The 72,089-nt window shown below is 38.3% G+C and overlaps 1 protein-coding gene across 1 annotated transcript; it reads left to right on the top strand.

Moving 5' to 3' along the window:
- Nucleotides 1-30,272: 30,272 nt before the first annotated feature.
- Nucleotides 30,273-66,343, top strand: LOC593676 (mothers against decapentaplegic homolog 6). Its single transcript, XM_793145.5, has 4 exons — nt 30,273-31,402; nt 31,815-31,868; nt 33,308-33,412; nt 65,342-66,343. Exons 1-4 carry the CDS (start codon nt 30,979-30,981, stop codon nt 65,872-65,874), a joined length of 1,116 nt encoding a protein of 371 aa, XP_798238.2. The 5' UTR covers nt 30,273-30,978; the 3' UTR covers nt 65,875-66,343.
- The last annotated feature ends 5,746 nt before the right edge of the window (nt 66,344-72,089 follow it).

Here is a 72,089-nt window from a genome sequence, read left to right as displayed (position 1 = left end):
CTTGTTATGTTACTAGTAAGTTCTGAATTAATGTAATTTGACAGATTTATTCCTTTCGTTTCAACGAATGGCACTTCGATTACAAGATCAGCTTAAAATAAAAGCAATTTTTAAAAGTTTTGGCACTTTGTTCTGCCATAGAATTCGAGTTTATCTTCAATCGCAGTTCTGTTTGTATCATATTTTTCAATAGATTTTTTTTTCTTCTCTTATTTGAAATTAAATTTCACATACATCTGGACACTCATCTCACTTAGGAGAGTCTCAATAAAGATACTTGTGTCTTTTAAATAAGACTTTAATTAAGAATTGTGACATAAATCATGATCAGAATTTAAAAAAAAAACGAATTAAATTCCGTCAAACAATAAGCGCACATCGCAATTAGATGTTAAAGTAGTATCTTGATGAATGGCCATTTTTTAAACAAAAAAATGCTAAATTGTGAGCTAAGTATTTGATGATAATACTTATCTTCTAATCGGTAGCTTCAGACTGAAAAGATTTTTACTATTTTATTCAATAATTTTATTCTCGATGAATTTAGGCCTACATATCCTCTTTTCAAGTAACTCGCTGCAAACATTATTATTTTTATTTTTAATATTACTTTTTTATTGCTACCAAAACTTGGGATTGGATTTGAACATCGCACAACAATGCGTAATATCAAAGTGTAAACTTTGTATTTGAAAATTAAATTTATTCGTATGGGCACCGTCTTATGAAGATTTATGATTGATCCAAATCAAACGTAAGTCCTCCAATCAATCGCAGTTCGCAGTCTCCTATGTAAATAGCTGCGATTGTCTTTATAAAACGGGGCCCTGCAGTGAAGAAAGTTAAATTGAGATTATAAAAATAATAATCTATTACTAACGGACACTGTGTGTTGTTAAAACATTGTGACGCACATCGCAACATTGTTTTATTTCGAACACCTTTATAATTGCATTTCCCATATAGAGACTCGTTTTCATCTATATCAACCTCAGTCAACTTTATGCCACCTTTGACCTCTCCAAAGTGCAGTGTACTTCTGGTTCTACTATGACTGGTTTATTCGATCTTGTTTAAAGATGGATTATTACTTGAATAAGAATAGTCTATATCCGGTTCGTGAAATACTGATTTTGTTTTGTTGTATAAAAACTTCATGTATTTTTCTGTAAAAAGAAAGCATGTTATTGTTCCCAACTATGCTGCAACATGACAAAAAACTAATCTGAAAGTAGATTTCCCGAACATATTTATCGATAGTAAGTGAACATAAGATAGGAATTACATTCTATGCCATATGGTATCAATTAGTCATAGCTGTCTTCTGTTTATCGAGGAAAAAGTGGCACCGTCTCATTTTCTAAAAATTCTTACCTGAGAGGGAACTATTAATGCTTAGCACTAGGCCTATGTGAAATTATACCTAAAGAAGACAATTTTATTCGTTCATAAAATACATTCTTGAACTCTTTACCAGGTTTTTCCCTCATTATAGAGTGTTCCCATTTTTTATAATTGTATTGCAATCTGTTGCTGACTTTAGACCTAGACTGAGTTCAAACACCGGGTAAGTTAGACGCTTTTATAATAGCCAACATTGTTTGGTGCCTAAGGACATCTTTGGTGTAATGTATGATAAATGTGTCAGCAGAATAAAAGAGTGTTATTCAAAGATAAGAAATGCAAACAATAATGTTGACAAGAGAGGTTTTAACAAAATTCACGAGATATGATTAGCTTATGGTGTGTGGGGTGTGTGCGTTGCGCTTGTGTGAGTGTGCATGTGTAAGTGTGCGTGTGCGTGGGCGCGTGTTTGCATATAAATATTTAGATACATCATGACTTTTGTACAGGAGCACATATGTGAGGGTGTGTGTGCGTGCGTGTGCGTGTGTGATGAGATCATATCTAATGTGGTGAAAATAACATAGGAAATAATCAGAAAAAATTGAGATGTAAAAGTCATAAGAGATAAATAGAGATAGAGAGAGAGAGAGAGGGGGGTGGGGAGAGAGAGAGAGAGAAAAGAAATAGTGAATTTTATGTGAACATGGGTGGGGCAACGAGGCGAGATTGAAAGGTCTTGTGGGAGAGTTCAACAAACAAGTGTTTAGAGTCAAAAGCAAAAATCTGTTTTTCTCGTCCTCGCCTGTTCGCGTGCTTGCATCAGTTTGGTTAAACCATCGCTTAAATTGCGATAATAGCGTGGTCTCGCCGAAGCCTTGGCTTTGGCGTAGCCAGGCGGAGTGAAGAATGGATAGGGACAGCCCCTTTTAAATACAACCCTTTGTTTACCTTGATTCGATTTGGATTCACATAAAAGTTTAGTGATATGATACTTTGTCTTAATCAGCCTCAAATCAGGAATAGTTATGATGCCTACAACCACTGAGATAGTTTTCTATAATCATGAGGAGTGTCATGAAAGCTACACCCCTCCTCAATTCTATTTGTTCCTCACTACGCCCCAATTGTAGGCCAAGAACAGGAGACGTCCGAAGCTTGTGTCACCAGAGCGTCTTTAGACAGTTCCCCGGGGGCCACATTATCTTCGCATTATCAATGATGAGATGTTTCTTACCCGCTCAAACGATTCATGTCATTTATGAGAATCGTACTTGCAGTCGACTTAACAGCATGCTCCATCTACTAGCTAGCCCAGGCTAAGGGGACACTCACCCTTGTCTGTTACCGACTTCATGATATAAATGAGAGAGAGAGAGAGAGAGAGAGAGAGAGAGAAAAAGGGAGAGAGAGAGGGGGAAGAGAAAGCATGAGGGAGGAGATGGAGTAATGGAGATGAAAAAGGAAGAAGGAGAGGGGCGTGAAACAGATAGAGAGAGAGAGAGAGAGAGAGAGAAAGAGAGAGAGAAAGAGAGCGAGAGAGAGAGAGAGAGAGAGGGGGGGGGGATGGAGAAGGAGAAGAGAATGAGAAGAGGGGAGACAGATAGACTGACGGAACGTCGTTACAGAGGGGTCACCAAATTAATTCATACAAATTCAATTTTCGTTGTCAAATTTCAAAATTGTAGATTTATTATCGGTACTGCAGGTCAGCAAAGCTTGTTTTCTTTTGCAAAAAAAGGGAAAGAAATACACATAAATAAAAATTTAAAAAAGGGAAAGAAATGAGAAATGTTCCGAAAACTCTCTTCAAGATGTTTTAGATACTGGACGCCCCTGGATGAAGAGAGAGGATGGGTGAGATGGAAATGGAATGAATGAAATAATGGTAAAAACCACAAAGATGAGGCGCGCAGCACGAGCCATATTACAGAAAATACGTGAAACAATCAGCACAAAGGCTTGTTGTAAAGTGTGAAATTTAGCCATTGATTTACGTATTCATACACTGTTTTGTCATTAAAAACCACGAGGGGATGAGTGTATCGCATGGAGAAGCATACGTGTATAGTGTGCCAGACAATACACAAAACAGAAATCATAATTTGATACTTCGGGTGAGAGGTATTCGTTACCGTAACTATTCATTTGAATGTATATAGCAAGTTATTTTGATTCACAAGATTAACAAGCCCTTTGTATATATTTCGGTGAAATTTTACGAACGGGTAATGATATATGGCTGTGTGTATTACGTTCCTTCTCCAATTATACTTCCAGCCGCACGAATGTATATTTTTCACTCTCATGCAATAGCATGAAGACAATGCCCATGCAAGCAAGGCGTACAGAGACGAAATCTATTCCCTAGTCGTTTGCATAATATAACCAGCATAATACATACAAGACCTCCGGGAAACACAACCTCCCTTTTTTCCCAACCAGAATTCCCCTCGTTTCCTCGATGTTTTTATGTCACATTTTCGGTTGGTTTATAGGGCTGTTTATGTATGCAGGGGACATTATTGTATCGCGCCTGCATACATAAAAAGCTTGGTCTGTGAAGCGCGATTGTTGTGCGAGCATTAGTGCCTTCGGGTATCCGCGCGGTTGTTGAACCTGAACGTGAGAAAGGGATAGAGGCGAGAGGGGAAGGGAGGGGTGAACGAAGGAGGACTGTATTGGGGAGTATTGTTGTGTGGGGGTAGAAGGGAATAGGGGAGAAATGAGAGGAGAGACGATAGAGGGAGAGAGAGAGAGAGATAGAGAGAAAGGGGGAGAGAGAGAGAGAGAGAGAGAGAACGAAAGAAAAATAGTTAGCGGGAAAGGGGTGAAGAGAAGGAAAGAGAAACTTCACAGAGGCCTATACAGAAATAACTGATGAAAAAGAAGATATTTGGTCAATTAAACAAAATAATAATGGAATTAACTAAAATTAACATAAATCATGGTGCTAAAACGTGCACAACGTATCAAACGAGTCCCGAGGATCAGTTTGAAGTATGCAAAAAAAATAATATTCTGATTAAAGGGTGAACGAAAATTGGATACAATAATTATTAATTGAACTCACGAGGGATTCATCATCGATAAAATAAATCATGGGAGGATAATGGTGATAATTTTCTTTCCTCTTTATGATTTAGTAACTTCTGGTTTCCAAAATAATGGTACATCCTCCTTACCGCCCTCCACCCCCTCCTCCTCTCCCTCTTTGTTTCTCTCTTTCAATTTTGTTTACACTGTATTGATATCCATTATTGAGTAGGTAATAGTCCTTTTAATGCTTTTTTCCCATTCCAGTATATTATACAAGATATAAAACTTACCAAACGACCACTTAGTGTCTGAATATGAGGTAATGGCAGACCAACTATTTGAACATTTCCAGGGGCTTGGGCGACTTCCCCTGAGTCTCTCGAACGTCCATGCATGCGCGTTCATAATTATTGTTGATTTTTGCCATAAGCCTATATATTGCCTACACAGTTTTGTTTAGCTTGTTTTCGCAATGTTGGAAAGTTCTTGTACATTTTCGAAGTTCAGGATAATTTTTCTACCTTTTACCACGAATAAAGTGTCATCAAGTAAGCCACAGAATAACTTCGCCAATGCTATGCTACGAGCGGACACATCGGTTCTTTTATGCTCTACCGCCATCCACCGACAAAACGGTAAAGATCATTTATTTTGGGCCCTCTTTAATCCCCCTTCAATCAGACCGTCTACCTTGCTCTTCGCACATTTTTACATCGAGTTCTGTCTTTGTGTTTTGGGGAAATCATTGACTAAAAGGGCAATTAGTTTATTATCATGGTGCGTCATGTGAGTCTAAATTGATTAAATTTGGATCGGAATATACATTGTTATCAAGCACAATGTGATAAGACATGATCGCGAACATGGTACATCAAATGCACTTCCTTAGGGTTCGATGAAAAGTAACAGTTTCTTTAAAACCAATTCAAGTATGTCTACGTAATGGGCAGGTCATAATGATCTATAATTATCTTCGGATATCCTATTTCAATGTCACAAACGAATGTATTCTCTTAAGAGGAAAGGGATTCAATACCAAGTTTACTAATAAATACAATACCTGCCAATGCAAAGTGGTATTTCGAGGAAATGGGCACTTTCGCGAGAGGAGGGGGATATTTTCATGTTAATGATTTTGTATCTACAATGTATATCTGATTCTTGTTATCCTGAATGGGGAGGATGGGCATCTATAGTCGTTGACCGCTGCTCATGGTCATCATATTTTTGTAATATGAAGAAGTAAACAAATTTGCTACAATATTGTTCTTGCATATGCTGTTCATGGCATGTTATTATTGTGTTTTTGCGATGCAAAATTATTAAGTTCATTTTTGTTTCTACATAACCATAATCCTACAAAAAGCAGGCCTAATTCATTGTTCTTGCTTTTGAATTGGATGAAATATTTTGGAAGATGTCAAGCATAGAGAAGCTGTGGCCAAGCAGACAGGAAGAGCAGATTGTTTTCTGCGAAATGAGATCAAGTAATCCATATAAGTTCATCCTTTTGTCAATTTATTAATGGGGGGGGGGGGGTGTAAATTTGCCTGCCTTGCTCTCTCCCTCACCTCTCTCTCCCTCTCTATCTGTCTATCTCAACTTTGTCTCTGTCTGTCTCTCTGTCTCTGTCTCTCTCCATTGACCTACTCTCTCTCTCTCTCTCTGTTCTTTTTTCCGTTTTCTGTTTTTCCCCAAAAATATATCTGTCTTCCTTTTTCTACAATTAACTTTCCTTCGTATTTCTTCTACTTTATCCAATCTTCCTTTCGATATTATCTCTCCCTCCCTCACGTACTTCATCAACACTTTTCCAATCCACCAGGGGAAACTATTTTCGATATGATATCGCCATGATATCCAGAATGAACAAATCTCATGACGGAGTATGCACCGAGATTCCAAGAGCCTCATGTTACGTTAGTCTTATTTTTCTAAGCGCACAAGTCAACATTGCATTTAAAAAATAAATCATTAAACAAGACAAAATGTATACACCATTTTCACATGATTACGGACCAAAAAGTTAGACCTCATACCATTCATTACATGAATTTTTTGTTATCATAACCGGTCACATGTTGTGGTTTCTAATGTAAGTTTCGGTGTCTACTACGTCTGGTTGTGGCAGACTAACAAGAAAACGGTTGTTTATGAGGCGTGACGTCACAAGCCGGCGCCGCGTTTCGACCTAATGAATCGCGTGCTATTGTTCGCGTGGCGTCACCTATTCTTTCGCTTCCATTTTACTAAGCCCCAACAGCGACGACGTATAATAAGGCAAAGAATGAAGAGGGAATCCCTCTCTTTTCTATCTAGTCCATTTTTTTTATTTTAAAGTCCCATCCTCCGAGCCCTGAATGGGATATAATAGGACGGCTATAGACTAGCAATCAAGTGGAACCGTTAGTGGAATATCCTTGTCTCACCCTGTCTCTGGTCTTCATTATCCGAGTGGGTGGATGAGGGGTCTATATGTCTGTTAATAGAGTGTCATGAACTTTTGTCCAAAAAGAGATATATGTGAGTGAAATGGAAACATCCTGTCCGACAACGTGTTTGACATGAAACTAATGATATCATTAATGGTCTCATCAATTATTCAGAGACGGGATATTATTACTTGAAACTATTATGTACCGGTAGGCCTATTCGTATTTATTTATATAATGGAAATGGAAACATCCTGTCCGACAACAGTCGTGTATGACATGGAAATAATGGTATAATTCATTAATGGTTTAATCAATTATTTGGTGACGAGATATTATTACTTAAAACTATATACGTATTCGTATTTATTTATATAATATGTTTTTAAAATGCATAACAACAATAATAAGTTACTGGAGTGCCTCCACATACAACTTTGGAAAATAATATGATCTCTTGAAATACCTATCTCTTATGAGTTATATTAAATTCAAAATGTGTTACACAAATAAGAAATGGAATGGAAATGGATGGGGTGAATATTGAAATACAGTATGAATATTGAAATGCAAAATTTTGTATGAAAATGCAATAGTGTATTACCACCACTGTTCCAATATTATTCGTATCAGTATTCGTTGTTAATTTGTTTAGATAAAATAAATATTACTTTACAATTGGAATGTTGAAATGCGAATAGAATTAGCACCCATACTTATGACAGTTTCCCTCCAAACACTTCAATAATGAGCAAATTTCAGACTTGTACACGTTGAATCAAATACGTGTTATTAAACTTCATTGATGTGCATCAATATTCTGTTTATAAACATATAAATCAATTTACAATGCAGTGTATATAGCAAAACAGACGAAAAATCATATGAAGCAGAAACACTCTCTTCTCTTCTTGTAATAACATGACATATTATACATAAAGTAAATACATGTAATATAATGTACCATAGTACACCCGAAGAAGATTTAGATATATAAAATCTAATATAGCAATTTTATAAATGAATTATTACTCATGCTATACAAAATAGGTAAATGAGGTACATTGAATGCCAAAAATAAATGACGTAGTGAAAGAACAGTCTTCGGAGTTCTGTAAACACCGTTTGGTGACAGAATTAGAGTAGCCGGAGTGTGTAATGAGGGTTAACACCCTCTCCTGAAAACAAGTAGATACTTAATTCTTCTTTTTCAGTGTCTACTCCCCCTTTTTATAGGCCTCGTGTTCGTCTTTATTTTCACCGTGCATGCAATTTCCATACCTTAGATGGTAGGATTCATTGAGAGATTAAGACACTATTGATATACCTTCTTCTGTTTATGTATGCCGATGCACTTGAGTGTGTTAGAGCAAATGGGGCAAGGGGCGGAGGAGAGCCGATGTAAGAAGAGAGATCCAGCTAGTCTTCACCATTCAGACTATTTTATTAATGTTACTTATTTCTCAATTTTACACGCAACACAATGCTAGGAAATCAGCATATAGAAGGCAGAATGGGGAACATGTGTAATACGGGATTCTAATTGTTTATAAAATGAGGGGTAAATTCTTGAATTTATGCATTTTAACCGTCATGGAATGCATTTCTCTTTAATAAAAGTATGGGTGTTTAAAGGGTAGATCGGATATGAAGCTAAATGAAGGGCTTTTGGATGAAATTTAGTAAATAACAAAAACAACAAAAACAAACGAAAGGAATATTCCTTTCGTTCGTTTTTGTTATGTGTGAGTAAGTATTTGCGCCATTGTAGGATTGAGAAGAGAAATTACCTTGCGTGGTAAAACCGTAATAGATCGCGTGCAAGTGGTTAATTATTATTTCATAGGCTCCACAAATGTTTTGTTCAAGTGCAGTCGTTAAAAAATATAGATAATACGGAAATACTCTCTCTTGTAAATCAGCATTAATAACAATCTCATTATGGGCACTCTATATATAATTAAAGGTTTCCAATCGTCTGTATTTCAGAATTGAGTATTTCCCCAAACAACAATGATATTCAAAGTATGCAAGCAAAAAAATGTTCTACCGATAAGTCACGTGGTTAGGAAACGTGCTATTTCAAATGTTATATTATCGTTCTATTGATATTACCCATAATACACTTCATGCAGATAATTTTCAAGTAATACTTTGAGATTTCAAGCCTACATGTATTTAAAGGACTTTGGTGTGTAAGACCCAAAGCATTTTTATCATTAAGTGGGGTGATCAAGAAGGTTGATCCGAGTAGTAATTTGTTTTTATTTTCACTGAAAATTGTTAAGGCTGTAAATTTCATAGAACCAAAAGAATTCTCTACCTACAAAAAAAGAAAACTGCATGCATGTCAAATAATGCTTCACATGCGACTGTGACTCTTTTCATTAATGCATGTACATACTTTAAAACATAATATTGAAGAAGACGATTGCACACGCATTAGTTCACTCTCAGCCCCATTGACATGAGAATTGTTTGGCTAAGTAGTTTTGTGATTTCTTTTGCTGGTTTACACTACATAGATAATAATAACGCAGCAGTATCAAAATGTTTACAGAACGAGGTATAATCCAGCAGACTAGCTGCGAGTGTGCTCTCAGTTTAGTGCGCAGACGGTCAAGTGAATTAAAAAGTGCTCGATAGCGAGTTGGCGCCAATTTTCAAGAGAACCCCCCGATCGCGGGGCCGCTACACATATGCATAAATTATCAGCGCGACACAATACGGCGAGCAATGGAGGGAGCTTCATAAGGGGAGCAAAAGTCAAACTGGTGTAATGCTGCTCATATGGCCAAACGACATTGATGGATATGATTCGGCCTCGTCGCGACCCTTTTCCGATTTGAACGCTTTTAAAAACGGTTTTTATGGAAAGGCGCATTTGAAGTGCACGTTGCTTTCTTTATACATAAATCATGAAAGACACCCATAATTCATTGGCGACACAACTCTCTCTCTCTCTCTCTCTCCTCCATTTTTAAAAACTCAAGGAGGTACAAAATTCTTTTTAAATATTTGGGGACCAAGGTTCGAACATGAGTCGCGTCCTTTTCTCTACCAGACGTAAAATAATCAGACCTGTTTGATACGTCTGTAAAAAAAACATAACGTACTTGAGCTCCTCCTATAGACAAGCTCTCATCTATTCCTATTTCCCCTTCGCGATCACATTACTACGTATCTTTATTGTCTCGCACATGACTAAACACATACTCCTCCCATCTCTCCCTCTACTCGCACTATCATGCATTCTCAATCTATATAGAAGAAGGTATATCGGGGAGCTGGGGAAGATGAAGGATGCGAAATATTGTTGGATGAGCGATGGTTGGTGGGTTAATTAGTCGCATCAATTAAACCCTGTTTGGTAGTGAGTCTAATAAGAGTCAGGGACCGCTGGCGCCCATCTTGATCAACCCGACTCACACTCGGAGCAGACGACATCATGGCAAACAGCCTTTCTCGCAGACCCTTCCAAAGATTCAGATCGAATCATGACATATAGGATCATTTTCCATTACAGAATTATATATAATTTTGTTATTAGACGAATGATTCTCAATAGGTTTTTTTCTAATCAAGTATAGCCTATACAATTACACATAAAAGGGGTTTAGCTTCCCTTGTACATACAACAAATTTTATTTCATTTACTTTGTATTTTGTAGGTGTCTTGCGCTTCTCTAAAGATGGATTGTGAACTTTATATATTAATTGTTGCCGTCTGAGTGGTTTATCTAAATTGGAAATGAGATGGAAAGTTCAATTACAGACAATGATATCTTATTGATGAAAATGATAACCCACAATATTAATGGCTCAATTAGCAATATTGCCAGACAACGAATAAGTTATAGCGAAAGCATTAATGATGCGATGTGGACATCGGCAGGAAAGAAAATTAATTTGAGGGACTGGTAGCAAGAACAACCTCAGGGTTCCATGCCGTAGATAGCTTTGACAATAGATCATACTCTGGCTACACTCAGCAGTGCGGAACCTAATAATGTATTGTTTGCATGGGATGTAATTGAATGACCAGACAATGCAGACAATAGTAGGATTGGATATCAAATAACAGTTTGTTGGATAGTGAAAGCACTTAATTATCGCAACTCATCTGTCAAACAACTTGGCATTGGAGATTAGCAGTGTTTGCTGATAATGAAAAAAAAATTATGGCAGGTAGCAGACGGTTTCCATACCCAAATGTATTCGAAATTTCCTTTTGATTTTTTTAAAGGATTAATGCATGACTCGTATTTGTCAAAGGATTTGCCGTACTCATGAACATTAATTATAACAAACAAAAGCTCTATACCAGTATCTGTAGCACTAGCAGTTCTCAAATAATTACTTTGAACAAATGGCTTTGTTTGCTTCTGTTTTTTTTTCTATGGAAAGAATGTTAATGTTGTAAATGAATACGCTTCTCTTTTTGTGACCATTATTTGATTATCATGTCTACACTGTGATCTGCATAAGATCTTGAAGTAATCTGCAACGTTTTGTCCATCTTGTGTCTAAAGTCTTGAATCACCTATTATAACTGTTCCTCGATTGTGCTTATACAAAGCCTTCCGTTCCTAATTTCCTGCACGATTGATTCGGGCACGTCTGGACAGTATAAGACTATATAGTTGTCATGTAGACAAGCTTATTAATGAACATGCAAGCAAATTAAGACGATTGTTCTCAAAGCCGACTGGGATCTCATGCTCGGACCAGGAATACACATGAAAAAATAGCGGAAATGATGGCGCCCCGGATGAGGGTAAATATTCCCTTGTCATACTCGTCGAGACAGCGAAGGGGGAGGGGGACTGACTTTAGTCTTTTGGTACCAGTTGAGATCCTACTTCAGTCCCGGATTATACGCTCTTCTTGAGAAATACAACAGTAGCACCCAAATCAGACCGATATCTACAGCGACAGAGAGAGAGAGAGATGTCTGAATTCTTGGACGTTGAAAAGGAAGAGAATAATCTGGCATGCTCGGTCTGTCAGGACAAAAGAGAAAGATCAATTGATTTTTTTCTTCTTCAGTATACCCAATTTTTTTTTTTACATGTCTATGTACTTTCATTCACTTGATTTAGAAAGTGTTTTCTCCAAATTTATTTGTAAAAACTAAAAAAAGCAATATATTATTCAGAAAAGATTGTCACATGCATATTTAAATATCGTAAGAGTGTAAATTACATTTCACACATTTTGGAACCGAATTTAATGAAGAAGGCTAATATAAAGTTCCCTCTTTAAACAATGCCTTTGCTGCTTTAGCTGTAGAATATTAATTGTTTAAGTTGTCTCAAAATGTCTCGAAATGTCTTCATTGTTCCTTTCCATGGTGGTTTGGATGAACAGGTACAATATTTAGGTGAAAGTGTAGTAGAGCTGAACATTGATACAGGCAAGTATTATTATCTTATAAGAATGCATTGATCCTCCTCGTACCTATCGCAGTCCTCAGTCATCTTCTTGAGATCAAAGGATTCAAACAGCTTTTCCAAATGATACAGATCTTTTGCGTGTTTTAAGGAAAATTTCGGAGGTTGCATTGAAGATTATCATGATTGTAAGAAAAGTAATACAGAAACCGGAGACAAAAATCTTCTTTTTTTTTAATGAGGTCTTAGTGGGTATAAATCGAAATGGTTATATTAAATATCTTTTTAGAGGTTTGCAGAATATATTATTTAAAATAACTTTGAATGGCTCCTCGTTCCCAGCATTCGTGTATTTGTGTTTGACTATATAGAATTGAAGTCATGAGGTCGTATAATGACCTATACCAGACGAGACGCCTTCATGGTATAGTATACCTCCCCACTCGCCATAATAAATACTTCTTTACAAATGTTTTCTTTGGAGTATGCTCCCTCATGAAAGATATATTCATGTTGCATGCTCGCAGAAGGTATACAAATGTTCCCTCTAGGTGGCGTGGCCCTGGGTACATTAACCTTGAGTTTCTCGACCCTGCTCATGAACAAAAGAATGCTTCGACCTTTTGAAACTTTCTCCGAGATTGTTTCGAGAGCAAGAGAAACGGATTGCTGTTTTCTTCCTCAGGATTCTGGGTGTAATAAGGGGAAATGTTTGGTGATGGTAAATTTTTAAAAAGGGTGAGGAACTGAAGATAGGAAAAAGAGAAAGGTAGAGTGGGAAAGTTGTAAGATGGAGAGAGAGAGAGAGAGAGAGAGAGGGGGTGGGTTGGTAAAGGAGAACAAAGAAGGTAATAAGAACATTTTTAACAACGTATTTGTAAAAAGGTGTAAAGTTCTTAGTTGTAGAAAGTATAAAAAGATTTTGTTAATGATATTCTGGAGCATTACTTGATTCAGTCTTGAAATCAGTAGAATAACAATTTCTAAAACATAAGATTTTCTAGCCTGTAGCAAGTCATTTGAAAGTTTGAAAAGGAGAGGAGTGTCCATCGTATTGAATTTAGGCCCACAGCTGATGCTAAAATCATCAAGAAGTTAACCACGTCATGTAGTCCCAGTCGCGTCATTCGGTGTTGATGATCTCACCGCTAAACCCCTTGCTTTAGTCCCACTAGGTTCATTTTGGTGATGGATCGACGCATCTGTTTTGACCAAAGTTTACTGTACCACCACAGCTCCCAACAACAACAGCACTGTGGGGGGAAAGTAACTACTTTCTGTCGCCTAGACGGGTGAAACGAGGAGGCATAAGACCCTCTCAGGGTGCACGAACTCTTTTTCAAACCAGGAATATAATTTACGGAGGTATATCCCATCAGCATTTTCACTTTACTTCTTTAGGCGATGGAATGTAAAACTTCCATTTTTTACTTCATAACCCACGGGAATTGTGATGAAAAGGATACAAAGAAAAGAAAAATAAGGTGATTGAGCAGAATAATGAAAAACAAATAAAAAGCGAAACAAAAAGATAACCGAAAATGAACATTTTCGGTACCTTCTTAAACAACATTCGGGTACGATGGGGACTAAACTTTTTTTTTAATAAATCGTCTTCATTAAAAATTATGAACGCTATAAAACGTACGCGTAGTTTTGCAAATGTTTACAAAATAAAAGTGATAGCTTATTAGCTACACCTAAAGAAGCCTCATGTTTTAAGGAGACAAGTCTTAAATCGGCAGTATCTTTGCGTTTTACCCCCCAAAATCGTATTGCATTGAATGTGTTGATCATTCGTTTGTTATGGTCAAGCGTTCATACATCGTCACAGGATACTTGACATATATTTTCAGGGGCAATCACCTCTATACTCTCAGTTCCAGATTTTACCCCAGGACACCCATACTCTCAATCATGCATGGAATCCTTCTGCTATATCCTTAATTACACCTATTCCGATCCACCACCATTCCTTCACTTCCAAATCACGGGCTTTAATTGGGCCCCAATTACAATAAGTTCTATTTACCCCCTTTTCCTCTTATCCCTCGCGTTGATCCCAAGGCCTTTGTGAACTTGAGAGAAATCCCCATTCATCGATGAGGGGTTTGTCGGTACCCCTTTTGTTGACCCGCTTTGGACTCCCCAATCATCTTTTATTCATAGGCGGGAACGAGAAGTAGGGGGTTCTTTCTCTGCGCGCCCGACTGGCCAAGTAGTTACCTCTAGACCTCATTATAGTGTGTTAATGAGTCCGTTAGAAGGGCCTTTTGAAGATGTCCTCTTTTTAATGGAACGAGGAACCCGTACATGTTGTTCCTCTACAGAATAACATGGGTGCTATCGGTGTAAGTTGAGAAGAGATATTCATTTTCAGGGATAGGAAAGCAGTTGTCCTCATTTTCTGTCTGCCAGGCTATCTACTTAAATACGATGATATTCGTTACTCTCTTGCAATGTAAAAATACTCTTGAATTTGATGACTGAGATTTTATCCTCATTGGCTACTGTAATAACGATATTCCTTAGTTTAAATCACGTGTTTTTATAAATAAAATCTTGATTTTAAATCAAAAGGCGTCATAAACATGGATTTAAAAGATTTTATGCAAATTTATGAAGTTAATAAAAATGAAATATTGTAGACTTTCGTTTGAGCAAAGCTTGTATCATTTTTAGGTTATATTTACTTATGACTGAGGATAAAATTGATTTATCTTGCCCAGCAAATTTAGAATGGAGAGATAATGTTACCCCTTGGTGATAAAGATCACCAATTTAGAGAATTTGTGTTTGTCTTTAAAGATAACTTCACGATTAGTTTATATACCTTGTAATTTCACGTGTGATGTAGTTTAGTTGTGATGTTATATATTCACACTTTACAATGCTGCAATAGCAAAACATAAGTATGGCTACTTATACATGTATAGATTGTTACACAAATCCTGAATCATAAAATTCAATCACTCTAAATGTGTCAAATGTAATATCTTATTTCTTTAATTTCAACGACTGATAGTCTATCTGTTTCTTCTTTCTTTCTTTTTCACTATTTTTTTAATAAGTGAAATAGAATCATACCAAGATCACGAATGGGCGTGACCAAACTTGTGGATTTCACAAAGATTTTTATTTGTTGCATGATTATCAAACGTGGTCATGCCAAGTCAAGGTCGAAATTCGACTGTTCATTCTTGAATTGACTTTTGTCGTCTCACAAGAAGAAAATTTGTAAATACAAGCATACGTTTTGCATGTGTGCATGCACTGATTAAATTGGCTGTCATTTTAGAAGCAAAAAGACAGACAACTTGTTTGTATTTCCTATGGCGCTGTTCTCTGTTTCCATATGTCCATTGTCTAGCAGCAGTCGAAGTAAAAGAAAAAAAAAGACGGGGAAAATAATATGAGCGACGGGGGAAAGGGAAAAACGATAATAGGAATAGAACTATGGCTATTATTTAAGAAAAAGCGCATATTCATTTGTCGAATAGTCTTTTGAGTTTTCTTTATCGACGTCCAAAGGCGTCGACTAGAGGGAGACCCGGTGACCAGACCTTCATCCAGATGACTTAAACATCAGAAATTGGACGTGAAGATTTAAAGAGGCAGACACAAAAAATAGTGAAAGAAAACTGAAGGCAATATGACAGAATGGCAAAGAAAATAGAAAAAAAGAGATCGAGAGACAGACAGAGACAGAGAGAGAGAGAGAGAGCTTGGCGCTCACTCAGGGCTCATTGTTTATGCCAATCATTCAAACTTAACATCTTTTTGTCATTAAAGATCCATTATTACTTTCACTTGCATTGTTTCGTCTAATCCACCCACCAACTGGTTTCATTTATCGGGAGAAAGCAGTTTATTTAAAGAATTATTGATGGTTTAAAATATGAACGATTCACTACAAATTTCTGACGTGGATTACAAATTTTTGGATTACATGAGCACTGTTAAGCAAAGTATGATACATAGGTGATCGCATTATAATCCAACACTCGATCCCGAAAGCATTCAGTCAAGTCAACAATTCAAACTGATCGCAGTTTGTGAAAGAAAGACAGATTCATACTTCGACGTAAGTTTCTTTCTCTTTTGATTGATTAGTTTAATTGAATAAAAAATAAATACAAAAAACGTGATCGTTAAACACATTCACATTTAGCAGTGCAGGCAAGTAATAGCTGAGAATTGAACGCACATTTACACATATCAAACTCATTTATGAGTGGATAATGATATAAAAAAAAACTGAGAGGGTGAGTCAATAGGAAAAGGAAAATCAACATGATATGTTTGATTCCGGCGGTAAATGAACTGGAATGTTGATAATGTCTCTTTAAGTAAGTCAAGTTTCCAAGCGTTCTTGATTGACGGTCAAGAGCGGTAGACTTCCCGTCTCCTTCTTCTAGCCAGTCATGCCAGTTGTGCCAATGTATCGTGCTCCTGCTGCATATCATCGGTCTCTGAGGCTCTATCCAAGTCAGCTATGGCGGTCAAAGGTCAATCATATACCGTCCTTAAAATATGGGAGTTATAGAGCTGCTATGGTTTAATAAGAAACTTGTCAGATTGAATGCGCAATTTTGAATCACTGATGGACACCTATCTCCTCCCCAAACAAACACACCAATGTCGGCTCAGCTAATTCCCTGGTAGAAAAATGCCCCCTCCCTACTGCCTGAGTGGAGGGGGTGCACACGTTGTGCGCATGTTTAAAATCCAATGCTTACTGTAATATAGCTATGAAAACGCTTTACATATACTTTATTTTTAAGGCGTTATAAACTTTTTCTGATCGTCATTGTGTTAATTATTGAGGAAAAAAAGAGTTTACCTTCTACGATAATGATCGATGCTCTGATTATTTATGCTACCTTTAATTTGATATATTGAGATAATGATTTTTGATATAATTCCAAATACCACGAAAATTCACATACTCCTTTTCAAATACAAAGCAAACAAATTGCATATACTAATTTGTTTCAGTTTCATAACTTTAAAGAAAATTATATTCCCAGCTTGAGATTGGACATAAATTCCATTGAAAGCGCAAAACAAGTCAACATCTTTCAAAAATATGTTCTTGGGAAAACACACGCTAAAATGTTCCCCCTGTTGTTTTGACCTTATCTTTGTCTGACTAAATGACCTGTGATTTGTTTAGATAAATGACTACAAGTTGTCCCGCTAGTAAAAAAAAAAAAAAATGAGATGAAGTTATCATGTTTTGTCATTCATTGTCGTTTTCTGGTCAAATATACATGAAGACACGTCATGATAGTCACGGTGCACAATCTATTGGATTGGTTTTGGATATCATCGGAGAACAAATATTGTTGTCGCGAGGGCACGCAAATCCACCCGGTCTGTCTGGGATAGTTTCATGATTATTTATATGCGATAAACAGCTGTCAATTGGTTTTTAGGCCAAGGCAGAACAGAAGAAGCAAAAAACAACAACTAGGTACTGGAGAGAGAGAGCGAGAGAGGGAGAGAGAGAGAGAGAATGACAAATAATAAACGTTTAGTAAAGAGGAGCAATTTTCAATAGGATTTCATACCATCTTCGCCACATATAAGTAGCTTGACTGCTGCTCTATTAAAAGTGTTCTTTATATAGAGCATACAACATTCATTGATATTCATAATGTATGTAGGGTATTGATCACTCGTTTTGTTCTCCCATGTTTTGAAAAATATGACTGTGGTTGGCAACGGTAAAATCGATCATAATAAAAGGAATACACTTAAAGTCATGAACAAGCAAAGTCTATATGCATTGATGATCTATCCATATTTTTCTTTCTAGAGCCAATTTTGATATTTTTCTATTGGCATGACTACAGACTAACTCTCTTCAATTCATCTTTGAACATTATCGTTTCGGAAAAGCATCATTGAAATGTTTGGTGATAATGATCCCATTAGCTAATAACCTGATGAATAAATCAGCGTGTTAACTTTTAATGCTATACTTAGCTCAAAGTTTCTCTTGATGATCAAAAGCCTTCCTGGCGTGACGATAATGAAAGAAGATGTTAATTAAACGTACATAAAAGATGACCAAAATACTCTGTCACCATGGGCTATGAAATAAACAGTATAAATTATTTAAATGAATTGGTAAAAGTAGAAGTAAAATAAAAAGTTTCCTCCAACAATGTTCACGCGTTTCAGAAAAGAATCGAACAACTAAACCGCAACTTTTCTCGAGTGTTTTCTTATCTGTAATGTTTGCTCATATAAGTGCGATTAACCTATATGCTTCATGTGTGTTTACTGTACATGTTTTAAGTAAACATAGCATAACGACCTCTAAAGTGATAATCGTTTTATGAGTATGAGTGTGTATATTTCTTCACCGCAAACATGTAATTACAACATTAGTTACTTTTAGTACCCCCCCCCCCCTTGGATAAAATCTGGAGTGAAGTTGGACCACCACTGGAGAATTACCACACCTAGGAGAGCCTGTAAAACGAAAAGGGGAAAAGTTTGTCCCGATATTAAAAAACAAAATGTCGTAAATGCCAACTGCGAACAATTGGCATGATTGCACCAGCTTTTTACAGTGATCAGACGACGCCAACCATTTGCTACTAATGGCTGCCATTTTCATTTGACATGTTGCAACCACGTGAGGCTTTTATATTCTTTTTTTTATCATATGAGCCCCCCCCCCCCCCCCCCCCGCTCTCTCTCTTTCCCTCTCTCTCTTCTTTCTTTCAAAGTAACGAATGACCCCATCAATCAAAATACTTTGTCTACCTGTCCCTCTTGTTAGTCTTTTTGGCTACTCCTCGTCTCCTTTCAAACACGCGATATAATATACCAGCCTTTTATTTTCCACATTCAATCCCTCTCACGAGTCTGTCTATATAAAGCGCAGTCTCTATTACCGATGCTTTTATTCTTTTATGAGGTGGAATGCCTTTATTCACAACCTTGCTCGCCGTGATATCTGCTCGTAATAATTACTACTCTAACTCTGGGTTTTCTGGACCAGCATAAACGGCATCGTTTCAACCATATTTTTTATCTGATGCCTCGGGCAAACGTGGAGTAGAAGTATTGAAAAAAAACTCTGTAGAAATATTGTCATTTACGACGTACATCAACACAATGTTATATAAATGAGCATGTAAGCTTGATTGAATGTTCATGTGACATCATGAGTATCACCGTATATTGCTTTTTAATAATTCCGTTTAGATGATAAGGAAATCAAAAGGGAGGAGGGGTGAGGACAAGGAGAGCGAGAAAGCAAGAGAGCGAGAGAGAGAGAGAGAGAGAGAGAGAGAGGGAGAGATGGGGGGGGGGGGGGTAAAACATATTGTTAGGAGGAGTATCCTTGCGGGGTCGTCCATTATTATTCTTGATGTCGTTGTCCTGGAGAAGAACAACATGAATAGAAAAATATTGACACAATCATTCCGTGAAAATAATGAAATTAGTTTACAAGTAAAAAATGTATAGCACTTTTTCAAAATGACAACACTGTTAAATGTAAGTCCATGGTTGCATGATGTGCTTGTCGACGAAAAGCTATGTACACAAGTTGAAACGTCAGTCACAACGCAAAATCGATCTTTAAACCGACTCCATACCGATTGCTTGAGAGTACTTTTGTTTTATAAAATGTTGTATTTCTCCAAACAGAAGTAGTACAAATATAAACCAAAGTAAAACTAAATTACATCATTCAGAAAATAAATCATTTTCAAGTCAAAACTAAATTCGTACATTTTTCTTTATCATCCAGAACAGAATACAGAAAAACAATATTCAAAATATACATACTAAGTCTTTTTCTCTTCATTAAAATCAAATTTAAAAATGTTTTGTTCATAAAATAATAATTATCTTTGAATTAAACATAGTATTACCTCTGAAGACAGATAATTATAACAACAACAATAGAAAATGTAATGTAATAATAATGTATATTATAGGTCTGGCCCCGTCTTACAAAGAGTTGCGATTGATCCAAATCGATTTCAAGTCCTCCAATCAATCGCAAGTTGCAGTCTCCTATCTCTTATGTACATAGTTGCGATTGATAGCAACTTTTTGTAAGACGGGGCCCAGGTCATACTGGTGTCGGTCTCGTTGGTGTGACTGAGGAAACAGTCCTTGCCATAATATGGACTTTTAGATTTGCACAACGACAACGTGGATTGTATACGCTCGACGTCCTTTTAATGCACTGCCTTGAACGGGCGTCACACGTATCAGTCCACGCAAATCTAAAAGTCCCTAATTTCACTCACGTTCTCACCCCCCCCCCCTTTCTTCCTCTCTCTCTCTCTCTCTTTCTCCCTTTCTCCCTCTCATTCTTTGCAAGAACACATATGCTTGTTCTGGTTATGTACAGTATGTAAAATGAAATGTGAAAATGCTTATTTAATGAACGTTTAGTTTTCATGTGATTTTAAGTCACCGTTCTCTCAGTCACACAGACATTGAAGCATTCACTCAACCGTTTTCAAAACAATGATCCATTTGCTATATTAATTTCCTCGAAATCTCATAAATAAATTATCTCATTAAATAAAGTAGGCAAACAAAAATGATTGTATATCATTTGTTATCAGAATGAAAAATAATGATACTCAATTACAATTTATAAAGATTTTCAATGTGGTGTTGATGTGAATACAACCAACAGGTATCGTGGAAGTGGTTATAAAGGTTTGTAGATTTGTGTGGTTATTTGGCTTTGTGGCTTTTCTTAATAAAGGGTTCGAAACAGGAATATATATATGTAATATTCAAGAGAACAATAAAGTGTTGCCATAATGCATTATTTATAGTTCTCATCTACCATAACCACTACTGGACTGCTAATAAGCCGCATATTACAATGATATTCGTTACTTTACTTCGTCCCGTTTAGATCGTTGATCATAATCAACGAGGTTTAATTCAGGGTACCTTTGTAGGTATGCATTAGGCGTATACGAGGCGGAGGGAGGGTGGTGAAGATTTTAAACACCTCAATACTCATTACACATCCAAAACAGTGAAATCTCGATAAGATCAGTTTATCATTTCTTGTAAAGAACACATCAAGTTATATTAAACGCGTGATGATTAAACAATATCATTTCTATTGGTGAAAATGTATTTTACACTCAATCCCATATTGCCCACTGATTTGTGGAAAACAAATCATAGACAATAGTGAATGGCGCAACACCGAGTAACATCATACCATGCATTGTGTTAGCATGGACTTGTGATAGAAAGAGAGAGAGAGAGAGAGAGAGAGAGAGAGAGAGAGAGAGAGTGGTAAATGTTGGTCGACATGAGAAATAGTGAACATCGAAATCATTTTTTACACAGCGGTAATTTGAGTACAGGAGGCTAGCTAAACCAATTAATATTCATGGCTAGGTTCTTCTCAAGGAACCATTGTTTGTCGTCAGTTGTCGGACTCTTATATTTCAACCTTTGTTCACAATAATTCAGATTGGAGCTCTTGAAATGTTTAAATTCTCGTCATGCAAAACAGGGTAAGCTTTATATTTGTTGGTTGTTGCTTTTTCTTCAAAAAGAATTTATCATATAATAACCAGGAAGGAAATATTGAATTATAACCGTGTGTGAATAAAAATGTCTCGTCCATATTGTCTGGGACTAACTGAACATTAATCATTCAGTTATGTTACCTCATTATGAGAGAAATTAACATTATAGGGGTGATTTTTCCCTTTCGGACACCCTCGATACTACGCCTCAAATGTTATGAGCCAGGTTTCTGAACATCAAAGTTGTGCTAGGAACCCCCATCCAGCTTAGATTCTTGTCACTAGAGGGGTCGTATTACCCGAGCTCCGATCGACGCCGAGTCGACACCACGGCAGGCCAATGACCCGACGGTGAATCAACGCAAGAGAGAGAGAGAGAGAGAGAGAGAGAGAGAGAGAGAGAGAGAGGGAGGGTGGGAGAGGGAGAGGGAGAGAGAGAGAGAGAAAGAGAGAGAGAGAGAGAGATTATTGAGATGGATGTGTTGTGAGAAATCTGCACGAATCATGAGAGAGCAAGGCAAGACACCTGAATGTTGTCATCCAAACCTGCTTCTTTAGATGTACACGAAAATCATCAGTTGAGCTGAGCGCAGGAGTAAACGGCAGTCACACGATTGAGATGAGCACACTCTTTTCTTCATTAATTTAATTTCATCCTGAAGACATGAATTAGTTCGTTGGTTAAAATGCAATAATTTTTTAAAAATTATTTGTGCTTTGACCATGATCAAAATACTACGCAACTTTCTCTCATTTTTCATTTATTTGTATGTTCATCTATATGCGGGGCTGCATTGTCAGTTAGAAGACTACCGTCGATATAAAGGGCCTTGTTTCTACCAAAAAGAAATAGGCTCACGTTATATGCATGAAGATTCAAATAAACAGAAAATACATCCCATTTTCAAGTATACAGGGAAAAGATCATCGCCTTTCACCACAATGTCTATTATTCTCATTTTCATTATTTCCCCTCGTAAAACATGACTGTGTGCATCTTAAATATTTGAGTGTGAAAAGTAAGGTTCGTTCTGATTTTCTATCAGACACACCCCTATCTGATGGATGATCCTCAGTGGAAAAAAATATGATAATGGCAGTGGTGTATCCAGTATCGGGTAGCTAGCACACACCACCCCCTCCCTGTGAAGGCCAAGGTAAGAAACAAAAATCAATAAAACGTGAAGTTGATATTCATGCTGTGGGGCTGTCAATTTATAAAACCCCTTCCCATCAAAAACAAATCTTAATACGCATTAACTAGGCAACATACTGTAGCATGCTGACTATACAGATGATTGTGGAAATCCAGTATGTAATGATAATGTATCATAAGATAAAACCGAACATATTCTCTATTTAATGAAAAGCAAAAAAGCAACAACAAAAAAACCAACAAAAAATTCTTAAATTCTTTACCCGACGTTTATATCCAACACGTTTTTCGCATATGTTTGAACGACTCAAACTCGGTATATCTATATATCCATGACGTAGTGAGCTCTCGTATCAATCAATGATTCTTTAACGTCATCTTAAGGGATTAGACACAAGCCATTGCTAATCGATAGAAGGTGGCGTCGAATGGAGTCCCTGTTATCTTCATGTCGGAGACTTAATTACGATAAAAGCTGATTAAAAGCAAGTTCGATAAAAACGCTAAACACGCCAAATTGTTCGTCCATGAAACGAGACGTATTCTCTGTGTTTTTGTGCATATAGTAACAGATTAGTGCATTATTTTGGCCGTTAGATTATTTTCACAGTGTTTATGCATACTTTTATTTAACAAGTAGTGTTATCTACTAAAAGAACATTTACACTTATTTTCGTGTATAAAGAATAGGAAAATCGTCATATTTGTATTAGTTTTTCATATTATGTAACTAGCACTGGTCATGCTGATATAGTGATAGGGGATGGAGCATTGTCAGTAGTGAGCATGGTAGTATATATTTTAAATCAAAGTGAATAAATGAATGGAATAGGTTAAGGATATATGGAGGGGGCACCGGTATAATAAGGTCGGGTGTATATGAGAAAGAACAAGTCCATCAACAGGAGAATGATGGGTGTGTTCTTTTCACTGAGGTTTCATGCAAAATAATAATTCCTTGATATTATAGAAACATGTTTAGGATTGCAAACAATCTCAAACACGGGTCAATGGAGTTCTGTCATAATTTCGCTTCACGTTAGGGCGATTTGTATATATGTCTAGGAAGAAAAAAATTGCAAACGTAGCGGAAACTGACGAACGGTCATTAATTTGGTCAACCCTGGATGGATTGTTCTCAATCAAGTTCAATATTTGTTACACCTAATCCACGTCGTGTCTCCTCGTTTGCTTGATAATCTACAGGTCAAAGGAGGGGAGGAGAAAGAATGTATGCTTAGTGACCATTCCGAACACTTCGGAGTCAAATTATTGCACTTGCAAAACAATAATCGTTGCAAAACGGTGTAAATGAGTCCATTTCCTCCATCAAAGGCAGGCCAAAACACCCCCATAACACACACCCCCGGGCGGTTAATTACCGATATAACGGCCCATTTTGATAGAAAACGTTGACAGAGGAATCGTTGATTACTACCGTTAAAGTGTAATAGCTGGATTGTACCTTAACATAATTATCAAGTTGGTAAATCGAATTGTCTATGCATATATATTGTCGCACAGGAGAAGATTATCGTGATAGTTAGACGCTGATGTGGCGAGACAGATAGTTCTATACTAGGTCCTAATTAGTTGTGCTTACCGATGTCCTTAAAAGTTAATACTGATTATAAAAGAGACTGGCGCTTGGTAGCTCATCAAATCGACAAACGGTAGCAAATTTGATAAGTGAAATAGATCAATTAAAGGTAATTCGATATCAAGATGAGCCAATAGATATAAACGTCTTCAATTTGATACCGTTTGAAAATGTTATGAATGAATTATATTCAGCGCAGTTCGCCTCTTTTGTAATTTGACTTATAGATTTAAGATCTAGTAATGGTTATTCATACAGAAAGAATATTATTATTCAGTTTTAGTATGAAACCAGTGTTCCACGTGAATGAATTTTGTTTTCGATATAGACCTATTATCATTATGGTCATCATGAAATCTTAACCTGAATCATGGTAGAATGATTCCTATTCAATGTTTTACAGAATTATCAAATAACCAACCTCATAATTACCATTGAAACGGGAACTGAAAGCGGGCGCCTTATTTACGAGTCAACTCTTTGAATCGTCGCTTTATTTCAACAAACCTGACTTTGGGTGTTACTCTTTTGTCCTCGCGGTTACTGTTTCTGTTTACGGCCCCGCAAGATCTATTGATTTCAACATTTATCGGGACCCCCCCCCCCCCGGTGAAATTCAATCAGAGAGTTACTTCAACCGGGTCAATGACCACTAGAACATCGAGAGAGAAGCGTGAAATAACTTCGAGTTTCCTTTTCCCAATTCGGACACAATTTTATTTTGGTTGCAATGCGTGCCTGAAATAATCATTTATTCGCAAACAAAAACGGATTTCCTCGTCGTCTTCTCTACTATTTTCACAATAAAAGGAATTTCTTTCTTATTTGATTCAAATACATGTCACCTGTAGTTATGACTCTAAATGGACTGAATATCAAATAAAAAAGAGTCATGTTGAATATAAGACGCGACGGTATTTATCAGATTTCGACGTCTGATCGTTTTCCTCATCTTATTTTATTTTATAAATAAAAGCCTGAAGGAGTTATTAAATTCTACTTTGCAGCTCATAATACAATCATTCAGTAGATTTACATTTTAGCTGAGTAATATTCAGTTGGATCACTTGTTATTTTTTCAAACATTTTAGGAATATGGCGAAATGGGTTCACCGCCAAATGCCCGCCCTTCCCCCAAATCAAACTTGTGGCTTTGTCATTGTCCCCAAGGAAAATTACGAAAGGCACCCAATAACAACATACAGTACAACGGTCTCTCATTGAACTATTGGACATAAACAACTATTCTTTTGCTGTAAATCTGTCGAAATTTTATGCCGTTTAGATTTAAATATATATATATATATCTACCTATTTCATTTCGTACGAAAAAAAAAATTACAGCCTGAATTAAATATCCCAAAATTTGTTTCCTTGTTGCAGGTTTGATTGGCAATCCCTTGATTTTTCACAACGTCTACCAAAGGATAATTGGAGGACAGTCATCAAATAGAATGAAATTTAATAAAATCGAATTATTTTGTAAAAATTATATTAATTTGGTTACGTTTCTTGTTTATTGAAAATAATCAAGAAGTTAGTTTTGACTGTTTAGTTAGGCTGCTTGGGAGTCAAGGAGTTATTATTAGGCTAAAAACTCCATGCTCAAATCTATGGCCAGCGACAGTCTTATAAAGCATGGATGGTGATCTATTTTTGTGACTCCTAAGTTATCCTAAATTGCTTTAAACCTTTAAAACAAGTGCCAAAATTGATACTGGATGACAAAATGTATCCGGTTGGCTACGACGGGTATACTCGTTAAAGGTAGTTACATTGTTTTTTTGTTTTTTTGATGATGTGTGAACAGAATTTAAACAAATATATATTGAATTTGTATTTGTCTATCTGTTATGGCATTACATTTATTTAAGGATTGGGTTAGACGTTTATTCACATGCGGGGGGGGGGGGGGGGGGGGGGTGGCCCACCCAATTTTCCTTTGTAGGGTCTGTTCTATTGAAAGTTACCATACAGCCATTACCAAATGACTGGTACCTCAAGGAAAACATCCACTGTTCAAAGTGAAATCTTTTCACCCCTTGCTTAACCCTAAAATGTATGTTATATTATATTTTTTCTTTTAGGAAAAGAAGCGGTGATCGTGGAATTTTTACATTGAAGTAAATTAATTCTATCTTTATTCAACAATCGCATTATCTGCAACTGAACGGGGGGGGGGCGGTTGCATTGGCATAGACGATAGGTAACGGAAATAAGGACGACATAAAATCTTGAAATATAGGTTGAATTCTGGAGCTTGTGGTAGCTCTTGGCATGCCTGTAGCTCGGCAGAATGTTTACGTGTCGGGAGATAAACTGTGATCCAGAAATCGAAAGTACACGTCTCTCAAATCTCAATAATCTTGGTCAAACGAGTCGGCTCTTTCTGGCACAGAACTCCTTTTGGGTGAAGAAGAAAGAGAAAGAGAGAAGAGGTAAAAGGGGAACGTTTGACAATTTGAAGTGCAGGTACTACAAACGACAGACGTCGAAATGAAGTGGCCCAGAAATACGAGAGAGATCTAAGCACCCTAAAGGAGGCAAAAGAATGTTTGCGTAAAGCAACAAGAACGCTGCGACTTTCTGTAATGCTGTTCTGTAGGTTTTCTTCTCTTAACTGCCTGTTTCATAAGGAAAATTACAGACATTTGGCCTCGACTTGAACCTTTAAACATCTGTATGTATATATGTATATACATAGGCCTATGACGTAACAATACACAAGTTTTAATTGAAACCATCACCCCTCCCCTTTGTGATCAGAGTGTTGTTTTTAAGTCTATTTTATAGTATATCAGACAAAATCGAAACGCCCTCAGAATCAACTGAGGTTCAAAATAATTATCACTGTCTCTATTTTCTACAAGCAATCTCATACAATCGTCGTGGCATGCTGAGGGTTAATGTCAATGTATAACATCTCCGCCCCTCGGTTAGTTTGAACAATTGTCTCCCTCATGCGGCCTACTCCTGCCTGAACAGCGGTAGTCTTGTTACCGTACATGGACCCTTCCACTTGTTCAAAGATATACTGACCGGTAAGGTTGAACTTAAACGCAACATCGCTGATACCTGGAAACACAATGATCATAATTTACAATACGCCTATACATTACCGTTGAAATAGGACCAAATTATTTTTACTTCAGGTTGCGATTCAGTCTATCAATTTGAAAAGTAGACCTAGTTCGTTTAATTCACTGGAGATAATTACTTTAACCCTCGAGGAATACCTAACCTAAATTAAATGTGCGAAATAAATCATTTTGTATTAATTTTCATGATAAAAGTATATTTATATGTGTAATAGATTACTTGCAGAAAATGGGATTGTATTTTTAAAATAGATTCATTGAAGCAATGATTAATAAATTCGACCACAAAGTAACACCTTCTTGAGAGAAACAAGAGCATTGTAATATTTGAAGAAACTACTTCAATTAAGCGAATAAGAGATTTGTGCAAGTTTCCAAAATTTCTTTAACTTAACAATATAACATTCCTTTATACATGAATACATTCTTGTAAATGTATTATTTCCACGTGAGTTCCCATTGTTGCTCGCATTTTAGTATTCATATAAAGAATATAATGATACCTGGGTATATTATTTTATTACTTTATTGTAAAAGTTCATTTACATAACTACTATGAATGGACTAAAAATGTTGATCTAGATCATAATGATAATGATGATGAGGATAAAAAAAAAATCAATGAACAAATAAATGAATAAATGAATAAATAAATAAATGAATTAATACCTATATTCCGAAAACAAGAACAACGACTTTACTACTACTCCTTCAGTTTTCAGGCTGTTTCAAATATTTACTACCCGATTATTCTACTAAATACAACGAATTATTATTTAAAGACTATTGATTAATCAGTGATTTAAATACTCCTTCGAAGAGTAAGAACATTTGTGTTCGACGTGCCACGGTGTGATCATGATAACAAGTCTGAGTTATGTTGGTCTAGATGATGATAATAACGATGATGATTAATAAACGAATGAATAAATAACTAACTAACTAATTAAATAAATAAATGAAAAGACACATATACTTTTACAACAAGAACAGGAATGACTACTATTACTACAACTACTATCATTACCTGCTACATGTACCATTGCTACTACTACTACTACTACTACTACTTCTACTACTACTACTACTACTACTACTACCACAACCACCACCACCACTACTACTACTACTACTACTACTACTATGTATTATTGGCCTACTGCTATTAGCATACGTCATCAGTAAAAGATGAATGGGATTTTTGAAAAACAATTAAAAGACCACAAAAACATCATGATGTGTTTGATTATGAGCAGAGCACCAAAACTAAAGATAACTGCTGTACTTTCTTGATTTCATGCACCCAAATTTACAATATATTTACACCTAGCTTATACAAGTTTAATGCCAAACCAATAACCAATCATTAAACTAGAAATGGGAATTTATTTTGAAAAAGATAAAATTGGACACAGAAAAACGAGAATGAATAATGGAGGATGGGCTATCGCAAAATGTAAACAATAAGTTGAACGAACTTTTTCACCTGCCCCCAAAAGAATGCTGCGCGCATTATGTCGGCAAACACAAAGGATAGGTACATCCATGTTAAATCCAAAAGAAGAAAAGGCCCCGAAACGGCCCGAGAAAAGGCAAGACTTAAGCAGTTTGTCCTATTATTTCACTTAATTATCAGCATTCTTACAGTCTACAAAGAATTGCATCTTTCATGTCAATATTTAATTTCAATTTAGGCTGTGAGTAAAATATATCCACCTATTTTGTTTATTGAAAACATGGGATTAAAAACTGATTATCAAATTCAAAGTGATGTCCCTCGAGCTCAAAGTGGGCCTAGTTATCTCGCATGTGATTTGAGAGTTGCGTATGTGCGCGCGCGCGAATGTAATACAATCTTGACGAGAAAGCACGTGGTGCATCGCACACTTGTAAACATTGCATTTCATTCATGCTATGCATCGGCGTCAGCTCATTCACATGGGCTTCCAAGAAAAGGTGTCCGTATGCCAATCAGCTGATCGCAGGTGCGTGCCTACCTGAGCGGGAGATCCGAAACAAATAGGTGTAAATGACTCGCCAGACCCGACTGCACTATGACATTCATGCTCAACATACCCCTAATTCGAGACATCAGACAAACCCATCACATCATCGTTGTGTGTGATTGATATACCATCCCTGTAGGCGCTTGCAATTCAAAGCAAGCGATATTTTCTGGGCCATTTTTCGCATTTCATGTGCATTGCTTGTACGCGTCACATTGTTTACTAGCTTTTTCCCCTCGTGCTAGCGGAACAGCCCAGCGAGGCAGGCGCCCGAGTAGCGGCCTACTGGACCATTACGAATCGCACTATGCCCGCTGCCTGGATGTCGCCTTGCATAAAGCGGCTCAGAGTCATTTACGGGTAATTTGATAGTTATAAAGCGTAGGTTGGGTTTCCGACGATGATCTATCTTCGCCAATCACGAGAGAGAAGATAAGCGACACCGGAACCGCGGCTCCCCCTCTATCGCATAATGTGCTACGTTGAAATAAACGAACAAACTAACACGTCCTAAATCCTAAAACAGGAGTCATGAAGCATTTCTACCCTCGATATACTAAGTAATGTTTCATATCAAGAGAACAGTTGCCTCAGTATTGATTTCTTTAACCAAATGAACTGCTCAGAGGAAAATTTATTCCCAGTAATTAGGCGTGTGCCTTGTACGACGCAGAGGGAGGAAGTCCCATCGCTGGCAAAGCGCCGAGTTATTTGCTCAACAATCATTTCAGACTCGAGCCGCGCCAAAATGTCTAGACATCCACATGACCCAAGTCAACCAATCAGCGTAGAAGTAATCGTGTGGTCAGAGAGAGTAGTAAATTTCGTATGTTTTTCGCGTATACAGCGAGCATCTTTGCGAATCGTGAGCCTGTGATCGAAATCTCGCGCAGCTTCGTTATACTGCACAGTAAGCTCTATTGCGACGGGACGGGCTGGTGTATACTGTGTATTCTCTACCGGACTAGTTACGGAATAATAAGTATAGGCATCTGGAGAACCGTAAACTGTATTCAGTGGATTACACTAGAGAAATTTTGTGAGCTGTCTTCGTATGCACTGCCGTATTTTGTCTGAGTTTTGATTAATCGTCGACGAATTGTGTGGATTTTCATCGTTTTTTCAACGTTTGATGCTGGATTTTATACACATGCTGGAGTGGTGCGGTGACGGGCTTCGCTGCCTGCTTGATCGGCCTTGTATGCTGTCACTGCTATAGCCAAAGGAGCTGTTGTGTATTCTTTTGCCGTTTTGGCCAGTGCCACAACGAGCGACCTAAGGAGGAAAACCGCCGTTTCTCCGGCGCTGGAATGCTTATTCTCATCCGAGTCTGTGGGCTATGCATCGTGTGCATGCAGCGCATGTCGCATGTTCAGGTCCAGGCGGTCTGCGCTCGTGCGGCGACTTTTGCGGAGCCGTGTGGGCTGTACACACGGTAACGATAGTGGGTCTTCGGCCGACCGGGAGAGTGAGGCCGAGACCGACCTCAAAGCAGCCGCCAACAGCTTCCTAAAACGCCTCAAGGAAAAACAACTCGAGCTTTTGCTCGAGGCATTGGAGAGTCGTGGAGGGACTCATACAAACTGTGTCCCCATCTCGAAAGGGGAACTTGGACGCAGGACCGTTGCTCCTCATGTTTTATGTTGCCAGCTATTTCGTTGGCCAGAACTCAAGCATGGAAGCGAACTCAAACGGCTCAAATTTTGCTGCGAAATTAGCCAACAAGGCGACGAGGAATCCTCAGGAACAGTGTGCTGCAATCCCTACCATATCAGCCGTCTATGCAGACCAGGTAAAAGATCTCAAATAATGTAAATCAATTGTAAATAAACACGAAATCATCAATACATCTCATTCTCATGCATTGTTATGTATCTCAACAAGGCCCGACGAATTAATTTAGCCTCCATGCACGCAGTGGGCATTGACCATGCAATGCATGCAGGCGGCCATGGCACGGCGCCTGTACTCCTGAATGCTGCCTGCGCAACTGGCTGGCCTCTATTGAATCTCGCATCCAATTTAGCGTGATGGCGCCGCTGTATTTATGTATTTATCAACCCGGGCCTTTCGCCTCAATTAACGCACTTACACTGCATCTATTCAGTCGCGCTTGCTAGGATGGCGGTGCTACTCATTCAATGACGATTTTTTTTATTTCTTATTCTCAACTTGTGCTTTGTTTTTCTTTCACATATTTACAGAGTCTCCACCACCACCCTATAGCAGAATTGCGTTCGAGAGGTCCAAAACGCAAGGTATGAATGGGTGAAACCTAATTTTTTTTTTTGCTGTCCCAAGGCCAAGTGGCAAATCCAAACAATTCGGATATGATACATGTGATGTTAAAATAGATACATTTGTGTTTTAAAGCAATACATCTCGTCTAAACTTCTATTTATTAGTCAAATTAGTCTTGGAAAAATATGATATTTGGTATGACTATGAGAGAATTGTTTATAAAGTAGTATAAAATGTAGGGAAATGATGTAATTAGTTAACTGGTTGTCCAATCTTCTGTTCATCTAAAAGACTTTGATTTCAGATTGGATGCCTTCAGGTTTTACATAAACATTCAGTCTTGCTCTTAGATTGCCATTGTATTTATATTTACACTAAACATGAAGATATTCCAACTTTTTGTCAAGTCTACATCAAACATCTACTTGTACATGTACATTACCAACATCAAAAATATGAAAATAACAAATCCTCCTAAAATTTGATAGCTCTGATGTTTGTCAAAATATATGCATCACTTATTTGCTGTCATAAATTTGTTATGTGCATGCCATTAAGTATCTATTACTCTCAATGGTTTACCATTTTAGATCAGAGCTATATTTCGTTGCAAATGAACATCTTACAGAGAGAGAGAGAAAGGGAGGGGCTCTTTTTGAGTATCAGATCGAGTATTGTAGTAAACTGGCATATTCTAACCTTTCAGTTTGAAATTAGACTTAATTTTGTTGGGGGAAAAATGCTCATACATTCATTTCCAGTATACTTTCATTAGGAGATGAAAAGTGTTCATTGTAGGTTTTAACTATTAAAGAAGAAGAAGAGAGAACATGGTCCCAGATGGTCCCAGATTTTTCAGATTCTATGATTGTGGCCATAACTGGTTTATTACTTTATTGCAATACATGATGTTTTTTGCTTTTGCCAAATGAGATTTAAACAAATAAAAAATTCATGAGTTTACTTGAAAAATGCTCATGTTCTTGACTATATCAATTCATATCTTTCTGAATTGTGTGACAAAGTTGTAGGCCTGCCTGTGTAGTCTACACATTTATCTTCAGGGTTTCTCAAAATTGTTTATAATGTAACGAACCATATTCAAAGTCTTTGAATCCCCCAGTTGTGTATTTTACTGAAGATGTACACTTTTCCTACTTTGGTTCTTCAATGTTGTGAAATTTGTGCTTTTCCTGCTGACATCTTGAAAAATAAAGCCTACATTTCAGGACACTTTTTAAAAATTCTGTTCAGTTGATATGCTGTACTCAACCTTTACAGAGACCTTTGTACATCATGCACAGCTAATAAAACATTTACATACAGGTATTATTGATGCTCTGTAATGAAATTTTTGAAAAACTAAATGCTGTTCTCCAAGTAAAAGGTGTGACCTGGTCCCTACCTAGTTGTTAATGTTGTATATTTTGTTTGAAACTTACTTTCTTGACGATAGAAACTGAAGAAGATGCCCCAGTCACATCGCCCGTTGAATTTGGGCAGAGCACAGAGACGGGCAACACACCTACTGAACGGAGACAGCCTTATGCCAACTCATCAGGTATGTAGTCATCCCTCCCTTTTGATAAGTCTAATTTTTCATCCATTATTCTGGAATTTCAGGTATACCATTCTCAGATCTGATTAAGAACCCTGTATAATGATCAAAGATTTGGCCTAAATTTGATTGTGTCTGCCTAGTCTGATGAGTGGTATATCATATCATATAATTAGAGATAAAATTTGCACCTTTTTTAAAAAGAAAATTGGAAACTAGCGTTACTAGCCCATTCCTTAAAAAAAAAATCTGTCATATGATGAGTAAAATCTGAAATTTGGATTGCCGCACCAAATGAAGAATCACTGTTGCAAATGCACAGTAGGGTCATCCTTTCCATTTTCAACATCAATTAAGATCTTTTTTAATGTAAGTTTAATCTAGCTTTTGGATGTTGATGTTATTATGGGATTCTACTAGCTGATTAGCAATTGTGTATTCCTTGTTGTTGCTTTGAGACGATACCACTTGATGTACTTGTGAATTTATGGCATGGAATTTCATCAGTCAGAAAGCTTGAAAGAGATATGAAGAATTCAAAACTACAGGTGTATAATGTAATTGTAAATGATATATAATATTTATTGCAAGTACCCTCATTATTATTGATGTAATCCATCTGCATGGCATATCATTCTGCCAGGTTTTTAATGTTTGTAGCCCTGTTACGTATGGCTCAGTGAGGGTCGTTGTAGTCATCATGGCAGCCCCTATACGCTTAAAACAGCATACCAACTCCCCATTCTAAAGTGTTCTGTGTCCCTGGCTCTCTGTTGCTCTATCTCCCTCATTCTTTGTGATCTTTCTGCCTCTGAAAGGAATGAATAGGGCCTCCTAGAGTAACAAAACAGAATCTGGTATTTGGGCTGCCATTGTTGGTTGTGGTCTTCTCAATGCCTCATTGTTTGATTTAGCTCTGATTGTTACATTGACACATATGTGCTTGATAGTATTTGAGTAAACTGATGATTTTTTTCCCCCTTTGCTCGTGCTAACAAAGATGTTGTATCATGATATGGCTTCTTTTAAACATAGTTGTACTAATACTCCTTAAAGCCTGCACTAAACCATGGTCCTGTGACTCCTGTCTAGGTATACATGTACATATTTTTCTTACAAATAGTTGCATTGAAGGTTTTGCCATATAAACATTAAAACTGATGAATTGTAGAGAAATCTTTTGTTTGGTAGGACAACATACAGATAAACAAATATTTTGCCTTTGAATGTTGTTTGTTTGTTTGATTTTTAGTCCATGATTGTTTCTTTTTACCATGCAATTTCTTATAGCTCAGTTGAAAATGAGTGGATCTACACAAAATGTTGTTTAAGTGGAAGTATTTTCCCCAAAGGAATATCTGCTTAAGCTCCTAAAACATATCAGAACATTAAGCTGCCCTGGAATGAAAAGATCTTAACAAAACTCATTAAAAACCCGCTCATCTATTCTTTTGGCTAGAATCATGATTGAAAAGTAACAAGTTGTCACCTCCTTAGCTTCCCCAGTCACGCCTCCTCCCAAATCGCATTTGAGCTTGCCTACGACTTTGCTGCCGTACATTATAAATGTGTGTGGTTTGGTTTGCACGATGACACATGCTCAGTGACAACGTATGTTCATGATTGGATTGAAGGGATAACATTGGCGCCTCCGCTCATCCCATTCATAGAGCCCCGGGATTTGATTACTGGTTATATTGCCCTCACACCTGCACCATGCCTCCACAATGCCTCCACACTGAACCTCACCAGTGTGTGGCACATGCAAAGAGGTCACTGAGCTAGCTCAGCTCACGCGCATGTTTAAACGAACGAATGAACCACCGTCCATGTAGGCAAGGCAGACTGTAAAGGTTGTGGCATGCATAATGTATCAGGTTTTGAAATGTGTATTGTGCTGTTGAAGGTGGCCATGCCACTGTTTTTTCTGCTGATAAGGTTGGAGATGTCTTGTAGAGAGAGCTATTTTGATTGTGTATTGGTTACCTTTCGAAATAGCAACAGTACTATGAGCCTGAACATAACTCATCGCTATGATATTTTAGGTCTTTTCACTTGATTTCCAAATTGTACATGAACAAATTATTTTAATGTTAGAATCTCTACTTTCACTGTAATTCTGAAAGGATAATGAAGGATAGAAGTTGAGTTACTGTTACCGGTTTGGAAAGCAAAAAAAAATTAATTTCACCAGGGATGTAAAAAAAAATCATGTAATCGATAGCCTGTCCTAATTATAAATATTGATTTGGAGAAAAAAAGGAAGTACAGCACAATAAACATACTGTAGCAATGTCAGTAACATGTTCAGAGTATATATCAGTAAGACAGTTTTCATGCATTTTCTTGAACAGATGTGTAGCAGTCTGAATGGAAATGGTTTGTTTTCATATCATGCTCTTGAATTATATGTAGCAAGGTTGGTTTCCATTTTGTAATGTGAAAGGATGCAGTTTGGGGGAACCTTGCTTGTCCTCTTAGTTGAAATGTTTACTATCCACAACCTGGTACACTACATTCCTGCAAGGACACTCATGATAAATGACCCTCTCTCTACCTCTATCCCAAAATGAACAGCTTATCTGCAACATAAAAGTAAAACATACAAAGGCGACCCCTTTATTACTGGGGGATTTAGGCTTGAATAGGCAAGTGGATAATGGGCGTTTGAATGGGGGTGGGGTGCATATAAAGGCGCTCTTTACCCAACAACATGAATTCTGTCTCCATTTTGGTATTTGAGGAGTCATTACATTCATGGCCTCAATGGTGAATAGTACACCCTTCTTTTCTTCTGATCCTCAACTTTGAAGAAAGGCAAAGAATAGGTTCCAGAAGACTAAAGATTGGCCAGGAATTAGGGGCAACTTTCTGGAGTAGCTGTGCATTTTGGATCTTTCTTTTCTCCCTTTATATATTTCCCCCTGCTTACAATACATTGTGAGTTTCTGCAATAGCATTGAAAAGGAGGCAGTGTGTGGCTCATTGAGCTTCGACAATGGCGCATCTTTTTTCCATAATGGCCTGATCTGACTGTGCTCCGCTGTGGAGCCTCTTTTGATGTCACGGAGGCTAGCCCTCTTTTGGAAGTCAAAACTCCCCTGGTGCCCAAACTAATGAGGCTGTTATTATGCGGAGGATAATGCATTGATTGAGGAGAGCTGGCGTCCAGCAGGGTCTAGTGGACAACAGATGAGACTCGCATCGTGGAGGGGAAATGGCAAGAGAGAGAGAGAGAGGGAGAGAGAGAGAGAGAGAGGGAAGGGAAGAAGGGATAATGACAAGGATAGATTATAGAAAGATGGGTAAAAAGTTAAAAACTCAAAAGACCTACATTTTGTACATGTACATGTAGATGCTTGAACAAAATGAACTTCGGATTTTCATATGCAAGAATTGCATTTACTGTTTTTCTCTGTCAAGGCTTGCGAGATACAGAGTTACAGACTACAGTTGTTGGATTCAAGGTAAAAGATACCCCTCACTGAAATGCAGTAAAATGATAATCATATTCGGAGAGAAAGTACCATGCGATGTACTACGTCTTGGTGTTGTCCTGGTTTCTCCCGAATGCTGATTAGATTATGCCTAACATGCAAATGCACACTCAGTTGGGTGAAGCTCGTTCACTTCAATTCATCTACTATAGATGCAGGGAGGAAAAACGGAGGTAGTAGAGCTGGCGTAGTATGCAATGTTTATGACCTGGCGACTGGCGAGGACAGAGAGAGAGAGAGAGAAAGGGAGAGAGGGAGAAGGAGAGAGAGAGAGAGAGCGAGCAGAAGATGGTGGAGATTGATTTCTGATGAATTTGCCGAGGGAAAGTGAAGGCATCTTCGTTGTAAGCTCTCTGAAGCCGATCTTGTAGTTGCAATGTCGTTTCTCATTACAGTGTACCGAGATCAATACGTTGCCCAGGTCATATTGTGCCAGTGCTACGGCTAGCGTAATAAGTGTATGTTTATTAATGAAGTCCTCCTACATCTATTTGTACACAGTGCATCAAGAAATATGAAGAATATAATTCAGTTATTCATCAGCTTGACAAAACTACATCAAACATGTAAGTCTAACAAAAGTCTAACAAGATGATGACATTAAAAAATTGGTGTAGATTGTACTCTAGAAGGAAGTGGGCTTACTTACAGAAGCTGCTTTTGTACAGATCTGGCCAGGTCTGCATGTATTTTGCCTGATATTTTGCGTTTGTGGCCTTTTAAATTTCCATGCACAAGGTTTTTCCATTCACCCAAAAATGTCAATTTTGAGTATGCATAAAATTGCAAAAAGATGTAAGTGGTAAAGCATGCTCGTGGATCAGTTTTGCGAGAGATGTGGGTAATTATAGCTTTGATGAGTTTTACATAATGTTGGTGCTCCTGCTAGGGGATTTAAGCCATCATTTTCAAAAATGGTTGACTTGTAAAACAATCACAAAATTTATCATTGTTCAGAGTGATCTGCTCAAACTTTTATTCTTTTACTTTCAGTAAATCATTAACTGAAGCTAAACCAATATTTTATAGGAAAGCCGTTTCCCTGGCATTTAACATGAAAGGAAAATATGGTAGGCCTACATATACATGTACAACTTGTATGTGCTGTTTACACATCAGTACTATGTACATGTAGATACAATGGTTCACGGTATCTGTGAACTGCACATGTGCATGTAGGCCTATACCCCAACATGCTGGTCAGCTACATGTAATCGCTGTTACGATCTAGCAGAAACACCCCCCCCCCCCCCATCTATCTGTACAGCAACTCTAGAGTGTGGCATTATACATCCGGACTTATACTTGACATGCTAACTCTTAATACTCCCTGCACTCTGAAGGCCCAACTCAGATCGACAAATATTTACAGAAGGGATATGCCCAAACTCAAGACATACTTGTGCTGAAGGCCCTGTACAGCGGGATAGGGCTGCCTGACAGTATCAAGGGGCATAAAATACATAACCCAAGATTGGGCTCTCTTTACAAATTTATTTTTCCCCATTTTTACCCCTTCCACCCTTCATCTTTGTAGATGTAGGCTTTGATTAATGAGGCAACGGCTAGCTGTAGTTTCTGCCCTTCTGAAAAATATAACTGGAGAAGTTGAATGAAAGTTTGTGCCAGCTTTTTTTGTACGCCAGTATGTCTTTATACTGCTGGCATGTGCTGAAAATTACACGAGCATGGAATTTGGAACCATTTATTTTGAGGCCAAAAGTAATGTTTGCTATTACTGTGACATTATTTGACTTAAATTTGTTCAAAGTTGAAATTATAACCTCTTTACTCATTCCAATTTCATAGAATTCTTACGGTACTCTGGGCAGCCTCAATTTGATTTCTCATGCTTTTTTTTTCTCCTTCAAACTAGGGACAGTGCTTCCAGTAGCTGTTATATGCACTTGTCCCGTACTTGAACTCTGGACCGTGATAATTGTTTGATTTGTGTGTTTTTTTGTCATCAAAAAGAACTGACTGAGAACAAGAGAGGAAAAGTGGCCCACAACTGAACTTGTAGTTCACACTTTAAAAATACAAGCACTTGCTTCATGAAGCTGTGTACGTGTATATTGTGTTCATTGCATTATGAACCAATGTACTGGCAATTACTATATTATTTGTCTCTAATTGAGCATATTGATTAATTATACTGCTAATGACAAAAGTGAAAAGGGGGAGAGAGAAAGCAAGGTGTTTTGGAAGGTGTTGAAGGCCTTGTTTGTACGGGGCTTTCAGTGGGTGGTTCCCAAGTTGTTTTGCAGTGTGGAGTTATTTTTAATTTCGGAAAGAGAGTGTGTATTCACGGAAACACATGTTAATGTATCCATATTGATCTCCAGTGCTCTGGATTGGTTTGCAAAGAGCATCTCATTGCTGTTATTGACGGTATGAACGCAAGCATACAAATGTATAAGCTGTGATATTACGTTTCTGCACGATACATAAATCTCAGTGTACAGTGCCTGTATTGGTTGTACATGAACATCTATAGAGAGAATGACAAGATGAATTCTGCCAATCGTAAGAGGCAGTAGGCAATATGAGTGTGTATGAGACCAGCTTGTCACATTCTTAGCTGAACAAATCTTCAACATCAATTACAAAAATATACTTGTGCACTCAAGATTTCTAGAAATTTGTTGGTGGTACATTTTCCACTGTCAGCATATTCTAGCATGAGAATCAATGGGAACATTTGGAAAGATACTTCATATGTTTACCATCCTGCAGTTTATATACAAGGAGACTCGGGTTTTGCAATGACACTTGCATGTAGGTTTCGCAATGACTAGTCTAGGGCAAGTACGGTATCAAAATGGCGGTTAATGCTATATGAGCCTGAATCATCCCATTTTTAACTATTGCATTAATCTTACTTCCTGTCCTGGCAATGTATATCTAGGCCAAAAAAAAAGAAGTTTCAACTTTCATGTAGACTCTGGCTAGAGTAGGGATGATCATGTCGTGCAATCTTCAGAATCTTCTCTTTGCAAAACATATTTGAATTGATTAATCTTTCAAGTTTAAATGCTGACATAAACAGGATGTGGATCTATATATATTTAAATGTCCATCTGTGAAACAACAACATTTACAGAACATACCCCTAATTTTGTTATTAACCTTCAGCGGGAGATAATGTATGTATGTTTGTTTGTTGCCCACATGTAGGCCGAATGACAATCTCACAAGTTTGCACCAAACTTTTGTCATTCCGAAGGGGTCAATGTTTTTTCATGTTTGCACATGTACATGTATGCCCGTGCAGCCCCTTGGCTTGGGTGATATAATGATTATGTCATCAGATGGGTGTCCCTCATACCTATCAGAGAACCCTGAGAACGCACTACTGTTTCGTTGATCATCTTCTTTTCCTGAGAATACCTGTACCTTTCCTGGAGTAAATACATCCGCACTTCTGGGGGACCACCTTCAGGACGACTTGGCATCATCGAATATGACAAGGGCTTATTTCATGATGGTAGTGGTAGTACAGAGCGAGCAGTATTCCAAGTATTTGACCCAGCAGTCAAGTACATGCTAGCCATCTCTGTGTGATCCCTCGTCTTGTAACGGGATGGAATAAATATTTAGAATTATAGAGATGAACTTTTCCCATGGACATACTTTTAAGTGCAGTAAATTTAATTTCAATATCCAGTATTTCTATCGTCCTTGGCTTTCATGGTCACTTTCCATCAATCACCGTTATATGGTGTTGGCAAGATCCATATTTCTCATTCTCCAGTTCTAAGAAAGTTATTATCAGGTAAAAACACTGGCAAGGAGCCACTGATGTGAAAAAGATTGTATGCCTGTTGATTTCCTTAGCTATCTCATTTGATTGATATACAATAATTATGCATCTATCATTTCACTTTGTTTTATCTTTAAGAAACGACAGGTTATATTTCTAACCTTGTTCCTCTCCTCCGTTTCACTGGCGCCCCTTTCCATGACATCTCCCGACCCTGCCTCCCTTCCAAGTTCCCACCGAGCTGAGCTCACCCAAATTGAAATCGTTGCATGCTGCATGCCATGCCTTCAAAACGAGCTCTCCACTTGCAAGAGCGTGCTTTGAATTAGACCAGTCTTCAAGGCTCCCCGTTGTTGATTTTATTTTCCCAGCCAAATTTAGCCTAATAAGAAATATCTACCCCTCCCCTCCGTTTTCATATAGCTTTGTAGACTGCTTGTACGTGTACATGGCTACATGCACAAGATGGAAGTAGTGTAACATGCGTAATGTTTGTGGAAGATTAGGTATGTGCGTACGCATTTAACATCTATTTGTCTAGTGAACATAGCTAATGTCTTTTTACAAGGATGCTGCTGCATACAGTAGAGATTGGATAAACACAAACTCGAGGAGAAGGCACTGCCCTGTGTATTATCCGGTGATGGCCTCTCATTCATATAGAACCCCCCCCCCCCTCTGTCCCCCTCCCCCTGCCCCTTCCCCCTGCCCCTTCCCTCATCAAAATAAAATAAGGGTACCCGTAAGGCTGTATGTAGACTGTCTAATGATTGTGAGGTCTTGATTAAACAACTTTATTATAAAAAAAATAGACTACATTTTGTCTGTAAAAATCTGAATCATGCAGGGCTTTGCATCTTAAATATTTTGTCAGTGTAATTGCTGAAATTCAATGTTGACAGTTTCCTAGTGTAGGTTAATCACATTTTGTGCTTTACCAACTTGTACAAAATATTTGTATGTGGACATGATAAAGAAATGAAATCTCTCTTTTCGCAACAAGGGAAAGATGAATCTTTAAAGAGGCCCTCACCAAGAGACTGAGTGTCTACCTCCCTAATAGGCTGGGTTAGCAGGCTGGCTGTGGTTTGCCTACAATTAACACGCCAATAGGTCTAGCTGGGAAGCAGTCAAATTGAATGTTTCCTTCCCTTACCGAATCTCTTTCTCCTCCAATCATTCACAGGCTGTTCTTGCAAGCATGCTTTACTTACGATAGTTTCTTGATTTTTGACATTTGTTTCGTAGTTTGCATTGGGCTTCCTAGATCTCTTCCTTAGTTTTTAAAGAGGTTTTTGACCAGTGTATGACTTGCACATTTTGCCGCTATCTTGATCATGAACGCTTGTAACTTTAGACCTTGTGCTTGTCATTAGCATGGGTTACATAATATAGACAAGATTGTGTTCAAGACTCAAGATTGTGTGTAGGCTTATATGTACACATTCACTCATGCAGGTTCTATTGCAATCAGGAAAATGCAACCCTCATCCTTTTCAATTCACATTTTCATGTTGTCACTAAAAGTAAAGAGTCCAGACGAACACAAAGTAAACTGTGCGCTACAGTGTATGCATAGTCTGCCCAAACACCCCCCCCCCCCCCTCCCTTTCACCCCTCTCTTGATCCCAAGAAGCCATTAGAAGGTAACCCATGGGTCAGAATAGGTTTCAGTCTAATCCTCTGCTTGCATAACCCTGTGTTTGTCCATCAAACACACAGTTTGTGTGGAGCCTATGGAGCCAGGGCAAGGGGGGAGAATGAGCTGCTAGAGAGGAAAAGAAGCAGAAAAACCAACTCTCAGAGCCTTCAGAGGGCAAATAGACGAAGCCTCTTTAGAGAGCTTGAAACTAGATCTCTTTGTGATTGAGAAGAACGGCATAAGAAATAAGTTCTGGAGTTGGTATTAGAATTCTGTGGGAATGGTATAAAGGGGATTGCTGGATGAAGAATGTACATGTTAGATGGGCAAGGGAAAGGAGAAATACTGCTTGTTCATTTTGATTGGCAAGATTCAATCATGATTCAGATTTAATTGACCAAACATTGAAGAGATATTAAGTTAAACCAACCATTATTAATGAGTCTTTTTCAAAATTTCTAACATGAACTTTTGAATTGTTATGACACACATTGCCAACTAGTTTTGGAAAGTACACGTACATGTATATATAAGTTTACATGTACGTGTACATGTAAACTTATATATACATGTACGTGTACATGTATATATAAGTTTACATCTTCGCTCTTCAAAGTGAAGTGTGAAAAGCATTTCACACTTCTGGCAATTTATAATTCAGGGTCTTACTCTTTTATAGCTTCCAAATTATATGTATTTTGTGTTTTGCTAAACCCTGCTTCCCATTCGGAGGCCAAACCATAATGAGATGGAAAGCATGCCTCAGTATCAAGGAAGGTCATTCCTTTGCAATCTCAGAAAAATCTGGGGTCATCAATTATGCCCTTTGACCCCAGTTGACCCCAGCCCACATACTCCAGTATACCCTGGGTATTAGGGTGGCAGGGTAACTCGAGCTAGAATCAGAAATGGATATTCTCTCTGGGGCATTCCAACTTGCTTCTCTTCATCTGACTGCAGTCCTATTCCCTTCTCTTTCTCTCTCTGTGTCTCTCGGTCTCTCTCTCCCTTTCTTCCTCTCCCTTTCTTCCTCTCCCTTTCTTCTTCTCCCTTTCATCCTCTCTTTCTTTCTCTCTTTCTTTCCCTCTTCTCTTCTCTTATTCCTGTATCATTCCCTCTCTCTCTTTCACCGTTCTCCCAAGCTCACCAACCTCTTACTCCCCTCCACAGAGTGGGCTATATAATGCATACACACATGTATTGCAGTTGTACATGTACAGAACAGGGGAGAAAAAAAATGCAGCCAATGGCTTGAGAAATGGCAGGCCCATAATGGAGAATAATAAACTGGCAGGATTCGTTGAAATTGATACAGAACTCATAGGGATTTGCAGAGGGAGTATTTGGAAATTGGAGGAGGGTTGTGAAAAGATGGATGGTTTAGCAAGCGGCTGAGCAGCGGAGGTTGGCTGCAGTTTTCCAATTTGGGTGTAGCCTAGGCCTAGGCTGTATGTTTATGCTTGAGTATATGACTGGGTGTACCATGTAGTGTACATGTAATGTACAAGTTGTATACCTTCATTTCAGTACAAGTGTACAACTCTTTGGATTTACTTCCATATTGTGCATGTGCATGTACATGTACCAGCTGTAACATTTGAAATTTGTGTCTGCATAGTGGTTTTGTCAGCAGGCCTACATGTATAATGTATGTTCTTTTACACATTTATAGGTAATTAGGTACATGTATATAAGGGCATCTTTTAAAGTGGTTCGTGATAAGGCCTTAGTTCGTGACGATAGCTTCTGTGCCCATGTCGGCGACAGTCAGTTTCGACTTGCAAATTATTCATGATCCTAACTACATGTAGTTTGTACTTTGAATTAATCCAATTTTATATACTAAGTGCTTATTTTGTGTTGTCTTGTAGGCCTACACGAACAGTAAAATGTGTCATATACAAAAGTTGATAGATAATTCTTATATTCTATCTCTCGTGAAGAATTCCACGCAATCTGCATTGGAGGAATTTTTCTTTGCTTGTAGCGACAATTTGAGCTTGGTATTTGTCTCTGACATGAATGTTTACTGTGTACATTGTAGTCTTGGATCAGTCAACATGGTTAAGTAGGTCAGTGATAAGAGCACTTATCAATGCCAGCCTGGCAGGCTCCAGGAGACCCAGAGCTAATAATGTATCCCCGCTAATGACAAAGTTGGCGATAAATCTTTTATAATCCTATCTTGGCTTATGCCGATGCAATGAAGGAGATATCACATGACTTGGGATTAATCACATGTTTTTTGTTGCTCATGCATTGTATATGGCTTCTTGTTTCAATTTTTCTCTTCTCAAGTTTGCTTTCAAAAGAATGTATCACTTTTTATCCCTGGTTTGTGTTGAAAAATCTCCATGGATGCCTCGTTGTATTTTTATGCTACTCATTCATAAAGGAATTTGTATTGTTTGCAACATTTGCGAGCTGAGTGAAAGGTAGAAATAATTGTAAACTTTCTGGTGCATGATACTTTCTAAGTTACTTTTCTCCTCTTTTGGCTTATAAATAGGCATCTCAAACCTGTTCCTTCTTTCAGTCCAATCCAAAGTGTAATTGGACACAAGAAGCGCACTCAGAGGCGAAGGTTGTCATGTTTATGACATCTTAAGCATGACATCAGTGTGCAAATGCTGTTATTCTTTTCCTGTCCAACTCCGAAATGATGAATGGGCTCAGGTGATGTTTATATGGACCCAAAGAAGTGCCTTGGCAGTTGGCTCAAAGTTCTTTATGACATACCTCATGCAATGGGGGAGTGGGATCGAGGAAAAAGAGAAGAGAGCGTATAAAAGAAGAAAGGAGAGAAGAGAATGAAAGGAATACTCCAATCCTTGCTAGGGCATTGCTCTCCCCTACTGCTCCCCCTCTCTCTCCCTCCCTCTCTCACTCTCTCTCTCTCCCTCTCCTTCAAATGGATGTGACAAAATAAATTCATGCATTTTTGTTGAGTTCGGAGACATTGTGTTGACCTTTAGCTGCGCTTGCAGCAATGGTTAAAGAACGAACCATTCAGCCTGGCCGATACGCCTTGGCGTCGCCGTAGCGCCATGGGCTTGTTTGTTACCGAGTCTCTTACAATAATTTTTTCCCTGGCGTGCTCTCTCTCTTTCATTCGCTATTTCTTGCTCTTTTTCCCTTTCATCAGAAGGCCCCTCGCATGCATGCATTCAGACTGCATATTACTAAGGTTTCTTTGCTTGGAGTCGGTCATGTGTTAAAAATTTGCTACAACGGCCCACTTTGAACTTCCGCTCTCCATTCAATTCTTTTGTCCCGTTCTTTTATTCTCATTTTTTTCTTTCATCCATTTCTTTCAATTTTTTCTTTCTTTTCTTTCCTTTTTTTTCTGTGGCTGCTGTGTTTTGTTCGCCTCTGATGGAGAAAAAAAATCCTGATAGAATTTGGGATAAAACATTGAATCATGCAAGAGTAACTTTGGCAGTGCACTGACTTCTTTGAGAAGTGTGCTCTGCAGGAATGCATGGATTTACTCTCTTCATACCATTCTTAGCTGACTAAGCCCCCCTCCCATCTCTCTCTCTCTCTCTCTCTTCCTCCCTCCCTCTCTCTCTCCCTCTCTCTCTCTCTCTTTCTCTCTCTCCCTCTTTATCAATTCATCTTCTTTTCTCTCTCTCTCTCTCTCTCTCTCTCTCTCTCTCTTTCTCATCTTTTCCCCTTTATTGATGATATGTCCATTTTCCATAGTAAAGGCAAATGTAAAAGACTATAAATACAAAATATTCCATGAAGATCTATCTTCCCTGGCTTTCCTCTCTTAATTGGCATTGGAAGTGAAAATTCACAATACACACAAGACATGATGAAAAATTATCTGGCAACACTAACGGATATATACAGTATCGGGTTGAAATGAATAAAAGATTGTATGGTGCTAGAGTGCACTTTGATAAGAGTTGAACGGTTACAATGGGACGGAGAATACAAGAGCAGAATTGAATGAAACAAATATTGAATGGGATGATACGGCTGAGGTATTCTGACGAATGCAGGAGAGCGACAAATGTAAGGCTGGAGGACGATAAAACCTGATCTTAGTTCCGCCACTCTGTGGTTATAAATCATTAAAGAATAAATTCATCCATTGAGAGTGAAGATTTCTAAGTGCAAATATGCTTCCATAGGCTACGTAATTGCGGCCCAAATTCCAAGGTAACACAGTGCAATTACCAAATGTACAATCACTATATGTACCTGTACAAGGGGTTGTATGCATAAATTCTACTTTATAAAATTGTATAGTATACAATTTCCTTTTTTAGAATAGTTTTGAGGAATTTCTTTATGCCTTCAATTATTATTTTTGGGATTGATAATGAACTCTTGCAACTTGTACATTTACATAAATGTAGGGTTGGCATAAAAATCACACATTGCAGCCTTTAGGCTTTACTAGGCCGTACAATGAAATGCATAATCAGTATGCTTTCAGCTAGGTAACAGGTTTTGTGAAAAGAAAAACTAAAAAGTCAGTGTTTTCATTTTCCAGCAAAATGCAGCTGAAAGTGTAATTAAATTTGAGAAGAAGGAAACCCATAAATATCATTACATTCACAGATATTATTATCTTTGTGGTTTTGATGAATATAAGATAAATGCTGGTTTGTTTTCCTAATACACCGTGCCTCTTCAAGAAAATACATGTCAGCTTTGTCCAAAGCATAGCTAGCTATACATGTAGCTCTCCTGTGTGTATATTTACATGTATAGTGTGTGCCTCGGCATCTACACATGTTTTCCTCATCCACCTCCCTCTATCCGTCTCTCTCTCTCTCTCTCTCTCTTTCTGTCCCTCTCCCAGTCCATCTCCATCTCTCTCTCTCTTCACCTCCCCTCTCTGGCTCCCTCCCTCTCCATAATTTTTAGCTATCCACCCTATCCATCCATTTTGCCTTTTCTCCGCCATGCGAGTGCACAAGATTGCATGTATAATATATTCCCCCCACGTCGAAATCTAATTCAGACCTGCATGTCGCAAATGATTGTGCACGGAGCTGCTATTTTATTTTGGCGAGCTGTGTGGGGCCAGGGCAGAAATGGCTGTCGCATTTTTCCCCTTTTTTTTTCTGTATGTTTTTGTAACAATCTTGGAGGAGACTTGGTGCTTTTTTCATTTGGAGATGCTCCAGGGCAGGTTTCTCTCATTGCCACAGCAGAGAGAGAGATAGATAGAGGGGGAGAGAGAAAGAGGGAGAGGGAAAGAGAGAAGGAAAGAAAGAGATGCATAGAGAGAGAGAAGGGCTAGTGCATGTAGATTGCAGGGATAGATTAGAAAGGAAGATGGATAGAAGGAGAGACGGATAGAAGGAGAGACGGATAGAAGGAGAGACTTTGGGGCCCTGGCACCCAAGTTCATTGGAGATAGTCTGGTATTGAAGATGGGAATATGAGGTCAAATATGGAAGTCTGAGAGGAGGAAATCAAATGTACATATGTTTTGACATTCCATAATGGGAAGAAAGAATATATAAGTTAAATGCAGTCTACATGTACACTGCATTCGCAGATGCAGATGTAATTTTGTTCGAAAAGATGGGAAGAAAAAATGCTTTTACCATTTTGGTTGAGATACTAGTAATACGTTTTGCAGATAACTGTGTCATCACTTTGTATTATAATTCATTTTGCATGAAGTTACTAGGTTATTTCATGTTTTCTGCATAGTGTATACAGTGGAATCCTACATGCGGGCCTGTATAAAGTATTCATGCATTGCTATACCAAAAGAAAATCATAATCAAATGTGTCTTCTTGCTGTATAACCTGATGGTAAAGTAAACACAAAAAATGCCCTGGGCTGCTAGCCATTTCCATGTTCATTTGGAATACCACAAACCACTTCAAACACTTGAATTCTGTGTTTATACAGTGTTCTTAAGAATCTGTAACCTTATACATTCCATGCATGACCTCTGACCTTCGAGCGCTACACTAAAACAAAGCCCCTCAAGTCATTTTGCCTACATTATTGTAAGTCCATTTACATTGCAACAATTTTTTTTTCTTTTCAAGAACCATCATTTTTGAGGGTGTGTTTATGGGTAGTTGCGACAAAGTCCAGAGAGTGAGAAAAAAAAGACCCAACAGATTTTGCTGTCGGCGTAAATGATCCTATTCTTGTTTACTGAAGATTTAGAGTTAGACATTTATGGGTGAGAATAACTTGGTCATTGAAAGTGATCACAAATTATCAGTCCTGTAAGATTTTTAATGGGAAACAAAATAATACATATACTATAGGAAAGCTAGCACCTATAACTTAAAATTTAGCTTTTGAAAGTCAGGCGAGTAGCATGCGAGTCTAAAGCAGAAAATTTAGACAGGAAACGGTGGCATGATATACACTGTATGCATATTAAAAGTGATGAAATATTTTTGATATTTTTTTCATGCATCGTCGTTGATGATGCTCAGTCCGTGAATAAACGTTCAACCAGGGTTGGCATCCAGCTGGTTTTCTCCTGTGATGAAGAAATGAAATGTATTTGACCTGATTACCCAACCGCTCCATAACACAGGTGCTGCTGCTGCAAGAATTAATACGCACAAATTAATGCACACCAGAGCTAGAGCAGCTCCCCCCCCCCCCCCCCCCCCCCCCCCAGGTGCATGAAGGTAAAAATGGAAAGCTACTGCTGCATACAGGCTAACGTGAAGAAGCCCCTATTATGCGCTGATCTCTCAACAATAGATCTTGTCGTAAAGTTTACGACTGTTTGACAAGAAGTATGCATGTTTAGAACCTAGGAGGCATGGGGAATTCTGTGTGTGCACGCATATTAAATGATTTGAGGGAAAAAACACAGAAATGGCAAGGATGAGCTGTGTTATTCGATGCAACAGAGTGAAATGTGTTTTGTTAGTGATTAGGAAGACAGAATGGAGAAAGGTTGGATTCATTATGTAAGCTTGATGAACATGTAAAATTCAGGACCACCTCGTTCTAGATATCTTCATCTCTGTGTTCATGTACATGGACACGTGCACACATGATGAATATTACATTGTAAAAGGAAAACCCTTAGCAAATTTTCCGTGATTGAATTAGATGTTGATGTTGTCATATATTATAATATCCCATCTACCTGTCTGCAAATTCTTACCTTTTATTTTTTAAAGAAATATATGTATTTTTGACAAAACTAAAAGTCTGAACAAAAAAATGTCATCATTTGAGAACGCAAATAACACAAGAAATAGGATTGTGTTTTGCCACCTAGTGCTGCACCCCTCTGAGATCAGTTTTTATGCCTCCGCTACAAAGTAGCCGGAGGCATTATGTTTTCTGGTTGTCCGTCCGTCCGTACGTCCGTACGTCCGTACGTCCGTACGTCCGTCCGTCCGTACGTCCCGTTCTCGTGATCGCGTTATCTCAAGAACCAATTGATGGATTCTCTCCAAACTTGGATCATGTATGTATCTTACAAAGCCAATGAACTGATTAGATTTTGGGGTCACGAGATCGAAGGTCAAAGGTCACAGGGCTCATTATGTATTCAAAAATAGCTTGTGATCGCAATATCTCAAGAACCGATCAATGGATTCCTGCCAAACTTGGGTCATGTATGTATCTAACAGAGCCAATGAACTGATTAGATTTTGGGGTCACGAGGTCAGAGGTCAAAGGTCACAGGGCTCATTATGTATACAAAAATAGCTTGTGATCGCATTATCTCAAGAACCGATCAATGGATTCCTGCCAAACTTAGGTCATGTATGTATCTAACAGAGCCAATGAACTGATTAGATTTTGGGGTCACGAGGTCGAAGGTCAAAGGTCATAGGGCTCATTATGTATACAAAAATAGCTTGTGATCGCGTTATCTCAAGAACCGGTCAATGGATTCCTGCCAAACTTGGGTCATGTTTGTATCTAACAGAGCCAATGAACTGATTAGATTTTGGGGTCACGAGGTCAAAGGTCACAGGGCTCATTATGTATGCACAAATAGCTTGTGATCGCATTATCATGAGAACCAATAGACATATTACTATCAAACACAAGACATGTATATATGTATCTTGCAGAGGCAATTAACTGATTAGATTTTAGGGTCATCAGGTCAAAGGTCATGGGGGCTCATTATGTATGACTATAAAATGTTTGTGAATGCATTATTATTAAAAACCGACAGATGGATTACAATCAAACTTGAATTTTAAAAATTGCTTCCGTTTTGGTTTGTAAAGTTGCTCTATGGCGGAGGCATCATTTTTGACTGCGCGCAGTCAAAATTCCATCTAGTTTTCTTTCTTTTCTTTTTGTGACAGCATCACAGAAGATGCCTTTAGGGTGAATCTTTTTCCTGCTCGACTTTGTGTCTCTGTGTACGAAATCTCAAGGATTACCCTTAAATGATGATGGATATGTACATTTATTCCTCCGATCGTTTGCCTTTGTGCTGAATTTTTTTCATTTAAAATTCATTGAAAGAAATTGCAGGATTAAAAGGGGGGGGGGAACTGTTATTAATAATGACTCTGTTATCATTGTTCTGGAATAGAATAACGATATCAAGTTGATAATTATCTGCTTGCGGTAATTGCTATCCCATTTATCTTTTGCTTCATTAAGAGAAGTTGTTAGATTTGAGTTTGTTTACAGAGCTCCCTGACAGGGCCAATGTCAAGTCGCTCTTGAAGATAAGCATTGAACTCACATGATAACCTGTTTCTGGCTCTCAACAAAGAATTCCCTCAAAAGGCACGTACATTTATTTGTGGTATTATTTAATGATGACATTTTTAACAAATTATTGCCATGGATCAGGAGTGGAGTCATGTACTACATGTAAAACTAAAAGCAATACCTTTTGTAATGTACCGGTAATGTTCTCATCGCTTATTTTTTTTTTAAAGTATCATATTGTATATATATATATATAGGGCCTAGATAAATCTGCAGTAGGTGAATGTTGAGAATGAGCGTGACTTCATGCTAGTAGCAACAGAAGCATCATTATCATGTACAATGTACATGTGTATGTTGTGGCAGTCTGTTAGTACATGGACGTAGTGCTTGGGATAGTAGTTGTGAGAGAATGGTTCATGTATTTGCTCTCTTCGAGGGGCTTATGACTTTGAGATCAGATTCGAAGAACAAACATTTGCACTGTCAATAAAATTACACTGTTGACATGATGTGTAGGAATGACATTTTTTTTGTAAAACCAAGTACATGTAATATTTGAGAAATGATAAACACACACCCCGCCCACCCACCTACCTACACACACACACTCACATGCAGAATTTAATGTAGACATACCGGTAGTAGGGTACCTGTAAATGTAGCACAGCTGGACTCTAGTCTCTATTATTACTTACATGCTCATGTCTTTTACAGTTGGTATGGAGAAATAAAGGGAATAATTTTAATATGTTACTCAGAGACTGTTTAATATTCATCATGATGCAAGCTGAATATATTATTTAAACAAAATATGTAGGCATATATATGTTCCTCAGTCCTCATTATTTGAATAACTTTTCCTGCATTAAGAAGAAAACATGGAAGAGAATTTTGAGATGAGATTTAAGAGGCAAAAATCTGGTACTACATGAACATGTATGAGATGAATAAAAGATGTGAAGAGGGTCTAGTAGAAATTAAATTAATTCATTTGTAATTACTAAAACATACATGAATATATATATTGTAGACTTTTGTAGTTGAAAGCTCCTCGTGTGATAGTTAGGAAGTCGGTGGTTATGATGATTGATAAGACCAAGTGCGGTAGACAGGTGGATGAGTATCGGATTACAGAAGAATTCAGCAGGTGAGCTCCAGGTGACATAATTGTTATTGTTGCCTGTTGTTTCATGAGCAATACGAATCTATGTCAATGGCCGTTTAACAATCCAGCTCGGATTACTGTCAAAAAGAAAAGGTCTTAATGAGAGAGTGAGGAAGGTTAGGGAGGGGTCGGAGTTGATTAGGAGAGAGATGATTGGAATAAAGGAGGGATTAGATAGGATAGACGGAAAGGAACATGAGCGCAAAACGGCAGAGAGAGGAAAGTGGAGGAAGATGTAAACCAAGGGACTTTTAAGATTGGAATCCTAGCAAGTCCTCCTAGTCCGATCTGAGAGCAGCATCATCTAATGCAAACAACAAACTTTAACCTCTGACCTTCTCCTTGGTCCGTCTCCTGCAGCCAGCCAAATTCAAGGCTGTGCGCAAACGAGGAGAAAATATCGTTTGTAAAAGTGCCTAGTTAAAATACCACATGTGCCGCCCGTAAACTGGTGTATGCCAATGAAACTCAGAACCATCATCTTTTTCCTATAATTAGAATTATGTTATTTTGTCATATTTTTGGTATAGACCTGCATTTGTGTGGACCATATACTGGTATGCATTTTCACTGCAAAAAGTATATTTAGAATGAAATGATCATGTCATCACCTAAAATAAATGAAAGGATATTTCCAGATGTTCTGGCCTCCCTACTCCGATCCCCTTTTGAAATAGAGGAAGCCCCAGTGGCAGCATGTGTAGCATTGTACAGTTCATTGATTAATACGACACGATGTCGAAGAGGCAACAGTGAGCATAATTTCATTTTTGCTTAGCCAGCCAGCCAGCCAAGGAGTCCCCCATCATACAAACTACAAGTATTTTCATTTCATCCGGGCGTCACACTGCCCTCGGGCCTTCTCTTTCTGGTTACTAGCGGGATTTGCTAGGATCTTTGGGTCGTGGGGTCGCGGGTTCAGCTGCTGCTCGTGCGATAACCGTGGAAAAGAAAATATGGTAGGCAAAGAAGAAGAAAAAAACAGATTCAATATTGTATCAAAGAAAAGGGTGGTTGCTGAATCTGTGTACCACCGACTTCCAAGATCAACTTGATAATTAAAAGCTTCAAGTTCAAAACATAAAATCATCCAGATAGAAAAAAAATAAATGTTATGAAGTGCTTTACAACTTAGGTTCACTATATACCTACACTTTGTAAGATGGAGGAAATTATTTTGCTATGAAACTTGATATCGCACGGTAAGGCCGAGGTAATTTTGTCGGATTATGGGCGCTGACAGGTTGTCCCATGTATCAAAAAATGAAGAAAAAAGTTCAGCCACAATAGAAAATCTTGAATGGATGCTGTAAAGCCTGCATTTATGTATATTGTAGGCTTTCTAGCTTGCAAGGTAAAAAAATAACATGTTTTAAAATATGTAGAGAAGCCTCATAAGATTGGTATTGATAAATATGTTACAAAAAATTGTCTTTAAAGACCACAAGCAGAAAGGAAATGATGGGTAAGAACAAGATGAATGAAAACAAATGTGTAAAGTAATGTTGAATCATTTGAATGTAGGAGTTTTTAAAATGTATTGTTGTTATTGGCTGTGCTGTGTTCTAAAATAATACAATATATGGAAATACTATGCTTGAGATGAGGGTAGTTACAGTGGACATGTAATTCAATGCATTCGGTTGGACTTCAATTGTTTGTGTGCTCTCTGTGTAGTAGTGAACTGGCCATGTCCTTGACACAATTCACACATCTATATTTTTTCTTTGTATTGGTTTCCCATCCCTACTGTTTTAAGTGCAATATATTAGGTGAAAATCGAAAATATACTATACATAACCCACTGCACTGTGGATTTAATTTGTCCAGGAATTTGATAAGAAGTATTGTTTTGGAATTGCTGGAGTTTTCAATGACTACATGTATGTGCATTTATATGCCTATGATGCACAGTGCAGCACAGTGATCAAGTCCCATGCATAGTCCTTCATGTACAGTATGAAGATTGCATTTTTTTTTACCACAGAATGCACCCGTGAACATGTTCATTGCAGCAGCATTGTAAACTGCATGAATGCTGCCTCACATTGCTTTTCGCATGTATGCACATGATAACGGAACTCGGAGCCCGTGTTGAAAGGATACCCCACGCTGTTCACAAGCTTTATATTTCTTCACATGGGCCTGGGATGGATGGGAAGCTAGGAGCTCTAGGCATAGATAAACATGCATAGCAATGGAATATAGCCTTTCACTCCTCGCCTTACCTCTCAGTCAGAACAACGCACCAATGTACACAAAGCCTAGATTCCTCCACCAACTCCAGTCATGCGAGCAGAGGCAAGAGCTCAAAACCAGTCAAAGATGGCAGAAAAAGAGCTTGTAGTATGCTACAGCTACACATAAATCATTGGGAGAGACTGGGTGTAACAAATGAAATGATATGATCATATAATGTTAAATGAATTTGTCTCTGACATGGTCAACGACTCTGTTTTGATAATTTTCTGCATGGCGTTAGAGTCTATAGAGGGCTTGCAAACTGTAGTACAGACCGTAGTCATACTTGCTGTGTACACAGGAAGGCCACCCGCAAATTGGGCTCTCTTCAATTGAACTTATTCTATGGAGAATAGAAATCAATGGATCTACCTAGGGTTAATCCAAATGCAATTGACTATATTGATTTGCTTCAGAATCGTCCTCTGTTGCTTTGTGCTATAGCAATTAGAACCTCACCGGATGGAATAATAGCAATACTGCAATGAACATGATGAACTTTACAATTACGCCAACTTGCTGTTTGTGTGATTTTGAGGAAAAAAAAGTATTGTCATGTGATTATTCTCTGACTAGGCTGAAAATGGCGGTAAAGCAAATAACTTATGCTCATGATTACCAATTACATTGGTAATGTTCAAAGAAATACATCTTTTGATAACCATAGGTATGCGATGTGAAAGAAAATTCTCAGTAAGTATCGTGCCATTATGATGTGTGCATCCATGTGGTTTTGATAAAGTCTCATTTATCACGACTTGGCACCATCAGGCTTACGCTGATTAGCTTTTTTCCCCCTTTCTTAGTTTTCTAATAATCACCATCAGTCATTCTTATTTCTACCCTCTCTCTCTCTGTCACTCTCTCTCTGTCTTTCTCTCTCTTTCTGTCGCCTTATCATTGTTTGTGAGCTTTTCCTGTACCAGTCAATGGCTAGCCCCCTTCAATCCCCTCCACCCATTGTTCGCCTGCCTCCTTTGGGCACCAAGTTGTCCACAGGTTGGTCATGCATGCATGCAGAGAAGACTCCACAGTTCTGGTCCCCCTAAATGGCCCTGTCTCCCTTGTGTTGTGTTACGCCTTCCCTTTTTTGGGGGTATAGATTCAAGCCCCATTGTGTCAGCCAGCGTCTTCCTGTCCCCCCATTCATCAGGTTTTGGCTCTTTCTTCTCGAGGAGCACCAGTGACGACCCTGCTTTGGAACTCTTCTGTTGGTCGACACTAATTGCTTCATGTACAGAGCCACAAGTTAGCGATATAGGCAGGAGTGTTGTTATTAAAGGAAAGTGAAATGGATATAAAAGAGACTGCATGTTCTTTTAGGCTCATTATCATTGATGAACATGTAGCTTCTGTAACTTTCATGCTTGTCATTCAACCACGCCTTGATTTAAAAATTGAAATAAATAAATGATGATAATAATAACAAAGGATTTGGCAGGTTAGAAGACAATCTATGCTTAGAATAGAACGGTTATCAGCGATTACAGTTCAAAATGTTTGGTATCTTATTTGGTCTTGTCCACCTTGCCCCCTAAAGGGATTATCCAGCTTTTTTGTGCTTATGGCTTATCGTTTCCAAGTGAATAAATAGTTGGACGTCACTGAGACTTACTAAGCGAGACAACCCAGATATTTCCATTTTCTCAACACAATGAGCACAATCAGCTACGGTAAACAGCATGGCATAGCTAAAGAGATAGTTAGCTGTGTACATCAATAGATGGAACACGCTGAGGGGGGGGGGGGGGGAAGAACAAACTTTGGCCTATGTTGATTAGCGTGAGGCTGTAGAGGGGCGGATGTGTTTTCCTTGGCAAGAATAGCACCAAAAAAAGGATTCTGAGAATCAAGTTGATAACATATACATGTCCATGTAGGCCTATAAGGGTTTATGTATTGTACTTGTAGTGTTACAAATCAAGTTGATCTGGAACAAGATATTTTATGCAGAGAATATAGGACAGATGCATGGAATAACAAAATTTGATGAAAAACAGGTGAAAGAAATATGCTAACTCTTCTTGCTGGTTAAGGAAAGAGCTAGGACAGAATATTGTTGTTTTTGAGAAAGAAAAAGATAATTGTCAATGAGTTGAATATGCTGATGACAAGATTCTTTTGCTATTTGTATTGATAAACATATGCATGTTTGCATAAGTGTATTTTCATGATGTAGATGTTGTAGGCCCACATGTACATTGTGCATGTAGTTCACAATCAAAGGCAAGATTTGTCAAATGATATATGGCCAGTATTGGCCACATAACGAAGGAAAATTCAGAGAGAGAGGTCGAAAGGATTGAAGTGGCAGCCATGTTAGCTGTCTGTCGTATGAGGGAGCCTGCAGCTAAAGAATAAGTGTAGAGAACCTTGCCTGGCCCTGCCGAATAGCCTTACTGGTGCCAACGCTTAGCAGAAGGACGCCAGTTTTAATGACTATCCAGAGACGCTTAGGACCTCTTTCTGTCTATCTCTGATTTTTAACCTTTGATTCTATGTTTCCTTTTTCCTTTCTCCAATATACGTCTGTCTCCTCTATTCCCTCTCTCTCTCTCTCTCTTTATCGTACAACACAGTGAAGTATATCTGTAAATTGATTTTTTATCTGTAGACATGTGGCCATTGGGTTTCTACTTTCTTGCCATGTATTGATCATGAAACTCCTATTTGTTTACACATTACATGTACATTTTGCAATATGCTAACTTACTAATATAATTTACATGCCTTTTAAACTAAAATGAATACAGCATTACTTAAAAATATGAAAAGCATTTATAAATGCAATTGCAGCTCATGTTTCAATCTGGGAATAGTTTCAAAGCTGGAAAGTACAGCCCCTTGTATTCTACCTTCATTGCAACTCAGTGGGAGTAATGCAAACCAAAACAAGGATATTTTAGGGAAACCGTTTGTAGAGACTCAGTGGGGTTGCTGGAGTAATTGGAGGAGAGATGATTGGCCTTGTGACCTTAAATGTCATGCTGGTAATATACCCACAACTTCAAACTCGACCGATACTGATTGTTTAAATACATATGTTATGGTTCTTGTAATGAATGTGTTTGGTTATGTGTGCACTTGTGCAGTCGTTTTCACTTTGCGTTGAACATTCCTACAAAGATGCCCTTTTTATCACTTTTGTATATTAAAAACTAAATTAATTTTACTTTGCATTCACAATTTCAAATGCATTTCTTATTTATGATAAATTTTGACATTGTGTATACAATTAAACATACATGTAGTCCCACATGATTATCTGTATGTCTTCTGCACATTGAGTCCCCTGTCCGTTCCACCACACCTTCCTTTCCGAGGCAAATGGCTGGCCACAACAGGTCCATCCATCTCTGCTGCAGTGGCATGCTGTGCCATGTTATTGACACTTGCATTTCCACCTGTTGCCGTTGAGATAGGTTCCCCGAACATTGAATGAAACACCTGATGGCTGGCGAAGTCAGCGACCGACCTTCTTCGCACCCCTGTTGCCTTTGCCTCCACTCTTGCTTCTCTTTGCGCCTAGAAAGTTCAATTTACGCCACATTCCTGCTGATTAGGGCTGGTGTCATTGACATTTGAAGGGATGTGTCTCGGTGATGCTCCACTCTGGTGTTTGTCACCTTTTTGTTTCATGCCCACATAGAAAGCTACACCCTGTATAAAATAGAGCAAGATTTGTCATGTACCGGTAGGTACACAACAAACATATACCCAATACTGTACTAGGCCCACGCCTATGGAGCCTACCTTAACTGTATTAAAGGTAAAGACCAGTTATGGTCATGCGATTGCATTGTGAAAGAAACGTTGTGGAATCGATCAGAAATGGTTGATTATCTAGCATCTAGCATCTGCAAGGTTCTGAAATCATCAAAATGATAAGAAATTTGGCCCATTCTTCGTAAAGTTACAAGCACTATACACAGAAAGATGTATATGAGACTACCCTATATCTCTCACAGACCATGAGAGAAACAAATTTACCAAATATATGAATTAGTAGGCGGTTTCCCGGCAAATTTTTTATCATCATGTATTAGTCAAAACATATTCTTTCACATGATTGATAATGAGAGCTTCCATTTCATTTTTTGAAATTGGGGCGTTTCCAATACTGGTCTTTACCTTTAACATATGAATCGACTTGCCGCAATACTACCGTGTTTGGTTAGCAATTTTCTAGAAATATTAAAACATACATTTATCCTCTATTTTCCTGACATGTACATTTACGTTGTAGGCCCGTATATACAGCATTCACGCACATGTTATATTCCTGATTGAAATTGATTCTATTTATTATCTCCCGATAACTTTAAGCTCACAAACAGTACCTGTACATACATTTATGTTAGCATTGATTACTAAATTCCCTTCCGTATTTTTGGTTCGTAACGTAATACCATGTACATGATACAGTAAAATGATACCCATTATTTCATTATTACACAATAAATTCATTATTACACAATAGATTCCATGTCATAAAGTGATACCTTGAAAAAAGTAAGCTGATATAATGAATGACAGATTATACTGACCAAAATGTGTTTATTACTTAACCTATAATTAAATTGTCACAGAATATTGTTACATGAAAAAAATTAAGATTGCACTTGTGCAGGTACCATAGACTGTCACTGGCCTTCATCAAATATTTCAGCGAATAAATATATAATAGAATAAATGCTTGAAAATACAGTAGCTTACATAACTTAGCTGCACCTTGGGTTGTGGTAATAATTTTACCGGTACCTCACAACTCATCCCAAGGTAATGGATACGGTATAATATGCATGCACTACGACTTACGACTGCAGGAACAGTGCTATTTTATTGCTGGATGGACTTGAGGCATAATGGAAGTTGCATGAGACAGTATTCGGATTGAACTCGGGTTTTGTCATGTATGTCATCAAATATGCATTATAAGTGTGCTACTGCTTGAGCGTCATGCTCACAGTCATGATGCTCCACGTTATTACAGCCAATTCGCCTGCTTCATCGGAGTGGAGCAAAAAAAAGCATAAAACAACACATCCGTTGATTGAACCAACGTAGATGTGGCTAAAGAACATGTGTGCATATTAATGTTCAAGCTACTTGTATAATCATATCATATTTCCTTAATGAAATAACACAGGTGGTCATACAATTCGAGAGGGAATGTTTCCTTCTTCAAATCACTCCAAGACTAGGTCAAGAGTGCCAGTAGAAACATTGTTTTGATGGCTTCGCAAGTGGAAACCAAGCTGGTTGGTTCAATGCAAATGTGCAGTACAGTGTACATCCCTAGTGCTTTACAACCCCCCCCCCCCCCTTTCCCTCCCATGCATTTTCTAAAAAATATGTACTTGAATTATGTGCAGCAAGAAATTCACCAGGGGCTGTACCCCAAATTTACTGTTCCATCAAAAAGGCTACAAATCATATCAAGAGTCTCTGTAGCACATCTCCCTCGATAGGGACTGTTACTTACAGCAGCAGGGCCTTGACTGACCTTCTTTCCAAGTCAATGCCCTGGAGACGAAGTAGAGGCCAGAGGTTCCCATTCCAAGATGTCTGCTTGGTTTGGTTTGGTTTCCCTTCTCTAGAGTCGGAGGATGCTATAGGACACTGGCGCTAGGATTCCAAAGATGCAGAATGGTACTACAGGATACCTTGTTCTGTACCCCTTTTGATTTAGTGCATTCCTAGTCGAGGTTGTGTGAGGATCATAATATAATCTTAAAACAAAATGTGTTTTATCTTGGTTTGTTTTGATCTAAAGATGAAAAAGATTATGTTTAGAACTTAATCAACATCACCATCAACATTTGAGTTACTTGACATTAATAGGGTTAGTGTACTATAGCGTTTTTCCAACAAAATTGCAATTTTGGGGTTTTACAGAAGACACTGTTGACTTGCACTTCTTGTTTCAGACATTATGGTTGTCCTAGAAGACAGGATATCAGGGGTATTTGTGGACAAGAGTTTTAGTTGCCCCCATTGAGGTCTATGGTGATGATATTCAGAAAGGATAGTCTAATCATAAGGGGTGCATCCTGGTTAGTCTGCATTCTTAATTTGGAGTGCTGGAGGGATAATTTGTCATTGGGTAACAAGGAAATGGGGGCAATAACCTCAAGAAAATGTTTGGCTGCACCACTGGTGTGCCTCATTAAATCATTTAGTGCCAATTACCCATACCATCAAGGGTAAATGGTAGAACCTCAAACTGCAGTATTAGGATAGTCTTCTTTCATCTCGTCTCGTGCAGGCTTTGTAACCCCTCGCTCTTTTCTCAATTTCAGCCCCATCTCTTCCCATCCATCGCTCATTTTGTCTGCCTCTACCCCTCTTTATGACCCGGGATGAATGGACCTCGCTTGCCTTTTTGAATTTATGCCCTTTTGAAATGCTTGTGAGCACAATGGGAAAGAGGGAGACTCGCCAGGGTTGAAAAGAGGGTCATTAATGGGCCAGGGGTTTTGAGCCCCCTATTATGTCCTAATGACCAACTAACAAAAGATGGTTCCTGTGTGTTTACAGAACATTGGCATTATAAGGGGGCCCTACAATCCAACGTTGGTTTTCCTTTCCATCTCTGTTTCCTTCATCCCCTCTCTCTGACTCTCCCAGTCCTATCTGCTTTGATATGCATTTCAGAATCCACATCAAGTTATAAACCCTCCATCAATATTTTGTTTGAAAAAGTAACTCCTTCAAACAAATATGCATGCAGGAGTAAGTAGTACACTGCCAAAAAGCCACGGCACGGTGTATGTGTGTAATACATGTACACACGCACACATCGCTGCAGAAATGCGTTCTGTGTGTTTTTTTCTTCTCCTTTTTACCCTGTGCATACATGGGCATTGGCATGGTTCTTTGAACAAGCATAAAGAATTCACCTCTATTGCCATCATACATCGAATGAATCCTTGCCGCTTTTCTCTCCTTTCTGCTCCGCTGTTTTTGTGACTGTTTCCTTCTCTGGTGCATGTCAGTTGCCTATTGGGGGGAGGATATGTATATAAAAGGCAGCAGTTGGATTGGAGCCCAACCAGCCTTGGCCGGCAGACTCGCTGGCTCCAGCTCACGATCTCTGGTGGTAGTGGGTCAAACCAACCCAGAGGAGAGAGCTAGTAGTGCATACGGGCTCGACTTTATTACAGGCATGGGAGAATAGAGAAGAGTGGGAGAGAGAATGAGGGTGGGGAGGAAAGGAGGATTGATGAATAGAAGGATAGGTAGCATTTAAATTGTCTAAGCTGCCTTATTTGTGAGGATACGTTTATATTTGGAAGTGATGTTGTTTGTTCATAGTGCACATGGAGATTAATATTTGTATTTTATATTTTTGTGGAGGGGAGGGTGTATTGTTTTTCATGGCTATGGATAGGCCTATCTACGCCTCATTTAAATTCAGTTGATCAATAGCATTTTGATTGGTTTGGCTATAGGAGCTTGATACGCTAGATGATGTAAAATATTGTCTCAAGGTTAAAATTCTCAGCAGAAGTAAGTTCTCTTTCTTCATGCAACTCATGGAATGTGGAATCTGCATAGGAGCCCTTTTAGGAGGCCTGTACATTTTGTGTTAAAATATCATTAGTGTGTATTTGTAGTACTATTGAGGAGAGCAGACTATGTTATTATGTACGGCATAACAACTTTGATGAAAGATTGCTGGCTTCATTTTGAACATCTCCAATATCAGTATATCCCCTACATGGTGCCCCATACAAAAGATCTCCATGATCATACTGCCTTGCTGCAGCCATCCCTGAAATTACCATTTTCAAATCTAGTCATGAGACTCAACCTATACCGGTATGTACATAGATATATACTTCTACCTGTGAAATAAAAATTGTAAATACATGTACACCCTCTCCTGCACAGAGCAATACTATGAGGAATATGTATATTTCATGGAGGCCTGCATTTAAATTAGAACAGTCATACATGTACATGTATGTATGTTCCAAGCATTTTTCATGGAAGAATGTGGGATAATCTCAGTAAATGAATCACTTTTGAGTTTTGACTGTATTTGAAAAATCATTTGATAAGGATCCAGGAGCAAGTTGTATAATATTAGATGATATACATTTCACAGTAATCTACTGTCTTCACGTATTGCAGAAAAGGTACAATGGCCATTTTTTTCATTCATTCATTCATTATTGACTCTTTTTCTTGTCCTTTCTGACTATTACATTTGTAATGCAAGAGATTGTGTACACACATTTTGTTTCTTCTTTCTCTTCTCTCTCTCTCTCTCTCTCACTCTCTCTCTCTCACTCTCATATTCATTCATCATGGACTCTTCTTCTTGTCCTCCCTGACTTTTACGTTTGTAATGCAAGAGATTGTGTACACACATTTTGCTTCTTCTTTCTCTCTTCTCTCTCTCTCACTCTCTCTCTCACTCTCTCGTTCTATCGTCTACCATTCATGTATATGTATCTCGCTTTGATCAGTAGGCAGCTGCCTATTATTAATCATGTGGGGTTTGACCCAGACTGATGGTCGTCAGCGGGCCTGGGTCGGGCGGTATGACAACCAGCGCTTCTGATGTCACTAATTATGTCCCACCATCGCTAGTCTACGTCTCCATACTTCCTCTAGCCATCGCCACCGGTTCATGACTATTTGTTTTAAAGATGATAGCAAACAAAAGATACCCTATGCTTCTGTTTTGGTATTGTAAATTTGTATAAAGATGATGAATTTCTGAGATTTGTGTGCTGATACAGTTCGTTACTCGTTGATCGGAGACAGCCTTCATTTGATGAAAGATTCATTCATGGCGTGACCTTTTTTCTATTATTCTATCCTGTGGCTGATTCTTCACCTGACATGAACCTCCACATTTTGCAAATATTTGTTTTATTCATGGCTCTGTTTTAATATCTCGGCCTACACATGTATTGTCACAAATGATAAGAGTAATTACCTTTCATGAGGTTTACTCTTTCATACAATGTAGTTGCTTTAAAAATCAATCATTGGAGCAAGGGTGCATATTGATGTATGCTTATATATAGGTACCCCATGCAGGGGGGTCATTATGCTTCCAAGAAATTTTGCAGGGTGTCTCTGGAAAAAAGGGTAGAAAGATGGCTTCTATCCACATGATGATAGTGGTGCTGAAAATAGTACGTTTGAAATTGTTCAGCTCATATGTAGATTCTGTGTGAAGTCTGTTGCAATATATTTTTGTTAAAGAACTGGGAGGTATACACTATACAGCAGGTTGTGATGAAAAACAAGTTATGGGTATCCTGTTGATTGGGACCTGTGTACATTCAGTGCGATGCTTTCATCTATTTGGGCTACTGTAAACACATGTCACAAACTTGACTCTTATCTTCTCTAGACTCAAGAGGACCATGTCAGGTTCGCGTATTGAGAATCAGTCAAAATTTGAAATATGTCCAACAGTTGCGAACATTATAGGCACTTTGGGCGTAGTTTTTACGATGATAGGAATGGGAAATTTTGTTGAAAGAGAATATGAAGCCCCTTCAGGAGTTTGGGAGAAAAGTGAGAGTCACGATCGCTGTTTGACCTTCCAAAGATGAAAACACAAGTCACTCTGCCCTCAAGAATAACTGCTTGGAGTACTTGGGAGTGACACAAGAGCATAGAAAGATCTCTCCCCTTACCAGAGACAGAGAGAAAGAGAGGGCAAAAAAAAGTGGGGGGGGGGGGGGGTAGCATCTAACAGGACCCTCTAGTTGGGGGGAAATATATCAGGTTGATATCATAGCAAAGTGGAAGAGACAAGCAGGGTTGTGGTATTGTGATGTTGGCTCCTGAGAGAGCATTAGGAGTCCTTTGGTCTTGGTGATGTTAGCTAGTCGGCTTCTTGAGGGCTAGTAATGGGATTAGTCTTGTAAGTGAATTTATGATATGTTTCAATCTCGTATGACTTTGGAGGTAAAGGAGACGCTCCTTCCCAACTGCCCTTTGCTGGAATATATGGTTCCTTTTGAGCTCAGAAGCAGTTTCCCTGTCCACTGTTAGAAAGCTTCCTACTCCTAGTGAAAGACAAGTTAGTGTGGACATGTTTAAGTGAGGCAAAGCATATGCAGTAGGGTTCATCCAAACTGAAAGACTTCAGACTTACATGTACATGAATAAGCAACCAAAGCCTGTCTGTCTCTCCCACCCAGTATGCTTAAATATGTTTGAACTTAGTAACTTACATGACTATGAAACATGCAGTATGCACATTTTCTTTTCTGTATTAATTAAAAGACATTTTTAAGCAGCAATTATGTTTCTCATGCTTTCCCCTGTCATCAGTCATAGGCAAGCATGGCGACAACATGTTAATATCTAATGAACCATTTGTAGACCACCTGTTATGAAGTGGTCTAATTGTCCATTTTACTCTACAAGCTTTCAAAATGTTTGGCTGCCCACGACAGGGGCTCGCTCCCTGATTCAAAACATGTGTCTCATTTGTCATATTATTTTACCACCAGACAAGGGAAAGTTTGGAAAACGGAAACATAGAAAGATGAAATTACGAGAAATCTTGCGAGTCTGTCTTGAAGACTTTGATTGACACTTCTCTTTCCTCTAAAAATAGCCATCTCTGGGAGTTTTCTGTCAATGTTTGTTTCCTGATTGACCAACCAAACTTTCTTACAGTTTATGGTAAATTTCCTGCTGGCATTTTAACGATTAACTTACTTAACCCCCCCCCCCCCCCCCCCCCCCCGGCCAACCCCACAACCCCTAAAATGTGAACAGACAGAGCATGAAACATATATATATATATATATATATTTATTTTTTCATGTGTGAACCATATAACACTGTTATTAAGTCAAGTGATCTTAATGAGAATTAATTGTCATATGATTGTCACACAGTTACATCACTGTCATGACCATTTGTCGGTGTCTGTATTGATTAGTCGTAATTAACCATGTCTTCTTTATTTCTTCTTCTTCTTTACTCCAGGTGTGGACGCAACGAATGGCAACAGGAGGCACTGGTGTCACGTGGCGTATTGGGAACATAGAACGCGTGTTGGACCCATGTACTCAGTATTCACAGACTCTGTAAATATCTTCTATGACCTACCTCACGGGGACGGATTCTGCTTGGGCCTGCTGAAGCGGGAGGGCCGGCCAGAGTCCGTCGCAAAAATTCGCCAGAAGATCGACTACGGGCTATCGATGAGCCGGGAAGAGGACGGGGTGTGGATCTACAACAGGAGCAACTATGCCTTATTTGTGAACTCCCCCTCACCTCACTCCAGGACGTTCACAGTGCACAAACTCTCGCCGGGATTTTCAATCAAGATCTACGACCACGCCAAGTCCAAGTTGTTAGAACTCATGCACCGGGAGTCGGAACCGCCCGATGGCCCGGTGGATCCGAATTCGATACGAATCAGCTTCATCAAGGGGTGGGGACCACATTACTCTCGCCAGTTTATCACCTCATGTCCTTGTTGGATTGAACTGATCATGACGGCGCCCCCGCGGTGATGACCACCACGATGCTGATGATGCATTATATTACTTTTAGATCTAATATAATATTTTATATTATATATATTATATATTATAATACCTGTACATATGGACTCATTTTTACAATTGTAATTTATGGTGCCATGCATAAGTTCATTCAATTATTGTATACTCCCTTTCTCCCCTCTTCCCTATCTCCAACTTTGCTAACAAGACTTTGTTCTCTCTTCTCTCCTTGTTTTTAAAGTTTTCTTTCTTTCTTTCATTCATTCATTCATTCATCATTCATTCATTCATATACCTCTGTTCTTATTCAAATTGCCCATTCTAAAGACATGTTCGTAACACACGTACATGTGGTGTTGTTCATGTGTATAGGCAAACGTTACTGTTTTTTACCAGTTGAAAATATGACAAATGACGAAAGAGAGAAAAAATATGGTATTGAATTAATAAACTCATTAATATGCACCATGAAAGTAAACAAAAGGTATTCAGAGTTTTTCTTCCACAAGTTTGTTTTATGGTAATTGGTTGTATTGATTATGGTTTGTGTGATGAATAGGATTCTCAATAATAGAGATTCTCAGTTGAGATGGGTGAACCGAACTTTCCTCTAGTGAACTGACATTTGCTTGGTCTTTATGTTTTCCAAAATAAAAAGCCAAGTTCTAGAGTTAAATTGGAATCAAGGTGAAGTTTAGGGTTAGTGTTGGGTCAAGGGTTAGTGTTGGGTCAAGGGTTGAGCTTTAGAATTCGGTTAATGTTGGGAATTGACCACAGAGCATTTATGGAGGAGTGTGTCGTGCAATCAAATACTGATACACACCTAATCTCAATTTTTGTGAAATGTTCCAAGAAAAGTTAATGAGGAATAAATGGATAAAGATGATGATTTTGATGATGATGAAGATGATGATTTTGATGACGGTGATAACAGTGATGATGATGATGATAATGGTGGGGATGGCGAAGATGATGATGGTGAAGATGATGATGAATTTAATGACGGTGATAATAGTGATGAAGATGATAATGATGGTGGGGATGACGATAACAGTGATGATGATAGTGGTGGAAATCATCTACTGGTGATGCTGATAGGACAAAGAAATTGATGACATTCAATAAAGTGAAAAATGACAAGGTCTAGAAAGCAAATTTCCAAAATTTAAAGAACAGTCTGGGTTGTATACTTGTTTGGACTTCACTTTTTCATAATAATAATATAGTAGGCTCTATGTGTAATCTGGGCCCCATCTTGGATCAATCGCAAATCTTCCAATCACAAGTCCTCTAATCAATCACAAGTTTGCAGCCTCTGATCTATTATGTACATAGTTGCAATTGAAATCAATCGTAAATATGTTATGATTAATATCAACTGTTTATAAGATGGGGCCGTGGTTGAAGTTTGCCTGAGACCAAGTCATTTTTGCTATCCTCTATCAAGAAGAAGATGACAAGTCATGCCAACAGTTTGCCTCCGTGATAAAAGACAAAAAAAAAAGATGAAAGACAATAACAATTTCATATGAACATGTATGTAGTAGGCCTATAGTACTTAAATCTTCACAAATATACAGCTTTCTTTGTAGTAGTAAGCCTTTGACCAAATTTTGTTCAATGATATGATGGTATACAGCATACATCAGTAACATGAGAATGATTATGATGCAGCTTTCTTTTACTTTTATGATTAGAAAAACTTTTGTTTATCACTGTTAGCTTTGAAAAAAACAATTGATTTTTTAAAAATAGTTTTCAATAGGAAGGGAGTTCCTTCATTTGGACTAATGCAAGTTAAACCATTGGCACTATATGGCCAAACACTGATAGATTGCCATAAGAGTAGAATAAAGTTAAAAGCCTGACACAAATATCCAGTATTACACTAGATGAACACAACTTCACATTCATAAAATAATGATCAATCCTTAAGCAGGCCCTTATTTTCAAAGCTAACAACCCATTCTGACGCCTTACTGGGAAGTAGGGTGGGTGAGTTTGTGTGTGACTTCGTGTTTTTGTTTATGGGAGGATTGTCTGTACTGGCGGCGTTCCCCTACATTGCTTCTATTCTTACAGCCCAGTCTGGCCGGTGCCAGCTCAGCCCCAACTCTGCTGAGCTGAGCTGAGCCGAGCTGAGCGAGCGACGACCGACTCCATCCACTCAACACACTGTGAGAGGCCTCGCATTCGAATAGAGGACTGTGTACGCCACTATAATTTGCCTCGTTGTTTCCCGTTCCATACGCACTGCTCAGTGCGTATGGTTGACCCACCAACGCCATGATTGACCGCAGTCCGACTCCGATGGTTTACACGTAGTATTGGGAAGCATTACTAAAAGTAACTTTAGTAAATAAACCTCATTTAGAACAACTTACAATATGCAATCACTGGAATACAATCATCATTACAATATTATTTCAGATTAAATGTTTAGATCATATTGTTTGGAGGATCCCATGTCCTTATCCCTCCCCCAAAATATTAAGTCACACTCATGTACGATGGACCATTACATTTAATTTAACTAAACATGTTAATCATGCCTTGATTTCGGTAGGTTCTATTCCCTTATGGTCTTCCAAAATTCAACTCGCTATATTTCCCAACCGCAATACCTGAACACTCCGGGTCTAACACAAACACAAGGAAGGTTTACGGTGGCCAGCCGATTGTCATTTTTCGGACTGCCTGCAACTCTTTTTGTTCTTACCCCGTTTCGCTCTAAAATTGAACCCCTTTGAATATTTTGATTCACAATTGAGTTGGGTTCCTAAATATGTCCACTCCACCCCCTCTCCCCATGACCTCTCTTCCACATATCGCAAGGGAACAATGGAACGGAGGAAATGTAATTTAGGAGTTTGCTTATTTACAGCTCGGCCTATGAATGATGGCGAAGAGGAGGCAGTCGTTATTACGAGAGGCCTCTAAACGCTAATAATGAAAATGATGGGATTTGCGGAGAGGCTCTGAAATCGAGCTTGTATTATGTTGAGCTAGCTAGGCCGTGGAGTCGCCAAGTTAATGGATAACCTCAAAATCGTTGTGCATCTTTGCAAAACACGGGACATTATTCAGGATAATTGCTGATTCGGGGAGGTAAATATCACGAAGATTACGTAATAATGAATACCGGTAGGGGCTCGTGTACAAAACTGTAAGCATGTATTGTAGAGTGTGGTGTAGACAGCCAATCTAATGGCCCATTCGATGTGGATTGATGGTGCCTCGCTAGTCTACAGTACAGGCACAGGCTGTATTTCGACTCCCAAGTCGAAATTCCCGAAGCCTTGAGTTTAACCTACCTTCACCATGGTCATATGGAACAGCTACAGTTATGTTGAGTGTAGTCTACGGAGTTTTACAGTTCGGACCCTCAGTTACGAGTTACGACTGACAAGGTTTGTGCAGGCAAGTGCATAGCTTACTAGTCTACAAGAACAGACTCGGTGGTATAATCATTCAAAAAAATGTGCATGTACTTTTCTTTCCGATGTGGAAGGAAATTATTCCTATTTCCATCTCAATTTAGACTCCCCTCCGCCCCCCCCAAAAAAAAACAATTTTTAATTTTCACCTTTGAAAAACATCCAAATCACTAATTTACTCGTGAAAAAAGATGTCTCTAAACAATTTTTTAATGTTTATATTTCACTACTACCACTCTGTATAAATATTGTCTAAATTCAGATAAAAACGAGCAGAGAGGAAAGAGTTAGCATACAGAATATTGATAATAACAAAAGTATCCAACAGTACATGACATTTTGTCAGTACATTAGAAAATTAATGAATGAATGATCCAATCTGCAAAGAACACACAAATCAAACTTCTAAAAACGTGTATCACGATGTAACACATTACTGATAATTGCATTAAAGGGAAAGTCCACCCTGAAATTAAGTTAGTTTTAATAGGAGTAGAAAAATGAGAGAAACAAGTCAGTGAAAGTTTGAGCAAATTCCGATTAAAAATAAGGAAGTTAGGATTTTTGAAGTTGTGATCAATCAAACACAAATTGGCAACTCTATGACGTATCATGCGAGCTCAACTTCCATTTGCTCAGTACTAAAAAAATCTAAAATTTTCATTTTCCCTCAAGAAAAATTTCAACCATACATGCACCCTAAATATAATAATTGCAAATATGTTTCTATACTCCCCCTGCAAGGAACTAATATATATTCCGTCATCAATAACGAAGAAAACATGATTTTATGGAATATTATGCACAAAGCAAATGAAGGAGAGCTCGTATAATAAGTCACAGAGTTGCCAATTTGTATTTGATTGATCACAACTTCAATAATTCATAACTTTCTTATTTTCATTCAGAATTTGCTCAAACTTTCACTCACCTGATTTTCTTATTATTCTGCCTCTATCGAAACAAACTTATTTTGGGGGTGGACTTTCCCTTTAAGCAAGCATTCCGAAGCATAGTTTAGCTTCGTTTCATCCTAGTAGTTTGTCTGTTCTAAAGATTTGATGGAAAACTGAAGATAATTGTCGACGTCTGTTTGTATTAGCAGAGATTAGTGTCACTGTAAAGAGCAGTTATTTGACGAGATAAAGACTACACGACCAATCCAACCGTTCTCTATTTCCATTCAAGCATTTTACCCCCATTTTACCTCCCAAGATCAAACCAGACACAATAAAACTCAGCTGAACAGATATCACAAAATTACAATGCCGGGCACGAATTAGTAGAATCTGTGGTCCAGTGGATACGTCATCAGCCTATGGTTCGAGACCCGCCATGGCACTGATGCCCTTTGACAAGACATTCACCTACAGGGTTATAATGAAACTTTGTAGGAGCCTTGAGCATCCCCGTAGATGAATATGTGTGCAACATGAATATAGCTGCTATTATCATTACTATCAAAATGTTCTCTGGCACAATTTGTGTCTAAATTTCATTTCCACATCCATTTAAAAAACATCAATTTAAATGCGATCTCATCTTTTAAACATCCCCCCTCCCCACTTTTGTTCTCTCTTTCTCTCTCTCTCTCTCTCTCTCTCTTTCTTTCTCTATTTCCCTCTCCCCCTCTCATTTTATTTATAATATGCCAGTTAATTTCGCCACTGATAATGTGCACAAGTTAGTGTTCCCGGATGGGAGTTGGTAGGGGTGGGGAGTGTTTCGCCCCTCCCTATTCATATTCGCGCTGTCCTCCCTGCCTCAACCACTGCCTGCTGCACGCGGAGAGGAGAGCGAGGCAGAGAGAAAAGGTTAGAAAAAAGCTAGGTGATTGGAGGGGGGGGGGGGGGGTTATGTGCATGCTAGAGGCAGAGTCTCAAAATGGTCGAATTCGCAATTATTTTCAGGAAAACGGACCCGAGCAGAGGCTTGTTATTTTCACATGGCTAGGCACAGGTCAACGACACTTCCAGCAAGCAATGAATGGCGACGAGCGTGTTAGAATGGGTGAATAGCGATGAAAAAAATATCGTATCAAGAGGAATGATGACATGCAGTTGTTGCCTACTATACCTGCAAGGAAAGAGGATATGAAAAGGGTGTTCTTAAAGCTTTTTAACACTCCCTTCAACTACACAGAATTTCACAGAACTCTAAAAAGCTTTTAATCCTAAAAGCTAATAATATAATCGTCTTTATGTAAAATGTGTTACTCTAACCGATTCATGTAGCATTTCATTTTCATAAAGCGTCGTGACAGACCAATATTGGTACAGATATCATATGGGAGGATTTCAAAATTACGTTTATAAAATCTTTACATAATATTACATTCAATGAATTATTCAATATGTTTCACAGATTAGACCGTTTCAACGAAAAATGTTTTATCAAGAAATTACACTGCTGATTCTCAGATTCATGGAATATGGCTTAATTTGTCATATAAGTTTCAAGTATGTCCTAACTGAGATTAAAGTAGGTCAAGGGATGACCAGTATCCATGTATTATATTACATAAAATGTCATCACAACTAATTGATCACCTTAATCGCAACCATGACAATCCCGCCCTCATTACTACCACCAATGTCAGCTGGGTGCCTGCGCGGTGTATCCTTTGATCAAGATGACCAACATCATCCCTCATCCATCTTCATCTCTCTCTCTCTCTCTCTCTCTCTCTCTCCCTCTCTCTCTCTTTTTTTCTCTCTCTCTCGTTCTCTCTCTCAGTTTCCATCTCTCTGTCTAATGTCTGTTTCTCCCATCCACCCCTTCCTCTCC

Source organism: Strongylocentrotus purpuratus, unplaced genomic scaffold (assembly GCF_000002235.5).
Source record: "Strongylocentrotus purpuratus isolate Spur 01 unplaced genomic scaffold, Spur_5.0 spur5_scaffold_6, whole genome shotgun sequence".
Taxonomy (NCBI): domain Eukaryota; kingdom Metazoa; phylum Echinodermata; class Echinoidea; order Camarodonta; family Strongylocentrotidae; genus Strongylocentrotus; species Strongylocentrotus purpuratus.
This window is presented reverse-complemented; position numbering and strand designations above follow the sequence as displayed.

Excerpts from the sequence above, each read along its gene's own strand:
- LOC593676 (XM_793145.5), top strand. The coding sequence starts at position 30,979 with ATGTTCAGGTCCAGGCGGTCTGCGCTCGTGCGGCGACTTTTGCGGAGC. Across the intron at positions 31,403-31,814 it reads CAGCCGTCTATGCAGACCAG|AGTCTCCACCACCACCCTAT; the intron begins GTAAAAGATCTC and ends ACATATTTACAG. Across the intron at positions 31,869-33,307 it reads CGAGAGGTCCAAAACGCAAG|AAACTGAAGAAGATGCCCCA; the intron begins GTATGAATGGGT and ends TCTTGACGATAG.